General features: G+C 35.6%; 7 protein-coding genes across 7 annotated transcripts; 3 read left to right on the top strand and 4 right to left on the bottom strand.

Moving 5' to 3' along the window:
• The first annotated feature begins 12,894 nt into the window (after nt 1–12,894).
• LOC123923358 lies at nt 12,895–13,562 on the top strand. Its single transcript, XM_045976045.1, has 2 exons — nt 12,895–13,133; nt 13,235–13,562. The coding sequence occupies exons 1-2, from the start codon at nt 12,954–12,956 to the stop codon at nt 13,328–13,330; spliced, it is 276 nt and encodes a 91-aa protein (XP_045832001.1). The 5' UTR covers nt 12,895–12,953; the 3' UTR covers nt 13,331–13,562.
• A 2,757-nt stretch (nt 13,563–16,319) lies between these two features.
• Nucleotides 16,320–17,206, bottom strand: LOC123922530 (putative nuclease HARBI1). The gene is made up of 2 exons (XM_045975241.1): nt 16,897–17,206; nt 16,320–16,789 (listed from the first exon to the last, which is right to left on the bottom strand). Exons 1-2 carry the CDS (start codon nt 17,204–17,206, stop codon nt 16,320–16,322), a joined length of 780 nt encoding a protein of 259 aa, XP_045831197.1.
• A 12,333-nt stretch (nt 17,207–29,539) lies between these two features.
• LOC123881539 lies at nt 29,540–30,217 on the top strand. The gene is made up of 2 exons (XM_045930247.1): nt 29,540–29,842; nt 29,944–30,217. Exons 1-2 carry the CDS (start codon nt 29,660–29,662, stop codon nt 30,037–30,039), a joined length of 279 nt encoding a protein of 92 aa, XP_045786203.1. The 5' UTR covers nt 29,540–29,659; the 3' UTR covers nt 30,040–30,217.
• Nucleotides 30,218–30,224: 7 nt separating this feature from the next.
• Nucleotides 30,225–34,263, bottom strand: LOC123881538 (CBL-interacting serine/threonine-protein kinase 2-like). The gene is made up of 2 exons (XM_045930246.1): nt 34,142–34,263; nt 30,225–32,391 (listed from the first exon to the last, which is right to left on the bottom strand). Exon 2 carries the CDS (start codon nt 32,177–32,179, stop codon nt 30,761–30,763), a length of 1,419 nt encoding a protein of 472 aa, XP_045786202.1. The 5' UTR covers nt 32,180–32,391; nt 34,142–34,263; the 3' UTR covers nt 30,225–30,760.
• Nucleotides 34,264–40,954: 6,691 nt separating this feature from the next.
• Nucleotides 40,955–44,207, bottom strand: LOC123924387 (CBL-interacting serine/threonine-protein kinase 2-like). Its single transcript, XM_045977259.1, has 2 exons — nt 43,806–44,207; nt 40,955–42,874 (listed from the first exon to the last, which is right to left on the bottom strand). The coding sequence occupies exon 2, from the start codon at nt 42,623–42,625 to the stop codon at nt 41,219–41,221; it is 1,407 nt and encodes a 468-aa protein (XP_045833215.1). The 5' UTR covers nt 42,626–42,874; nt 43,806–44,207; the 3' UTR covers nt 40,955–41,218.
• A 5,591-nt stretch (nt 44,208–49,798) lies between these two features.
• On the bottom strand, nt 49,799–52,199 carry LOC123922529. Its single transcript, XM_045975240.1, has 2 exons — nt 50,039–52,199; nt 49,799–49,854 (listed from the first exon to the last, which is right to left on the bottom strand). Exons 1-2 carry the CDS (start codon nt 52,197–52,199, stop codon nt 49,799–49,801), a joined length of 2,217 nt encoding a protein of 738 aa, XP_045831196.1.
• A 16,580-nt stretch (nt 52,200–68,779) lies between these two features.
• LOC123923640 lies at nt 68,780–69,781 on the top strand. The gene has a single exon (XM_045976333.1). It carries the CDS (start codon nt 68,953–68,955, stop codon nt 69,538–69,540), a length of 588 nt encoding a protein of 195 aa, XP_045832289.1. The 5' UTR covers nt 68,780–68,952; the 3' UTR covers nt 69,541–69,781.
• Nucleotides 69,782–72,089: the final 2,308 nt, after the last annotated feature.

Here is a 72,089-nt window from a genome sequence, read left to right as displayed (position 1 = left end):
GGCTCAAGATGGTGTCGGAGGAGAGGGACAGTGCGGTGCAGAAGGCTGACGAGCAGAAAGTTTTGATTGGCGAGCTGGAAGGGAAGTTGGAGAGGCTCCAAGTCACCGGGGTTGTTGAAGATCGGGAGAAGGAGCTCGATCCTCAAGGGGAGTATGCTTCCTCCTCTCGCGCTGATCTGATCGCCAAGATCCAGGAGCTTGAGTCCAACATGGTGGCTGCTGCAGCCTTTAGTTTCAACAACGCAGTGGCTCAGCTCAGGATTCTCAACCCCGGCTTGATCGAGGAGGGTTTAAATGAGGAGAAGGAGGTGCGGGATGGAGCTATTGTTACTCCTGATGATGCTGAAGTGTAAATTTGTTTTTCTTTCTTTATTTTGTCCGGGCGTTTGCCCTTCTGATGTAATCGACAATTATGGCCCTTCGGGGTCTTTAACTATCAGTACTTTAATTTATTCTCTTGCCTTTTCGCCTTTATCGCATATCTAGATTTAGGGTTTGTATGGCGACGCTTTTAATTTCCTCTGAATGTCGAATCGTTTGTATGCGCGACGCTTTTAAGCTTATGCTTTGATTGTCTTTTTACTACGACGACCTGGACGCTTGCTGTCTTTTTGTTTGCGCTCGACCAATTTTGAGGTTTTTAACTTGATAATTTTCCAAACATTCTATACGCCGAACTACTCGTTTCTTCGCGCTAGTGTATGCATGGATGGTGGTCATCGTTATGATAGCTGGTACCATTGATGCCGAGCTTAGAAGGTGTGGGGAACCATTCTAAGTGTTTGGAGATGTTAATCCAAACTAACAACGAGGAGAGGGGCTGTTGTTAAGCTTTCCTCCTCGGGGTGTGAACATCCCATCGCGAGCTGGGGTTCTACCGAGCGTGTACTACGACGATGGTGTTCCGTGGTCTAGAACTATCCTCGCCAACATCATCGAGTTCCAAATGCCTCGACTTTGTTTTATATTTTAAGATTCATGCCCGTACCTAAGCACTCCTCCGTTGTATAGGCGTGCTTCTCATGGGCGAAGACACAGCCTTCGTCGAGGGATGGCTTGGAGCTTCCCTCAACTGTAGTATTGTTTGAGCTTTTCGGCATTCCAAGGTCGTGGAATTTCTTTTCCGTAAAGATCTTCCAAATAATAAGCGCCGTTTTCGGTCTTGGCTCGGACACGATAAGGTCCCTCCCAATTCGCCGCGAGTTTACCCTCGCGAGAATCTTTTTGGTTGCGTCGGAGTACTAGTGTCCCAACGTCAAATTCTCGCTTGATGACCTTTTTGTCATGCCGTTTTGCTATTTTTTGTTTCAAAGTAGCTTCTCGGAGGGCTGCGCCGTCTCGGAGTTCTTCCAAGAGGTCGAGCTCTTCTCTGAGCATTTCGTGGTTGTCTTCCCCTTCAAGGGGTACTTCCGTTCGGAAGGAGGATGCTCCGGTTTCTACTGGAATTACGGCCTCTGTTCCGTACGTCAGTCGGAAGGGTGTTTCTCCCGTTGTAGAATGTGGAGTGGTTCGGTAAGACCAGAGTACGCTGTGTAGTTCTTCTGTCCATTTTCCCTTCGCTTCATCCAACCTTCTTTTGAGTCCTCGTAGTATAACCCTATTTGCAGCTTCGGCTTGGCCGTTCGTTTGAGGGTGTTCGACGGAGGTGAAATGTTGGGTTGTACCTATTTTTGCCATGAATTCTCGCACTTTCTTGTCCGTGAATTGAGTCCCGTTATCTGTAACGACAACTTGAGGGATCCCAAACCTCGCAAGTATATTGCGTTTGAAGAATCGCAACACATTGAATGTTGTGATGTGGGCGAGAGGTTCGGCTTCGATCCATTTCGTGAAGTAGTCGACAGCTACTATCAAGTATTTATTTTGTCCTGCTGCCGTTGGATACGGTCCTAAGAGGTCTATCCCCCACCAAGAAAACGGCCACGGGGACGATAGCGTTTTTAGCTCGTTTGGAGGGGCCAAGTGCATATCCCCGTGACGTTGGCATTTGTCGCATTTTTTGACATGCTCTTTTGCGTCTGCTTGCATGGTAGGCCAATAGAATCCTGCTCGCAAGGCCTTTCTGGCCAAGGAGCGTCCACCGATGTGTTGACCGTTTATCCCTTCGTGGATCTCGTCGAGGATCGAGGCTACCTCGCTTTCCTCGACACACCTTAGTAGAGGGATGGAAAATCCTCGGCGGTACATTTTTCCATTTAGGATTACGTATGCGCAGGCTCTCCTTTTTACCTTAGCTGCCTCCTTCTTATCAAGTGGGAGGTTTCCAGTGTTCAGAAATTCGAACACGGGTGTCATCCAGCTGTTGGCGTCGATCTCGCATATCAGGAATACCTCGGTGGGTTTCACTATGCTTGGTTTGGATAGCGTTTCCTGAATAAGCGATTGATTCCCGCCTTTCTTTCTCTTAGTGCTTGCGAGCTTTGATAAGATATCTGCTCTTGCATTGTGTTCGCGAGGAACATGCTTGATTTCGGTTTGTCTGAATTTGGTTAATTTTTCTTTGATCAAGTTTAAATATTCCGTGAGTCGCTCGTCTTTTGTTTGGTATTCCCCGGTTATTTGTGACGCGACGAGTTGTGAGTCCGTAAATATCTTAATTTCCTCGGCTTCCATATCCTGAGCCAACCTTAATCCTGCCAAGAAAGCTTCGTATTCGGCTTGGTTGTTTGTGGTTGGAAAGGCGAGTTCGAGTGAAACTTCTATGAGCGCTCCTTCACCGCTTTCGAGTATGATACCTGCACCACTCCCTTGTGGATTCGAGGATCCATCCACGAAGATGGTCCATTTGTTTTTGTCCGGGGTAGATGGCGTGGTCATCTCGGCTATGAAGTCTGCTAGCACCTGGGCTTTTAAAGCCTTTCTGCTTTCGAAAAAGATTTCGAATTCGGACAACTCGAGCGACCATTTTAGCATTCGTCCTGTCATATCTGGCCTCGCAAGGAGTTGCTTAATCGGTTGATCAGTTCGAACCACGATGGAGTGAGCTAAGAAATAGTGTCTTAGCTTCCTCGCGGCCATGACTACTGCTAAGGCCGTTTTCTCAATCTGTAAGTATCGGAGTTCTGGTCCTTGCAGAGCCTTACTCACGAAATAAACGGGTTTTTGCCCTTGCTCGGTTTCTCTTATGAGAACGGCGTTGATGGCCTCCGATGCTACGGCTAGATAAAGGTACAAGGTTTCCCCTTCGTTTGGTCGCGTTAGGACTGGGGGTTCGGATAATGCTCGTTTTAAGTGTTGTAGCGCATCCTCACATTCCTTTGTCCATTCGAATACGTATTCTTTTCTAAGTAATTTGAATAGAGGTAGCGCGTGTTGAGCGGATTTTGCGACAAAACGAGATAAGGCTGTGAGCATCCCATTTAATGATTGTATTGATTTCTTTGAGTCTGGCGTTGGAAATTCAAAGAAAGCTCGGCATTTATCGGGGTTAGCTTCGATTCCTCTTTCGGTTAAGTAAAACCCGAGGAATTTCCCAGCTTTTACGCCGAACGTGCATTTTTCAGGATTGAATCTCATGTTATACTTTCTCGCTTGGTCGAACACTCTTTTTAGATGGGTTGTATGATCGACTTCCTCTTCAGATTTGACGATCATATCATCCATGTATACTTCGAGCATGTCACCGATTTCATTATTGAAGACTTTGTTCATCATCCTTTGGTATGTGGCGCCTGCGTTTTTAAGCCCGAAAGGCATTACGTTGTAATAATAATTACCAGATTCGGTCATAAACGCTGTTTTCTTTTTATCGATTTCAGCCATTTTTATTTGATTATAACCCGAGTACGCATCCATAAACGATAGTAATTTAAATCCTGATGAATTATCTACTAATTTGTCTATGTTAGGTAAAGGGTAAGCGTCTTTAGGGCAAACCCTATTAAGATCGGTATAATCAACACACATGCGCCATTTTCCATTCGATTTCTTAACAAGTACAACATTGGATAGCCAGGTGGTATACCTAGCTTCCGAAATGAAATTTGCCTCGAGGAGGTCTTTTACAGCTTTTTCAGCAGCCTCCGCTTTTTCGGGAGACTGCTTCCTACGCCGCTGAACAACGGCACTAGCCCTAGGATCTAAAGTCAACTGGTGACAAGCGACCTCAGGGTCGATACCAGGCATTTCTGCAGCGCTCCAGGCGAACAGTTCAGCATTGTCTTTGAGGCAGGCGATCAGCTGTTTTATGACCAAGTCGGGGAGTCCAGTTCCAATCTTGATCCCTTTGAGGGGGTCTTCGCCCAAGGGTACCAGCTCGAAATCTCCGTCCGGAATGGGGCGGTAGATTTTCTTTTCAGCATTGGTGAGGTCCTTCTACTTCTCTTCCTGATGCTCCTTTTTTGTGAGTCGAGCATCTATGTCGACGGAACCTCCAATAGTGTTTACCCCCGGATTTTTCTTTTCAGTTTTCTTGGGGGTTGCCACGGTGCTTAGATTTTTTGCCGCGGCCTCGAAACATCTCCTCGCAGCAGCTATATCGCCGTTAATGGTGGCGACCTGGCCGTCCGGTGTGTAGTATTTCAGCTTCAAGTGAACGGTGGACGACACAGCAAACAGCTCCGCTAAAGTAGTTCTGCCGATGATGCAGTTGTACAGTGAGGGACAGTCGACGACCATGAATTGCGTCCACACGGATTTCATAGCCTTTTCCTCGCCGAAGGTGACGATGAGGTCCACGTATCCCCAAGGCTTGGTAGTCGACCCGTTGAATCCCTGAAGGTCGGGTCCTACATATGGAACCAGGTTCTTCTCCGATAGCTGCAAAGTTTTGAACAGCCCTGAGTACATTACGTCGCACGAGCTTCCCTGGTCTACGAGGATGCGGTGGACGTCGAAGTTCGCCATGCGGGCTCTCACCAACAGTGGTATCTGATAATTTGGCGAGCCCCCAGGAACTTCTGATTTGTAGAAGGCCAGCGGGTCGGAGTCTCCCTCAGGTTTGGAGATGGTGATGGGAGTTACCGAGCAAACGTTTTCCAGTTCCTCGAACTTTCTTTTTACCGATCCGAGGGTGATTTTGTTTAGGCCTCCCCCTGTTATCACCAGTGCTTTTGGGAAGTTTTCCCATGAGCCATTCAGGTGGGCGTTGAAATGCCTCATGAGTGCTCCCTCGTCTGACCCCGGGGATGGGAGTGGAATTTCAGGTGCTGAGATGGCAAGCGCCTGAGGGACGATGCCTCTGTTTTCCTGCTCGGGAACGTCAATGGCCATTGCGACCTCTTGAGGCTCCCGCCGTTGTTGTTGTTGTTGTTGTTGTGCTTGTTCGTCGGTCTGAACGTATCTTCGGGCATAACCCTTTTGTATCAGAATTTCGATAGCATCTTTTAGGTGGACACAGTCCTCAGTAACGTGTCCATGGCTTTTATGATAGCGACAAAATTTCGTCCTATCAGTATTTGCCTTCATGGGCTGCTGTCTTGGGAAGTGGATCCCAGCCTTTTTGAAGTCCGCAGCGGAGACTTCGGCGAAAATGCGATCTCTTGACGCATTTAGTGGAGTATATGTTGTGAATTTTCCCCGAGGAGGTTTGGAATCTTTAATCCTTTCCTCCTTTTGCTTTTCGTTACCTCTTCGCGAGGTTCCAGCTTCATCTTTTTCGTGGTTCCTGGTTTTTTCTTGACTTTTAGGCCTTCTTAGATCTTTGGCCCTCTGTTTCTCCTCGTAGGCAATGTACTTCTTCGCCTTTTCGAAGAATGCATCCAGCGTCTTCGGCTCTTCGATACCGACAGCTTTAGCAAAGTCGCTGTCCGGATGTAATCCCTTGTCGAGGAGATACAGCTTCATGCTCTCCTCGACCTTCACTTCTACGGCTGCTTTGTTGAATCGTTCGAGGTAGGCCCTTAGAGGCTCGCTCTCGCCTTGGATAATGGCTTCGAGGGTTGCTTCAGTTTTTGGGTGACGCCTCGAGGAAGTAAAGTGAGCCCGGAAGCGGGCGCACAGGTCCGACCAAGAGTCTATGGATCCTGGCGCCAAGCTTTTGTACCAAGCCATAGCGCCTTTCCTCAGGGTCGTGGGAAAGAGCTTACACTTGATAGAGCCTCGTACATTTCTGTACTCGAGGAGAGCTTCAAGATTTTCGATGTGCTCGTCCGGATCTGTCGAGCCATCGTAGGTATCCATCGCCGGTGGTTTCTCGAGTCCGACCGGTAGGGGGAGTTCTCGTATCCTTCGGGAATGAGGGCCTTGGTGGCTGCCCCTTTCTTCCGGGGATCGGTTCCTTTGGCGACGAGGAGGGTTGTCCCTTCTAGGGGAATGCCTCCTCGGTGGGGTGGAGTTTCGAGATATTGCCTCGTTTCTCCTTGGGCTCGACCTCATTTCGCTTCTGTGGCGAGGTGGTGAGCGCGACCTGGAGTAGGTTCTGCTCCTCACAGGTGTGGGTGAACGGCGAGCTGGGCGAGCTTGCGCCGTGACCCTCGATTCAGCAATTGCGTCGATGCGACGGCTTTGCTGCTCGAGCCTTTGATTTTGCTGCTCGTATCGCTGGTTCTGCTGCAGCAATAAGTCCGACTGGCGGTTAATTGCATTGACCAGCGCAGCCATCATTTCTTGCATGGGAACGCCCGGGGGGATAGCCACTGCCGGAGTCGCCTGTGGCGGGGTAGCCACAGGGATCTGCGGTTCTTCTGGGTTGTAGGGCTCGTAATGCGCGTCTTGCCCTCCCTGGCCATCTTCCGTTACGGAGGCGAATTGGCCGTCCAGCGGATGGTACGTCGCGTAGTCCATCGGTGATCCATGGTTCTCCGCCACGTGCTCCGGGATTTGGTGGTTGTTAACGCCAGCCATTGGTCGTGAAAAAGGTGTTTTGAAGGAAGTTTAGTTTTTGGTTTGGTTAAACAGGGAAACTAATGGTTCCCACAGACGGCGCCACTGATCGTGTAGACCAGAATGATGCGACTTCGCCGGCGTTTGCGGTGGTTGAGAGCGTTGAGACCCCTGTTGAAGCGAAAGGGGGTTGTGTACCTGCAGGCACTCCGACGCTCAAGTCAGTTTGTGTGTAAGGTTTTCTTAGCTATAAAAATGCGTACCTTGCAAATGAAGTGGAGATGCATATATATAGCCCCCAGCGCTGGGCTAAGGCCCTTGATGACATTAATGACCATCAAGTGGCTGCCGGAAAACGGCTTGGAGGCCTTGATTTGCAGTAAATGCTCATCATTCCGGTTTACGGCCGTTACAATACGCAAGGGTATCTGACCGTTAGGACGTGCTCGGATGGTATGTGTGTTCGACACCCTCTGGTGCTCGAGCTATGAGCTCGGCCCAGAACAATATTCAAACTTCATATTATTAGGAGACTTAGAGGAAGAATGAAGAAAATAAAATTAAAACTTATAATTTCTCAATGTTTTTGATAAATTCTGCAACATTGAAGTTGAATCAAACAAATAATATTTATATATTAAAAAAAAAAAATTTATATTTTGTACCTCTCATTTACTAATAATATCACCACGATATTTATGTTTTCTACCTCTCGCTTAAATTGACACATCCGTATGTGGGCTGGTCTACAGAGATATCCTATGTGCCATTAAAGTGCATGAGTCCGTCATGAAATACATAAATATGGCGAAGTGGGTTTTGGAGAATTGGGGCGCCGATATAGGCCTTGGTCTAATCCGGAACAATTCCCATGGTAAACTTTTTTAGAATTTTTTTTTCTATCCCAACAATTGTCAATTTACCCCAACATTAATTTTGAATGGACGAATTTGCCCTCGTATATAAACTAAAACCCTGAAGAAAAAAATTTGGTTACCGGAACACTTTGGAAAAAAAGTGTTCTGATATGTAAATTTTTTTTTGGTTACCGGAACATTTTGGAAAAAAGTATTCAGGTATATAAAATTTTTCTAAAATTTTTTTGTTACCGGAACACTTTGGAAAAAAGTGTGCATGTTTGCCAAGAACAGTCACAAGTTTTTAGAAAAATTTTACATACCTGCACACTTTTTTTTCAAAGTGTTCAGGTAACAACAAAAAAATAGAAAAATTTTACATACCTGAACATTTTTTTTCAAAGCGTGCAGGTAAAAAAATAAATTTGGAAAAATTTTACATACTTGCACACTTTTTTCCAAAGTGTTCAGGTAAAAAAAAAAATTAGAAAAATTTTATATACCTGAACACTTTTTTCCAAAGTGTGTAGGTAACAAAATAAATTTAGAAAAATTTTACATACCAGCACACTTTTTTCCAAAGTATTCAGTTAAAAAAAAATTAGAAAAATTTTATATACCTGAACACTTTGAAAGTGTCCTGGTAACAAAAAAAAAATTTACATATCATAACACTTTTTTCCAAAGTGTTTCGGTAACCAAATTTTTTTCTTCAGGATTTTAGTTTATATATAAGGGCAAATTCGCCCATTCAAAATTAATGTTGAGGGTAGATGAACAATTGTTGGGGTAGATTTTTTTTTCTTTCACTTTTCTTAAAGGTCCTTGGCCTTATATAATCTTCCTAATTTTAAAATTAGGATGAGTTGAAACGAAACAAGACTTCCTCACTTCTTACAGATATTTCACATTTCATCCTTTGCACCATAGTGACTTTTTAAAATAATGATAAATAAAGTTATGTTTGATAAGAATTTTGAGTTTGAATTGAATAACCTTAACTCTATAATATCAACTTATAAAATAAGGATTATTCCATTGATATAGACATATATTTAGACCATTATTCAATGGGAAACTCTTTAACAATAAGGTTAATCTTTTAAAATTATTACTCTCTTCATTTCTTTTTTAAGTGTCATTTTTTTACCGGAACTGTACACATGTTAATACACAATTTTGATCATCAATATCTTTTAATTATCTATTATAAAAAATTATGAAGAATTTATATCTAGAAGATCGAGATAAATTAAACAATATCTTATATGCTAACATTTGTTTTTATATATTAATTTGTTTTTATAAATTAATAAAAAATTATGGCTAAAGTAAATTATGTGAATAGTGTACATGGTCAAACAGCGACACTTAAAAAAGAACGAAGAGTATATTTTTCTATCATTTTTTATTTTCCTAAATTTGTATGAAATAATAATTACTTTTTTATTTATAAAATGTATGAATTGAAATAAGTCAGGTGCAACACTGATATATGGTTTCAAGTTTTATAGCTACGTACCTTATTCTATAATATTTTTAATTTGAAGCAATTCTATAATATTATAAATATAATTAGTTAAATATGCACAACATTAGTATAGCATCCGCAATAGCTCATTGGTTAAATTCTCGTTGCGTTGAATTTTGGGTTCGACTCCAAGCTGCGGAAACTATTTTTTATTTTATTTTAATTGTTTTTCAAATAATCTATAGGCTGAAAATGTATTTTCCGTTAATATTTTATTTTCTTTTCCATTTTTCTCCCCCAAATCTATATGCAATGGGCTGAGATTGTATTTTATGTTAATTTGTTTTCTTTTCCAAAAATATATTAGATGGTTTGAGTAAATTGGTTTTGAAAAAATATGATTTTTATCTTTATAAAATGGGGACATTTTAATTTAGTCCTTATTTAATTTTATTAAAACTTTTAATTTTATAAAAATTTTCAGAGGCTCAACAGGCATTACCCATCATTTGTTAGACAGGATCAATATTTTTTCATACAGGCACTACAAGAAAATACTCATTTACCGGCGAAATTTACTGGCGGTTTTGGCCCTCAGTAGCTTACTGGCGGCCTAAGCCCCCAATAATTAATCAAAACCGCCACAAACTTATAAAATAATATTTAATTACGAAAATTTGAATTTATTGGCGGTCCTGGCCGTCAGTAATTGTCTTGGACATTACCGGCGGTCTAGGCCGCCACTAACTAACCAAGAATATTAAAAAAAAAAAAAAAACTGGCGCCTCAGACCTTACTGGCGGCCTAGGCCGCCACAAAGTGTTGGTAATTTAAAAAAGTAGCCGTTGGAGGACTTAGTAGCGGTTTTGACCGCCGGTAATATTCTTGAAACACGCCCAGACATTAATGGCGGCCTGGGCCGCCGCAAAGTGGTTGGAAATTGAAAAAAAATATAACCGTTGGGGCTTAGTGGCGGCTTTGACCGCCAATAAGCTCCAAGAACAGATTTCCACGAATTTTATCCCCCTCTATATATATCTTCCTTCACTTCACAACTCTCATTTCCTACAATCCTTTCTCTATCTAAAATTTCTCCAACATCTCTCTAAAAATTCCTAACTCTAAAATTTCTCCAACTTTTTATCATTTCACTCTTGTTTTTCTTCATTTTGGTAAGTTTATTATCGAATTTTTAATTTATGTTTAATTATTAATATTTTAAATAATTCTGTCTTATTTTTATATTAAATAAAAAAAGTTTTTTTAAAATAAATATAAATAAAATTATTAAAAATATTAAATTTTATATTTAAATAAATTAAAATGTTTTTTTAAAGCAATTAATATTTAAAAAAAATGTTTTTTTAAAACAAAATAATTAATTATTAAATTTTATAATTAAATAAATTAAAATGTTTTTTTAAAGCAATTAATATTTAAAAAAACAGTTTTTTTAAAACAAAATAATTAATTAAAAACGTTTTTTTTAAAAAAAAATTGAAAAGGCTGTAGTGGCGGTCCAAACCGTCGCTAAATGGTCAAAATCTGGGCAAATTTAGTGGCGGTCCTAGCCGCCAGTAGCTCTGACGCAACCTGCAAAAGAAACTGACCTTTCTGACACTAAACTTTGCGGCGGTCATGTCCGCCAGTAACTTCTTTGGTCTTTGAATTGACCGTTGTTACTTAGTGGCGGTCTGGGCCGCCAGTAAGTCTCGTCAGCTCTGTTTTCGACGGCTTTGGCCGCCAGTAATGTTACCGTCGCCTTAATTACTGGCGCATCGTGGCCGCCAGTAAACCGCCACTAATTTAGCTGTTTCTGGCGGTTTTTCCTTGTTTCTGGCGGTTTTTGGCCGCCAATAAATTGCGTTTTTCTTGTAGTGAGGTGGTTGAAGTCTACGAGTGTTAACTTAACTTCAAACTACTATAGTTGGTGGTCTAGTCATTTATTGTGTTTGGCTTTGTATGATTTTGTTTTGTTTTCCCTCTGACTCTTTGTAAATCTTTGCAGTCTATGTCGGTACGCCTTGTGCTGGGTAGACCGTTTTCGTTAATATATCTCATTTTGGCTTGTTGAAAACAAAATTATAAATTTTTTCTTGCAAAGGATTAAAACTAAATTTGTTTAATTAGTCCATAAAATATTAGACATTGAACTTATAAAATAAGGTAAGGGACCAAAGAGAGTTGTTGAAATGAAGCTTTGAGAGGAAGACAAGAAGAGACTTAAACTTTCTAAAATGATTTGTAGAATTTTTTGAAGTTTCTAAAATTCCATTCATACCTTTTTATCTATGTTTTGAAATGTCTCAACAAGTTGTGAATAAGAATGGTTTACGTAGTATATGTTTAATATTCATGAGTCATGACCATATGGATTAGGGACCAAAAGAGTGACGAGGTTGATTTTTTTCTTTTATTTTTTATCAAGAGGTTGATAGCATTAGCATCCATAACCATACGATGGAATAAAATGAATAGGTGAAAGGGAAGTCATCCATGGGAATTAGAGTACAAGAATAAAAGCTTATCAAAAAAAAAAAAAAAAAAAAAAGAGTACAAGAATAAAAGTATCAATCGATAAATTCTCTTTAACTAATAATAAAAACTAGGTTAAAATGTTATTATAAGACTATATATATAAAACTATTAATGGATGATAAAATAAAAGTGTCTCGAACCTCTTAAAAATGTGATTAGATGTTCAATATTTTATTTTTACGTAAGAAAAAAATTCAATTGGGAGGGAAAAACAAACATATTAATCACCGAAAAAAAACGTCCCCGCAAGAATATCTCATTTCTAAAATCATTTTACCACAAATTATTTTTATATGGTCACATGACCAAATATAATTCTCTAAGTCACACTCAGAACATTTACTTTTTCATTTCATTCTTTTAATTATTTCATAAATAATCAAAAAATCATGTGAGTGTGTCTATATATAGTCAGGTGACTATGAAAGTCTTGCTCCTTAACTAGTATCCCAAAAACCCTAGTTAACATTTTCTTTAAATAAATAATTTAACACCCAAATCACTCTATCCTTTTAAAGATCATCATCAAAGGCATCAAATTACCAAATACCAAAGAAATGAATATGACAAAAGTTGATGAGCACCGGCCACCAACCACTTTGTTTTTTTGCATTGTCTTGGTCCACTCCTACTTCCATGTTCACACATGAGGTAACCTGAATTGTTTGCGGTAGCAATTTCACACAACACGTTGTAATTGATCTTAATCGACTAGTAATTTTGATCAGACGATTTAAATGAATATGCAAGAAATGAGTTAGTTTCCTCCGGGGTTTTGATAGCCAATGCTTCCTACGCTCCAGCCCTTAGCCCTAAACTCCTTAGCACAAGCACTAAGTAAGCTGGTGAAGGCCTTCAATATCGCACCTGTTAGGACTGAAATATTTAGTTTTCGAATAGGACTACTTTCTTTTTTGTACGCTAGGGCCGCCCGCACGCTTTAAGGGTTGTTGAACGTATTGCACTAAGAAAGACTCCAACCGTAGCGGTCAGATTTTATTTGAAAGCCACTCAAAGTGGCTGCCTTTGCTCAATTTGGCTCATACCTTGATGCTGCGACTAATTTGAATGGTCTGATCTTAAATCAATTGTTATGATTATTTTAAATTAACTTACTAATTATGACAACCTAAAGTAAGCATTGCAAATGCGTCACACATTTACATAAAGAATCCAATTCCCAACCTAAAGTAAGCATTGCAAATGCAAGTGTCTACTTTAATACTCCATTTAATATATTCCAAACACTTTACTACCTAATTTAAATTCCATTTATCCACTACTACTACATAGTCACAATCACACTGATACATTCATAGTTGAAAATGTGTCCCCTCAGACTCATTCTCATATTCTTGTCAGCTACTCTAGCTGGTTTCTTTGTCCTCAAAAACCTCAGATCTCAACCTCAACTCACTGAATTGGACCAAAACAATGAACACACCCCAGAAACAGAAACCTCGGATTCTTCTAAACCAACCTTAAATTCACCTTCTAGATCCAAGGTTTGTTCTTCCTCTCACACACCCTTTTACTGATTCAGATTTTTCTTTAAAAAAATGTTGTCTTTTAATTATATCCTTGATTGATTTGTGTTTAACAACAGGTTAAGGTTGCATTAGAATCAGGGTTTTGGACATTTGTTGACATGGCTTCTGGTCGTTATCTTTGGAGGCAAATGGTCAAATCCTCATCAAAGTAATAGTTGATCAACATGTTCATACCTTTGTGATATTCATCACAGGCACAAATGCTATATAAATGCAACAATACTATTTGTTCTATTAAAATTTCATATGGAATATTATAGTTTATAGATAGAGTTTTCCTACTACTCTTTTTGCTCACATTTTCTTATTGTTTTCATCTAAAGTTGTACTAATTAATAGCATGAAATTAAATGCACAAAATGAAGGATCTTAGTATGTTGATTATAGCTGATGTTGTTCTGATTAGTGTCATTGTTCTTGTAATTCACCTTGCCAAACCCAAACAATATCTTGAAGAGCAGGCCTAATGGCTAATATGGTCATTCGATATGTTCTGACTATGTTTTTTTAACCTCAAAGATCTCAGCATCAATAGACAAAATCCCTGTCCTACATTCATTAATCTTTGTCTAATTTGAACAAACTAGTAGACCTTTTCTTTATTTTCATCTTTAGTATCTTAGCAATAACTTTTTTTTTTTTTGAATAATGATAGATATTATCAAATGCATTTTTACTAAGTCACAGATCATCCGGCTCTTGCTTTACAATCTGATCTGTGTCACATGTGTGGTCCGACACGGCTTCAATGAGAAGTGTCTGTACTATAGGGTTTGTAGCCAAAAAAGATATAACCTTGTTTTCCTCTTCGTGTTTTTTCTTTGGTTAGTTATTGTAGTTCTACTCTGAGCGGGTAAGAACGAGAAGACTTTGATGACGGCGTATGTCTTTAGAAGATTTTGGAACAGTGGAAAGAGATCCAAGGCATGACGGAGACCCGTGTTCGACGTCGGTTGTTATCTATAAAAAATGTTAGCACTTCGACGCTCAAGTCAGTAATGTGATAGAGGTGGAGTGCCGCTTAAATTGGCACGATACATATTCGTGCTTAAAGTAGCTTGAGTCCGCCGTGAAGCCCTCTCACATGGATCTACTCGACCATTCCAGAATGAGTGAGCTTTTGTATCCGTATTGTAGAATCCTGTTATCGACTCGACAACTATTGAATCTAAGCAACATAAACGTGGCGAAGTGGATCTTCGAGAGTTGGGCCGTTGACATGGGCTTTGTCCCAATCCAGAACAACTCCCATAGTAAACTTCTCTAAAAATTCATTGGCCTAATAATCTTCCTAATTTATATCTTTGCATCAACATGTGTTCTCCATATAAAACTTTTAAATTAGGATGATTTGAAATGAAAAAACACTTCCTCACTTCTTCACACAATCTTTCACATTCATCCCTTATGCCATAGTATCTATTTAAGATAATGATAAATAAAGTTATGTTTGATAAGAATTCTGGCTTGGAACTAACTCAAGTCTATAAAATTAACTTATAAAATAAGTATTATCCCATTTATAAACATATATATTTATACAATCTATTATTCAATGTGAAACTCTTCATAACAATAAGGTTAATCTTTTAAAGTTATTATATTTTTCTATATTTTTAATTTTTCATAAATTTGTATGAAATAAGTATTGTGCAATATGGTTTCAATAATGTATTTAGTTTTTTTGTTGTTGTTGGTATATAGTTTTAATGGAAAAGTTATATATTTAGTCCTTTAACTTAATTTTAGGTAACGACTTAGTTCTTTATTTGTTTTTATGTCATTTTTATCCTTTTTATCTTTAATTCATGTTTGCATATGATTTTTCAAGCTTCATATCTATGATTTTCGTTTAGGTTATAAAATATATTTATGATTGAAGGTGGAGAAGAAAAAAAAAACTATAAATTTAAAGCTTAAAATTCATATTCAACCGATCGTTAATCGATCCAGTGGTGAATATTTTGGAATTAGATTTGGTAGAGAAGACCACACTTCAATCCACTGCAACTGCAATCAAAATAGGCTAAAACCACTTGATGTTAGCACAGACCCTCGAACTAGATTATGTGGCCTCGTAAGCCGAATTCTAGCGGTGAAAAAAAAATCATATTCACACATAAAAAAGAACAAAAATATTATGAAAAAAGATAATGGATTAAAATGTTAACTGAAATTATGCTAAAGGAATGTAACTAATTTTTTTTATTGCCAAGGGCCGAAGCCAAAAAGAGATGTAACCATATTTATCTTTATCTTTATATATATAAAAGTTACTGAGATTTGAAGTCATGGCCTTTTAGTTATATTTCTTTATATAGTTACCACTAAGCCATATCACTTATGTTGAAATAATTTTGTAACCAACAAGTAATCAACATCATTTAAATGCACACTTTTTAAACTTAACACGTTTTATTTTTCTTTCTAAAAACAAAAACCATTTTTTTTCCATCTACAAAACCAAATATGTTACTGCGTTTTTTAACCTTTTTTATAAAAACCCATTTTTTTTCTTTCTTTTTTATACCACCGGATCTGTTGGTTCCTAACTTAGGTGACCTTCTTTCATCTATTGTTTAGGGCACTTATCAAGATCTATTGCATAATATGAATGTTCCAACTTTTTTTCAAGATAGAGCTATATTAGCTCATAAGAATTAAGTGTATGTTTGGTTCTGCGTCGGGTAGAATTGATTTTAACAGAATTGAGTTTGACAGAATTGATTTTCGTAAAATTGAGTTAAACAGAATTGATTTATGTTTGGATACATTAATGTAAAAGTGATTCTTAAAATTTGATGTTGTTTGGGTAATTTGAAACAAAATTGCTTTTGTATCTATAATTACCAAATTGAATTTTAGTGTATTTTTTTCATAAAACATAAATTAAGCCACTAGGTTTGGTCTAGTGGTGAGGAATTTGGGTAGTACGCTATAGGTCCTGGGTTCGATCCCCAGCTCATTGTAAACCAAAAAAAAAAAAAAAACAAAAATTACCAAAAATTAATTAGTTAAATATAATATTTAAATAAAGGCATATACTTAAAAATGTTAAATTAGCATAATAATTAAATAAAAAGAATCTAAATAAAAATTATAACTAGATAAATATAATTTAAAGTTCAACATTATAACAAACTAATTATTTAACCTAAACTCTATAATTTGATTATGAATTAAGTCTCGAACATGATCCATCTCTGACGAAGAAGCTACATTGAAAACTTGTGACGGATTCAAGTTATTTGATCTATGAATTTCATCATGGTGAATGACCGTGTTTTCATCTTCATAAAGATCAAAATCACTATCCACTTCAACAGTTCTTCTGATAAAATTGTGTATTGTCATTGTTGCGACTACTATTTGAACTTGTGTTTCATATTTGAACTTCGGCATGCGACGTAGGATTGCAAATCTATCGTTCCACACCCCAAAAGTTCTTTCTATTGTGCATCTTAAACTTGAGTGGTAATAATTGAATACTTCATTATGATTTTCAAATCCATTTGAACGTCTAAACTCGGGAAGATGGTAGCGTTCACATCTATAAGGACCAATGTATCCTACTGGTGTTGGATACCCAGAATCTACCAAATAAAACTTACCTACAAAAATAAAGTAATTAATAAAATGTGATAACAAAGTTATTGTTATAATGTGCAAGAATAATATTAATATAACAAATCATTTCTAGTAACATAAAAGAACATACCCGGAGGAGGATGTGGAAAATTAAGCTCTTTCTTTGTAAGAGCTTGATAAAAAACACGAGCATCATGGGCAGTACCTTCCCAACCAGCTAACACAAAAGTGAAGCACATATTCCAATCACATACAACCATAATATTTTGTGTTGGATACCCTTTTCTTCTGATAAACTTGGTTTGGTCACTAGCACTAACTACACATGACACATGTGTACCGTCAATCGCTCCTATAGCATTCTTAAAAAATGGCCAATAACGTTGGTCATTTTTTACTTTGGCATGACAATCACGAAACATAGGATCTTCGGGTATCATATTTGAAATCTTTTTTGAATCATTCTATTGCCTACCCCATGGCCTACAACGACTAGAAACATTGCAACCATTTCTTCAACTCCCATATGTTTAGAAGACTTTAAACCATGTTCCATTAATTCGGTACATAATTTGTTAAAAATATGTTTTTCCATTCGAAACATTTCATAACAACGAGTGAGATTCCCTTGTAATATTGCTTGAACCCATGAATGACCGGTTAGTTCACTAGTTCTACACGATTTTTTGCATAAATTATTTGCTGCATACTCACCAACTAGTGCAGCCAAAAGAGAAGCTTCTTAAAAAATATCATCATCATCATCACCATCTTGTTCCAAGTGTTCATTCGAACCATTCATTTTAATAGAGAGCAACCTGTCATAAGAGAGCAGCATAAGAAACTCATATATAAATGAAACAAGAGAGTAGAAACAAAAGGAAAGATACAATACAATGAACAAGAGAGTAGCAACCAAAACAGAATAACAGGAAAAAAAACCAGCACCATATACTTTGTTTTTTTATGCAGTAAAGCAAAGGCAAATTAGCAGCAGCCTAAACATAAATACAAGACAACAAGACACAATCTACTTCATTCAAATTGTTATCCACAATACAAAATACACATAAATAAGACTTAAAATAAAGATAAACAAATCCTAACACATTAGTAAGTCGTAATACATAAGTAAGACTTAATCTAGACATAAGCAAATCCTAACACATTAATAAGTCCTAATACATAGTAAGACTTAAAATAGACATAAGAAAATCCTAACACATTGAGCCAAATCCAAGAGACATTTTCCATTCTTAAGTCAATCCAGTTACATCTTCATAAATGGCAAAGGGTTAAATGTTGCAAACTTAAGCCAAATCAACCTTCTCTCCTCCATTCCTCGCAATGATACAAACATCTCCCTCGCTTGCTTAAACATCTTTAGTTGACAACACATTGTATGAAATTCTAGATCACACATAACTTCATCCATAGATTGGATTTCAACCATCACATCACCAATAGAAGCATTGGATATGACATCATTTCATGACTTGCAAGTCTCTGCAATCTCTTTAACAGTCTCTCGAGGGAGTGAATTTTTTCTTGCCTTTCTTTTCAGCACCACTAGATCTCTTTCTCTTTTGTCCACTAACTTGGCTAGAAGCTCCTTGTGAAGTATTCAAATTAATATTTGCAAATTCGGTTGTTGCTCCAACACCTGCATCTTCATTATCACCTGAGCCTTCCTCCACATCCAAACGAAGATTCTTTAGGCATGGGCGATACTCATCCTCATCATCATTACCCGAGTACTCATTAGGTGGTAATATGCCACTTGGTGGTGCAAAAGCAAACTCTCCATTAGCCACTACATCCTTGAAAAGTGTGGTTAATTCGTGATAAATGGAAGTCCATTGTCTCTAAATTTTCCATAAAGAGAATTTTCCTGCATTTCATAACCACCATTAAATAAAAAACACAATAAATCTAAAATTATTATTAAACAGCATATTTGTGATACACATACCAATACTTTGTTCTCCCACCACACATCTGGTGCATCAACAGTATTCTTCTCACTATTCCACCCTAATCCAGTAACTTTTCCAAATAACTTATCCCATACTCTCCATTCCTTTCTCAAATTATCATACATATTCTTCAATTTTAGCTTGTCATATTTCCTTCCGGTTAAAGCATTGAATTGGAAAACAATGTCTTTCCACCCTTTCTTAGTAAAACTAGTACCGATGTGTTCACCCTTGGTAACTTGATCGAAACATGCTTTGAGGAAGTGCTCAGTCGCTATAGGATCTTTCCAACAAGCTTTGGAATCATTAGTTGAAGGGGGAACCGCCAAAACTTTCTTCTTATGTGTATACATACTATATATACACAAGTAGCATGGAAAATGAAAAAACTTATACTTAAAGCAACGCCAAATACTACAACAAGCCAAATACTAGACCAAATAATAACAGATCAAATATTGCATATATATATATATATATATATATATATATATATATATATATATATATATATATATATATATATATATATATATATATATATAAACTCACTGCAGCAACAAGAAATTTTTTTGTTTTTAAGCAGTAGACCAAAACTCTAAGAGCAAATACTGCATATGTATTAGAGGCAAAGTTATTGAAACAAATAAGCACCGCCTTGATTATTATTCTACCAATCTTTCAGGTCTGTATATTTTTTTAAGAAAACTTATGCCTAATGCACTATACCAAGAAACATAATAACATAACTATTTTTTAAAACAATGAGTCCAAATCTCTAAGACCAAACACTTACATTTATTTTTTAAGTAGTATCAACATTTGAGTCCAACAATAACAGAACTTAGAAACATAAATGCATCAACATTTGAGTCCAATAATAACAGAACTTAAAAACCTAAAATAAAGCAAGACCTTGTTTTCTTCTTAGAGACTTTTTATCAAACACATACTATGCATTATTTAAGATAACAATAAAACAGAGTATATAACATGTGATAAAAACTTTAACAGGGAAGAAGAAACACTACTACTGCAGCAATTCATCACAACAACAAAAAAATCAATAAAACTTCTACTCACCTTCGGACTTGGAAGAACAATGAAAGGAAGCATGTTAAAAATAATTCACACACATAGTATCATATATATATATATATATATATATATATATATATATATATATATATATATATATATATATATATATATATATATATATATATAGAGAGAGAGAGAGAGAGAGAGAAGAAACAATAGCAATAAATTCATCCAACAAACACCAATCTAACATGAGTAAAGACAACAGTTGGCAAAAATAAATAAAAGGCCATATGCAGATTCACCAAATCTGAAAACAGATGCAAAGAAATCCTTTCTCAGAGAAGAAATTGAAGTCGAGTTGATGTGTAGTAATGAAGGAGGAAGAAAACGTGTATGTTTCTTTCCATGAGTAATTGTTTGTGTTGGAAAATTAAGAAGAATTTATGGGTAATAAATAAAACAATACCTGCCACCCAAAAAGTCTGAATCACGTTTCGTTGACGCAAAAGCTAGGAATCCTGGCTTCAAGTTTACGCACGTCTGGGAAGGAAATCGCGTGAAAGAGATCCAATTTTGAGTTTGGCCAAACAAGCCATTAAATTGCAGAATCGCGTTTGCAAAGAGAAGACTCACGTTTGGGGTTGTGAAACTCCAAATCAAACAGACGCTAAATTGTTGATGCAATCAATGATTATGTGTTGGATTTAATTCATCAAGAAAAAAAACTTATTTGAGTTGTGATTCTCCGTGTCACGTCAACTCAAATGTTGACACACCAGATGATATTCACCCTTGAATTCTTGAACACCATCAAATCTTTTGGAATTCCGAATCACAAACTAAGATTAAAAGTGGGAGTGTCGGTAATGTTGCTGAGAAACATTGAACAATCCTTAGGGTTATGCAATGATACCCGGTAGATAAATACAAAAATGAGAACATATGTCGTTGAAGGGAGAGTGATAACCGGCAACAATATTGGTGAGAAAGTTTTTATTTCTAGATTATCATTGACTCCTTCAGATAAAAGAATACATTTGAGTTTAAACGTCGACAGTTTCCAATGGTTGTTTCATTTGCTATGACTATCAATTTTCCATAGTCAATTAAACATGTTGGTGTGTATCTTCCACATTCAATTTTCTCTCATGGCCAACTACATGTTGCAGTGTCAAGAGTAACTTCAAGAGTAACTTCAAAGTAAAAAATTATGAGAGAGAGAGTTAGAGAGAGAGTGGCGATGCTTCTAGGGCACACCTAGGGCAGCCGTACCTGTCACCGCCTTCACCGGAAGCAAGGCAGAAACGGGGGGGTGTTGTGTGCGATAGCGGAGAATGGACCGAGGTGAGACGGCGACGTCGGAACGGGTGCAGAGAGGATGAAAGAGGTCGCGACAGATCAAGGCATCACAGACAAAACCTTTATTCACGATCGTCTTCATCACCTAGATTTTCAGGCTTCAACGATCATCACCAAGTTCCAGATTTTTGCACGCACGATCACTGTCAGTCTAGGAGAAATCAGTCGCGTTACAGCAGGGAGGGACGTGATCTCGCTCGATCTGAATCATATAAGGACAACCGACATGCTTCTGAATTAAATTTCCGCAAGCGATCTCGATCGGTAGTAGGATGGCAGCAGCAACAACGTGAGTTTGCTCATCATCATATATGTAAGTGCGTGAGTAGCGATTCTTTGTGTTTCAAATCGCGGTCTGTTTCGGCTCATCGTCGCCGGCATCAGTCTAGCTATGGTGATCGCAAGAATTTGGTGGAAGAGGAGGATAGCAGGAGGTCTCTTATTGGTCGGAATTGCAATCGAAAAGAGGCCGAGCTTGATGATGGTGGCTGTTTGGAGGTAGAGGAGGACAGCAGGAACTTCCTTTTTGGACGAAATTGCGAACGCAAACAGACTGAGTTTGTTGATGGTGGCTTTATGAAAACAAGCCATGGCAAAGTCTTGGAGGGGATTGAGCAGGTTGGCGAAGGCAAGAAGCAAGCGGACAGTGGTGTTTTGAAGGCTGGCCATACTCGCGGTGATGACATTGTTTTGGGTTCTGATCTTAAGCGGTATGTATCATTTTACTTTACAAATTTTCCAGCACAACTTCCAAATTTTTATCTTAGAAAAGGTTTTGAAGTTTGCGGTATGCTGGAGGATGTGTACGTTGCTAAAAAGAGGAATAAGTATGGTCAACCCTATGGCTTCGTCAAATTTTCTAATGTAAGAAATGTTTCTAAAATGACGAATGCCTTAAACAATGTATGGTTCGGTCATTTTCGCGTTAGAGCTAGCGTGGCTATGTTCGAACGTAATTACTCGGGAGCGGGAAGGAGAAGGGAGACGAACCAGGCGGGGCCAGAAAAAGTAGTTGGACCCCGCTTGAAGAATGGGATGCAAGACTCATCGAGGCTAAAATCGCAAAACGAAAGCAAAGGTGGTAGTGCCTCAAGAGCGGAAAATGAGTCTAGCGCACCCTCCGAAGGAGTGCGGGTGGGGGATATAGTTGTCGACCTAGGTGTTCCGAAGGCTAAGGTAGCTCATAAAAATGCGAAAAAAGGGAAGGAATCTCAGATTTCTAAAGTGGATGCGGTGCCAGTTGAACACGTGAAGGAAGACAAAGTGTTTTTGAGGAGCTTTCGCACAAAATCTGATGATAGAGAATGGGCTCGCAATGGAGTAGTGGCTACTGTGATCAATGGCGAGGCATTCTCAGCGGTGCAAAACAGAATTATGGATGCGGGTTTTAACGACCTGGTTCTTTTACCCATGGGAGCTGATAAAGTCTTTGTGCGTAGTTCGGAGGGGGTCGATGTTGTGCCTTTGGTTAATAAAGCCAGGGAGTTTTTCCAACTAGTTTTTTCATCTTGGACGCTTTGGGAACCGGACTCGTCGCCTTATCAGCGAGGTGCGTGGGTTCGTTTGTACGGGATTCCACTTCATGCTTGGAATGAGGATTTTTTCAAGCTTTGTGTTGCCGACTTTGGACGGGTTCTGCGCACGGAGAATAGTTCAGCAGACAAGGTTAGGCTGGACTTCGCTCGGGTCCTTATTGCTACACCCGATTTAAACATCATTAATAGTGTTGCGACTATTTTGGTGGATGGCCTTCAGGTGAAGGTTAAGATTGTGGAGGAGTGGGGGTTTGCAATGGGAGAGGATTCGTGTCTTTTAGGGGAGGATTTGGAGTCGGAGGTGTCTAATTCTACCTGTGGTGAGGGTCATGTGGACCCGGAAGCCCGACGCAATGTTGACATGCTGGTTAACAATTATGCGGATAGGTTGGAGGAGGACGGTGGCGATCTCGCTCATGGTGTGTGTGAGGAAGAGCCATTTGAAGTTAATGAAGTTGTTCCATCTTTTGTAGGGGAATCTGGGGAGGTGATGGAGCGGAGACTCGACATTCCCAGTCCTGCTCATTTTAGTGTGGAGAATTCCTCTAACTTGAGATCGACTCCCCTAGGAGTGTCTCAAGTTCAGGTAGGTGGGTTAGAAGAGCATCCCCTCTTTGGTGAGGCTAAGTGCCGCCCTTCTCCGCGGATGCTTCACTGTAAACGCTCGAATTCGTGTCCTCCGGAGGCGAGACGTTCTGTTTTATCTGGGCCGTGGAGTTTGGAATGGCTAAATGATCAGAATCATGGGGATGCGGGTGTAATTTTTTCAGCAAGGAAGAAGAGTAAGAAGGGGAACCTTTCTAGAGAGAAGGTCAAGAAGAAAGAGCAACATGATCCTAGGAGAAGGAAAGCATGTGGGATGCTTCGCCACCCGCTGCATAGTCTTAAAAAAGTAGCCAGGATGCCTAGCAATGACCGTCGTGAGGTGTTAAAGGTTTTAAAGAAGAGCGTTCGCCGACGAAGGGGTGGGGACGATTACAATCGAACTTGTTCAGTGAGTCGACGAGCTTCTGCTGAGGATTCTTCCTCGTCGGTTTCCATCAACAATGATTGGATGAACTGGGTGGCTGTTCAAGGTAATGACCAAATGGCGGTGGATGATGTTTGGGGGATAGGGAAAGCGATTGGTGTTAAGTTTAAGGGTGATAATGTGAACATGTTTAATATCCTTTCTAGGGCGGGTAAAGGTAAGAAGAATCATTCGGGTCAGGATTCTGGGGGGGAGCCCGGAATGCGAAAGGTTGCTAGTTTTGAGGGTTGTATGTTGTGTGTGGGGGGGGAGTGTGTTGTGAATGAAGATTGTTTCTTGGAATATTAGAGGGTTAGGTGGGTTGGAGAAGAGAAAGGAAGTGTGCAAGTTGGTGGGGGATATAAAACCTTTTATTCTTTGTCTCCAGGAGACAAAGTTACAAAGATGTGATGCTTTTATTTGTTCGAATCTTTGGGGTAACTCTTCTCATGGGTTTTCCTATCGACCTTCGGTTGGGGCATCGGGAGGGCTTCTAACGTTATGGGATTCTTCTGAGGTGGAGGTTTGGTCGTCGGAGAGCCGTGAGCACGTGTTGTGGTGTCATGGTCGTTTCACTAAGTCAGGAGAAGAGTTTTTTGTGGCTAATGTTTATGCGCCTTGTGAAGATGGGGCTAAACAAGGGTTGTGGAATTCTCTCTCGGAGAGGCTTCAAGCGCTGGTGGGGAGGAGGGTGTGTGTTTGTGGGGATTTTAATGCCGTGAAACATGTGGATGAACGACGCTCGTCACGGGGCAGTCATCGTTCCATGGATTATGTTTCTTTTAATCGTTTCATCGAAGACAACACCTTGGTAGATCTTCCTTTGATTGGTCGTAAATTTACTTGGTTCAAAGGGGATGGGTCTTCGATGAGTCGTCTCGATAGGTTTCTTCTTTCTGAGGAGTGGTGTTTGGTCTGGCCCAATTGTAGGCAGGTGGCCAGGTTGAGAGGGTTATCAGATCACTGTCCTTTGGTTTTATCTGCGAATGAGGAGGATTGGGGACCTCGTCCGTCAAGGATGCTTAAGTGTTGGAAGGATGTTCCTGGTTATAACTTGTTTGTCAGAGAAAGATGGAATTCGTTTCAGGTCGATGGTTGGGGTGGGTATGTGCTTAAGGAAAAGCTTAAAATGATTAAGGCGGAACTGTTAGGGTGGCATAGGGATCACACTCAAAATCTTCCTAGTCGCATTGACAAACTGAAGGGTAGGCTCTCAGCCCTCGATGAGAAAGGGGAAGAAGAGATCCTTTCGGAGGAGGAGCTTGTGGAGCTCCATGGAGTCACGCATGATATCCATTCGTTATCGCGGTTGCAAGCCAGCATTAGTTGGCAACAATCTCGGTCATTGTGGCTCAAGGAAGGAGATGCCAATTCGAAATATTTTCATTCGGTTTTGGCGGGCCGACGTCGAAGAAATGCTATGGCTGCTATTCAGGTGGATGGGGTTACTATTGAGGGGGTGGACCCTATTAGGCAGGCTGTGTTTTCGCATTTCGAGTCTCATTTTAAGGATCCTAATGTGGAAAGGCCTAGGGTTGACAACCTTCAGTTTAAAAGATTGAATCAAGTGGAGTGTGTTTCTTTAATCAAACCGTTCACGGAGGCGGAGGTGAAAACCGCTGTGTGGGATTGTGATAGTTACAAAAGTCCCGGTCCTGATGGGATTAATTTTGGTTTTATTAAAGACTTCTGGACTGAGTTGCGGGGCGATATTTTGCGTTTTCTATCTGAATTTCATCGAAATGGGAAGTTGTCTAAGGGTATTAATTCCACTTTCATAGCCTTGATCCCAAAGATAGATAGCCCTCAAAAGTTGAATGATTTTCGCCCTATTTCGCTCGTGGGAAGCCTTTATAAAATTCTCGCAAAAGTTTTAGCGAATAGGTTGCGTCTAGTGATTGGGAGTGTGGTTTCTGAGTCTCAGTCTGCGTTTGTGGAGAATAGGCAAATCCTCGATGGTATTCTTATTGCTAATGAGGCTGTGGATGAGGCGCGGCGATCTAAGAAGGAACTCATGCTGTTCAAGGTCGATTTCGAGAAAGCCTATGATTCAGTGGATTGGGGCTACCTGGATGATGTCATGGGGAGAATGGCTTTTCCAACTTTGTGGAAGAAGTGGATTAGAGAGTGTGTTTGTACGGCTACGGCGTCTGTGTTAGTCAATGGTAATCCGACAGATGAATTTTTTCTGAGGCGTGGTCTTCGACAAGGCGACCCGCTGTCTCCTTTTCTCTTCCTCCTTGCTGCTGAGGGTCTTAATGTGCTTATGGAGGCTATGGTTTCACGTAACTTGTTCACAGGGTATAGTATCGGCGAGCATAGTCCGATATCGGTGTCTCACCTTCAGTTTGCGGATGATACTCTCCTGGTGGGGGTCAAAAGTTGGGCAAATGTTCGGGCCTTGCGTGCTGTTCTTGTGCTGTTCGAGACTATGTCGGGTCTGAAAGTTAATTTTAATAAAAGTATGTTGGTTGGCGTTAATATTTCTGATTCTTGGTTAGGTGAGGCTGCGTCTGCTCTGTGTTGTAAAGTGGGAAAGATCCCTTTCCTTTATCTGGGTCTTTAGATTGGGGGTGATCCGAGGCGTCTAAGTTTTTGGGATCCGGTGCTAATTCGTATAAAGAATAGATTATCTGGGTGGAAGAGCCGCTTCCTGTCTTTTGGTGGTCGTTTGGTTTTGTTAAAGTCTGTCTTGACCTCTTTGCCTGTCTATGCTCTTTCCTTCTTCAAAGCTCCCTCAGGTATCATTTCCTCTATTGAATCTCTTTTTACTAAATTTTTTTGGGGGGGTTGTGAGGAATCTAGGAAAATTTCTTGGGTTAGTTGGAAGACTATTTGTTTACCTAAGGAGAGTGGAGGTTTGGGGGTGAGGCAGTTGTGGGAGTTTAACCAGGCCCTTCTAGGCAAGTGGTGTTGGAGGTTGTTGGTGGACCGAGAGGGGTTGTGGTTTAGAGTGTTGGAAGCTCGGTATGGGGTTGAGGGAGGTAGACTTCGGGATGTCGGGCGGAGAGGGTCTTTGTGGTGGAGGGAGATAGTGCGTATTAGGGAGGGAAGTGGTGAGCCAAGGGGCGGGTGGTTTAGGGAGCATGTTGTGAGGAGGGTGGGGGATGGGTCAGAAACTTTTTTCTGGACCGATCCCTGGGTGGATGGGACTCCTTTGAGTGAGCGGTTTGGGCGGCTGTTTGAATTGACGGAGACCAAATCACGTACGGTGGCTGAGATGTTTGCTTTAGGGTGGAGTGTAGATGGTGCGGCGTGGGAGTGGCGGAGACCGTTGAGGGCGTGGGAGGAGGAGATGTTAGGAGAGTGTCAGTCTTTACTTCTTACCATTTCCTTGCAGGCTCTATCTTTAGACAGGTGGCAGTGGCGCCTTGATCCTGATGCAGGTTATACTGTTAGGGGAGCATACCAGGTTTTGATATCTCATGCTTTGGTCACTATGGACGCTGCGGATAATCTGGTCTGGCATCCTCAGGTTCCTTTGAAGGTCTCTATTTTCGCTTGGCGTTTATTGCGTGACAGGTTGCCCACGAGGGTGAATCTGGTTACTCGACGGGTTTTATCTTCTACAGCATCCACTTGTGTTTTTGGATGTCATGAGGCTGAGTCGGCACATCACTTATTCTTATCCTGTAGGATCATGAGCTCTCTTTAGGATCTAGTGCGAGCATGGATTGGCATTCCTTTGGTGGACTCTTCTACACTACGGGGTCACTTTACCCAGTTTACATTTTCAGCAGGTGTTTCACGAGCACGTCGATCATTTTTACAGCTCATCTGGCTTGTTTGTGTGTGGGTAGTTTGGACGGAGAGAAATCATCGATTATTTTCAGGCTTAGCAGAGACGCCCCTCATTTTGTTGGACAAGATCAAGCTGTTCTCCTTTAGGTGGTTGAAGTCGACGTGTATTACGTTAGCTTTAAACTACCATAGCTGGTGGTCTAGTCCTATGCTTTGTTTGGGCTTTGTATGATTTGCTTATGTTTTCGGTTTCTCTGACTTTTTGTAAACTTTTGTAGTCTACCTCGGTACGTCTTGTGCTGGGGAGGCTGATTATGTTAATATATCTCATTTTGGCTTGTTCAAAAAAGAAAATATTGATAACCAATGAAAAAGGGGAAGACACGGACGAAACTGGAAATGTGGTTTACAAAGAAGTTTTCCATAATGTTTAATAGTTAATTTGTAAATTATTTATCTATATTTATCGTTATACTGAATATTATTATTTTTATCGTCACTATATTTTGAGTTGTTTTTATTTATTCTTTTTGTGATTATATTATATATATTTTTTAATATCATATATGTTTGTGTACAAACAAAACCCGTGCTAGGTGACTAGGTTTATTTATGAAAGGAAGAATGTTAGTTGGTCTTAACAACTTTTCAACCTGCGAGTGATTCAAATTTTATAACTTTTCATCCTTCTATAATATTACAGTATAATTATTTAATTAATTAATTAAATATGCACCATATTTACATGACATCCGCAGTAGCTCATCGGTTAAATTCTTCTTGCATTGAATTCTGGGTTCGACTCCCAGCTGCGGAATATTTTATATTTTTTAACAAATCTACACACGAGAGGCTGATTATTTATTTTCTGTTAATTAATTCTATATGGGCTGAAAAAAAAAATTTCTTTTAGAAAACTATATTAGATATTCGGCTTTTGATTTTAGCAGGCAGGTGAGCGTTTGTTTGAGTAAATTATTTTGGAGGATTTGTTAATTTTATTAATTTATTATTGTTTTTAAAAAAGTCAAAATGAGATATGTGTTAATCGATCAATGAGTCCCTTCATCACAAAGTGTGTCGAAAGAGACTACAATAGTTTATAGATACGGTAAGTATAAAATCAATCGAGAAAACAAAGTTACACAATGCCTAAACAACTAAACGGGCTCGACCACTAGATATTGTAGTTGGAGACTAAATTAGGATTTGCTAATTTTATTAATTTATTTTATATTGAAGAACGTAACTTTATTTTTCATGTTTTTTGTTAAATAGTCTCGTGAGTATAATACCAATTTTAAGGTGAATAAGTGAAATATTTAGGTTCGAATTCCTACTTTTGCATATATAATGTGATATCTCTATTAATAGATCTGTCAAAAATTATAGGGACATTTTTTTTTCCACATATAATAATGTTATAAACTCGGGTCAGTCGAGTGACTTGTTTTGATTCCTACTCGTAAAAAATGCATTTTTTTGGGGGTTACCATGATAATGGTACGAAGTTTACACCGTCGTTAGCGATGACTAATTTTCGTCGAGTAACTTGTGGGGCACACAAGGTGGGTTCTCCCCTCCAGCCAAATTTTCTCCATATGCATGAACTAGGAATCGAACCTCTGACCACATACTTAAGGAGATAAAACTCTTACCACTTGAACTTTTTTTTGAAAAAGCTAAAATGAGATATATATTAACTGAAGAAAAACAGTCTCCTCAGCACAAGGTGTGCCAAAATAGACTACCAAAGTTTACAATGAGACCAAGAAAGAAATACAACAATCAAAATCATACAAGGCTCAAACATAACAAAGGACTACACCACCAACTATGGTAGTTTGAAAGTAGACTAACACTCGAACTAATTGATCATTGGTAAAATGCATGATATTTATTAGTCTTGAGAAACCTTATGAAGTCTTGAAGAAAATATTTGAAGAATATGTTCATGTTATATTCCTTTTGAAGATCATGAAGACATCAACTTATACCAAAGAAAAGAATATGACAAAAGTTGATCAGCACAAACCACCAACCACTTTCTTTTTTCCATTGTCCAGGTCCAAGGTTCACACACAATCCAAAGTAAACATATATTGCAACTATCTTTTTTAATATTCCATCATTTTCACCCACTTTACATTCCATTTATCCACAACTACTACATAGTACTAGTCAGTAGTCACAATCACACTCATCCCTCTGATACATAGAATTCAAAAAATGTGTCCTCTCAGACTCATTCTTATATTCTTGTCAGCTACTCTTGCTTGTTTCTTTGTCCTCAGAAACCTCAGATCTCAACCTCAACTCACTGATCAGTTGGACCAAAACAATGAAGACACACCAGAAACAGAAACCTTGGATTCTTCTAAACCAACCTTAAACGCACCTTCCAAATCCAAGGTTTGTTCTTCTTCCTTCCTCTTCAGCCATTTTACTGCATCAGATTTTTCTGTATAAAAATGTTCCTTCCAAATCCTGCTTTGGTTTGGTGTTCACAACAGGTTAAGGTTGCATTAGAATCAGGATTTTGGACATTTGTTGACATGGCTTCTGGTCCAATCCCCTTCAAAGCAATAATTGATCTCATACCTTTGTGATATTCATGACAGACACAAAGTTTATAGGAACTTTTCATCTCATGATATATGCTAGTAATATTGGAAACTCAAACCCAACTCTCCTTTTCATAGGGTGATGATATTTATAACTACAATAAGACTATTTCCTCTATTAAAATTTGGTATTGAATATGGTTTATAGATAGAGTGTCTCTCTCATTTTCTTATTGTTTTCATCTAAAGTTGTGTACATGGTTTGGCAGCATGTTATATTGGTATAGATTAGTGGTACAAAATTAGATTCCAATCTCTAAATCTAAGTCAAATTAAGATAATGATTGATAGAGAACTTAAAACTAATGTCTAGTTAATCTGTTACATATTATAATCACTGTCTGGAAAAATATTTTGGTACTAACTACATGAACGTAGTTTTAAATTGTGGCTGTAGATGTGGTTATTCTGTTAACCTTAATATTGTGGCAAAATATGGGCCAATGCGGCCGATGCAGCCTCGATGTCTTTAACACATGAGAAGACACTAGGACTGGTTGTTATCCATCAAACTATACATAATACACGAAAATCAACATTTACAAGCCAAATTAGATACATTATGTTACAATAAGGTCATGGCATCCTTAAACACATGAAAGATAAGCAGAAACAACATTATTTTTGAAAAATTGGCATGGTATGAAATGCAAAAAAAAATAAAAAATTAAGGCTCTTCCGACTTTGCTTGTTGCTGATGCTGATGCTACTGCTGCTCGTACTGTTGAGATTGTTCTTGTAATTCACCTTGCCAAACCCAAACAATATCTTGAAGAGCAGGCCTAATATCATCATTCAATATTTTCTGATATTCCAATCTATCTCCATTTGATTTTTTCACTTCAACCAAATGAAAAAATGGAGTAACCTCAAAAATCTCAGCATCAATACACAAGATCCCTTTCCTACCTTCATCAACTCCCTCTAATTTCAATAAACCAGCAGCCCTTTTCTTTATTTTCATCTTCAGTCTCTTAGCAATCTCTTCCATCCTCGAAATAATGACCGATGCGGGTTGTCTCGAAGTAAACCTAGCTTCCTTTTTCTTAAAACTGTCTTCAAAGAATCCACATAGATTAAAACCAGTTGAAAGAGAGATAATATCAAAGGCATTTATGCTCACAGGTACAACCGACTCTTGCTTTTCAGTTTCGTCCCTTCCATCAGAATGATTTGTCACATGTGTAGGTGTCGTGTCGGTGTCGGACACCGACACCGACACACCTTCAACCAGATGTGTCGATGCTACAGAGTTTGTAGCCAAGGAAGAGATAGTATTGTTTTCCACTTGTTTTTTCTGTCTACCATTTGGTCCATGCTTAAACCAAGAACATTGCTTAATGTTATCTATACATATCCTAGTGTCAGGATTTGGATCCAACATCTTACACAACAGTTTCCTAACATTTCTCGGAAACCAATTAGGACACTTAAAATCTGCATTACTTATCTTTCTATACATGTCCATCAAATTGATGTCATTAAAAGGTACATAACCAGCAAGCAAAACAAAAAGAACAACTCCACAAGACCAAATATCAGCTTTGGAACCATCATAACCCTTCCGTTTGATGACTTCAGGAGCAAGATAAGCAGGTGTTCCACAAGTTGTATGCAATAAACCGTCGTGCCTTTTTGATTCAGCAGAAGCACTTAAACCAAAATCTGATACTTTCAGATTCTTATTCTCATCTAATAGAATGTTTTCTGGCTTTATGTCTCTATGGTATACACCTCTACTATGACAATAATCAACTGCACTAATTAACTGCTTGAAATATTTGTGTGCAACACCTTCTTTGAACTTTCCTTTTGCTAGTTTCTTGAAAAGCTCGCCGCCTTTAGCATATTCAATAACAATGTAAATCTTACTCTTTGTAGCCATGACCTCAAAAAGCTGTATGATATTAGGATGTTTTACGAGTCTCATGACCGATATTTCCCTTTTTATGCTATCCGCTTGGTAATTTTTTACAACCTTATCCTTGTCAATCATTTTAATAGCTACACTTTGGTTAGTTGTTATACTTCTTCCATAGTAAACTTTTCCAAATGTTCCTTTGCCTAGTAATCTTCCTAATTCATATCTTTTCATCAAGACTTTTGATTTTGATCTATTCTCCATAGTACTTCCTTGGCTAGTCAAAATTTGTTAAATGCAACACTGAAGGAGGTTCAAATAGGAGTTCCGGGATTCAAACCTTGGAATCTAACCTAATCACTAACATTTGTCTATTCAAAAGGTAAAATGGCATAACAAACATTAATTCTCAATTCAATTTTATGGTTCTTGGAGACAGAGCACATTGATTTTCCTGTGTGTCCCTTGTCTGAATTCTGAAAACGAAAACCAAACAAACATTAATTCTCAATTCAATTTTAGTTTCATTTGATTGAGTTGCAGGTTATTACTTACAAGCTATGAAGCATGGATACATACAGGGATACTTACAAGCTATTACATACACCGACACATTGACACCGATAATAATTTGAGAATAGGACAAATTCAATGTAAACACAAGTGTCGGTGTCGGACACCGACTCCGGGGCATGGATAATCCAATGAGTGTCTGTGATTCATAGCTTACAAGTGAGTTTAACACACTGATTAAGAAATCATATATGTTTAATTTAGAGTCCGTTTGTTTAAGATTTTTTCTTAAAAATATCTATTTTATCATTTTAATAGTGTTTGTTGATTTTGTAGAAAATGATTTTGTTACAAAATCATTTTTAACTTCAAAATGAAAAGCTAATCCTAATAGTCTTCTAGAATCTAGTTTTTAAAAACTAAGAAACTTGTGTAGGAGCTTCATATTCTTAAAAAATGATTTTTATAATAGTAAACATGGTCATGTTTGTTTCAGATTTTTTAGCAAAATTTGTTTTTTTTAATTTTTTTTTATTTTACTTGTGTTTGTTTCAGATTTTTTCAAAAATCATTTTAATAAAAAAATTATTTTTTTCTTCAAAATGAAAAGCTTTCTTCAAAATCTATTTTTTTGTAAATCATTTTCTTAAAAAATAGATTTTTATTATTGTAAACAAACGGAAAATAAGTTTAGATTTTCTTCAAAATCTCTACAAAAAAAATCTAGAAGTCTCTAAAAAAATCATTTTTTTTAAAACTTAAACAAACAGACCCTAAAAGTCTCTAAAAAGGAATCTCAAAATTATTTCAAAACAAAATCATTTTTTTTAAAGCTTAAAAAAACGTACTCTATAGTCTGATCAACTTCATAAAAAAAGAGTACGGTCTGTCCAATAATCGTTCCTATTAAGGAGGGACGGATCCAGGAATTTTAGTAAGTGGGGTCAAAATTATAACGTAAAAAAATATAAATTGTTATTTATATAATTTTAACATTTTCTTATACAAAATTACTTATTTTGATTTATTAGTCAATACACTCAAGATACTCATTAGTATTATAAATTAATCGAATTAATTTTATATTTGTTATAGTGTAATAAATTAACTATATAAAAACGATAATACCAGATATATGAGGTTACATTGCATAAATAATACTAGTATTAACTAAAAATATAATAGGCAAGTGGCGTCGACTGACCCCACTGCCCCACACTAAATCCGTCCCTGCTATTAAGAATTAAACTCGGATTCCCGAACAATTTATCGTAAGTGGAAGCTCATTAATCACTTGGTCAATTGAATTTTGATAATGGTACTTAAAATTGAATTTCAAGTCAAGTGTTTTATAATAGGGCATTTTTCAGAATGTTCAAAATATATGATCTTCAAAAATTAAAAATGAAAATTGAATGCAAACAACAGTTCTAGAGTCCAGGCGCATAAAATTTCCAAAATCAAGTAATCTCTCAACTTCACTCTCACTCGATGACTGATTGCAACAAAAACGAACAAATTTTGACTAAGTGGTTAATTAGCTTCTAGCTTAAAAATTAATCTCAAAAATTAAATTCACTTGATACTGGATTAACAACTTTATATGGTGAAACTGAAATCATGAGAAAAACTAGAACTAACACAAAACAGTCCCAATTAGACTGAATCAGAAATCAATAAAATGAGTAAATAATGGAAAGTAGTGTGACTAACCTTGAGAATTGAGAAGATGCACCAACCCAGAGAAGGAGATGAAGTCTAGTTTTGATGCTGAACTTTTGTGAGATGAAAATGAATATTGTGAATATTGCAACTTTTTGATGAATCAAATAATTAATTATTACAACTATTATGAGATGCATATTTATATTTATGGGTAAGTCGGTTTTAAATATAGAAAATTTCATTTTAATATTAAAATAAATTTAATTTTTAAATTGTTAAATTTATAAGTTTTAAAATACTTGTTTTTATTGCGTAAAAAAAAATACTTATTTTCATTTTTTTGGTAGGAAACTTGTTTTTATTTTTATTTTTTACTTCCTTAATATATAAATTAAGGTCAATGTTAACAGTTTTCTATATTTATTTCATGTGTTTCTTTTTAATTGTTGGATAAGGTTTTTGTTTTACATATAGTTTTTAAACTTTTTTGTGTCAGCAAAATATCTTCATAGTAAAAAAAAACAGAAATATTTTTTTAATATAATTGCAGAGATTAATATGTTAAGTCACTAAATAAAACGGAACCTTATCTCACCAAATACTTTTGTGTAATTTTCCATGTTATTACAAATTATTCTTTTATATATTATCTTAAATTATCATTTATTTATTAATAGAATGCATCATAATAATTGAGAGTATTATAAAAAAACAATCTATGTCAAATGAAAAAAATTAAGTAATAATATTACTTACATTTATTTCAATTTAACATCTTCTACTTATAAGGTTATTTAACTAAAACATTCTTTCTTTTAGCAATTTTTTTTTTGGCACAAATTCTAATTAGATGATTAAGCAAGAAATTCATTGTTTAAATATTAACACTGTAAAAAAAAATTATTGGACAACAAATTGCACTGCTAACTCCTTTTGGATGACAAAATAAATCATCTTAAACACTACATCTTGACATTTAGAAGACATCACATTTGAACTCTTTTTAAAATGTTCACAGTCTGTGGTGTTAGGAAATCAAAGTGTCAAATGCAACCGTAAAATCCTCATTTGTCAATCCCACAAGTGGAAAAACTTCAGGAAAGTCCACCCATGTGTGTTTCCCTTCTACCCACATGTATATCAGAACATCGACTGATCTCAATGTAGATTCTACCTTCAGGGGATCACTCAAAAAGTTCACAGACGCCACTTTCATCACAGAAGTTTCTATGCGCTTAAAAACGTTAAAAAAACATTCCAAACAAAGTCATGTTTGTATTTGAAGTCTAGAATTCTCGACAATAAATTGTATGCTCCCTAAATTTATTTATTTATATTTTTTAATAGAATTTAATTTACATGCACCATCGGTGTAAATTTATTTTGCACATGCGTCCAATAATATACCGACACATCATGTATGGTAATTAAAAACACACAATGTGGTACATTCATTAAATAATGTGGCAACACATCATTGAATGTATGTGTAAAAAAAATTTTACACCGACAACACAACGATTAAACTCTTTTTAATATATATATATAAAATAACTAATTAAACCACTAACTTTGAGGGAGAAAGAATTATGTTGTGGGATTCATGACATTTATTGAATAGTTGATGAATTTGGACAATCCAGATTCATCAAAACCAGATTCATCAACTATTCAATTAATCTAAAAAGTAATTTTTGCTTATAAGTTATAATTAAGAATGAGGGAGTGTATTGTTTTTTAAGTAAAAAAAAAGTTAGTATGTTTTTTTTCTCTAAAATAATTACAATATCATGATGATGATCATAATCACAAAAGGCAAATTGAAAAGAACAAAACATTTTCCATAAAAAATGATCAAACAGAACGAAACACGTGTAAATGGTTGAATACTGAAGGTTCCAGCTCATGCTAATGATGGTACGAGAAAAAGGACCACCTCAAGCCAGACGCCGAAAAATGCACTTGGAGTTCGACACGCTTACATTCACTTGTTAATTTTTTCTTTACAAAATCATTCACGTGTTAGTCTAGTAGTAGATGATGGAAGTTTCATTTGCCATTCAAAAAATATAGGTTTAATTATGTTACTGCTCCCTTATCTTTATTTTAGATTTTAAGTTGATCTCATATATTTTAAAAGTTTTAAGTTGATCCTTATCTTTTTTGCAGGTTTTAAGTTAGTTCCTACCGTCAAATTTTTCAGTATTACCGTAAATTTAGACTTGTGTCATCTGTCCAAGTGTGATTTCTGTTTGTCATGTGTCCAAATTTAACGGTAGTACTAAAAAAATTGGCAGGAATGACCAACTTAAAACCTGCAAAAAAGATAAGGGATCCACTTGAAACTTTTAAAAGATAAGGGACCAGCTTGAAATCTAAAATAAATATAAGGGACAAAAAAATGTAATTAAGCCAAAAATATACTCTCATATACTATAATTAAGAGAGCAATTTTTTTTAACTCATTGTTTTTAGAAAATATGCTTTACTAATTTAGAATTCGGCCGTAAAATAAGTAAAATTTGAATAAAAAGTTGTTCTTGAAGTGGTAAAGTTTTTTTTTAAAAAAACAGAGGTTTCAATGGTGTTCCTTTTAAAATTTTATTTAAAAGTTAATAATGCAACACTTAAAAACACTTTAACTATAATATGATTCTGACTGTGTAAAGAAAAATTGTGAATATGTGTAGAGTGAGTATTCAAAGTAAAAGCATAAGGGAAGAGAAAATCAAATACTCGAGAGTTAAATTTAATTCACCTCTTAAGTTTGAAATACCAGTAAATTCGTATTCGTATCCGTTTACTAGCGGGTAATTGAAATATCCAATTATCTTATTCGCGGATATTCATCGCGGATACGGATATTTTTATCATTCCTAATCCCCAAATTCACTATAATTGATCTTGAGATGTTACAAATTTAAGATCACAAAACTTCCTTGATCTAGACCTAAGATCAACAACTTTCAAGCTCATAGAGCATAATGCACTTAGTCTCAACAAACTATACTCGATCAATAGTTACGTATTCACTTGAGCAACTTAAGATTGGTTTGATTCTAATCTTAAGAAAAACTCAAGACAAATTGAGAAGCTTTAATAAATACCACTCTATTTATAATAAGTGAAAATCCTAGATCTTGACAATGATAGCTGAGAATAAGAGTGATAAAAAAAAGTCAAATGCATGTATACGTCCTTTATGTTTTGCATTTGTAGTAGTTAGGTCCTTTAAAATTTTTTAGGTAATAGTTAGGTCGTTTAAGTTTTTAGGTAACAAATAGGTCTTTGAAGTAAATAAATAAATAAATCATGTATTTAGTCTTCCAAAACTTTCAATCTGTGAGTGATTCTATGAAGTCCCGATACGTGACACGATACCGATATGTCGATACGTGAAAATTTTTAAAATTCCCGTTACAATACGGCCGCGATACGTTATTTAAAAATTAAATTTAAAATTAAATATACAAATATAAACATAATTAAAATTGACAATGATAATAAATTAACATTCAAATTACTCAAACCGAGCAAACAAGTGACAATTACATATCTTAAGTTAAGTAAGTACTACCCAAAAAAAATATAACTAGTACCATCCAAAAAAACATCATCGGTACCTCCCAAAAAGACATAGTTGACAATCTATAAAGAACATCATACTCTAACATTTATTATTTAAGAAGAAACGCATATTCTATCAGTCTCTTCTCCTCCATTATTTCTACCATCAAAGAACATTATTTGTCCGATACTTCTCCGATACGCATATTGGAGAAGTATCCGACACGTATCGGTAATTTTTTATTTAAAAAATAGTATTAATTGTCCAATACATCCTGATACTCGTAACGGGATATATCGGACGAATGTCGATATCGGACACGTATCAGACACGATACTTTGTCATTTTTAGAGTATCAGGACTTCATAGGAGTGATTAGATTTATAAGGTACGCGTCGTCATACAATAATAAAAGAAATTTAATTAGGTTCATCACTTCAGCAGTAGCCAGTAGCTCATTGGTTAGATTATGTTCATTGAATTCTGGGTTCATTTTTCGGCTGCGGAAACTTTTTGTTGGTAATTTTTTTTTATGATTTTAGGAGAGGGTTTGTTTGAGACTTTGAGTACAAAAAGTTGAGGATTTGATAATTTTATTTTAGGTTTAAATGTAATTTTGGTTATTCTATTTTATAAAATGCACAATTTTAGTTCCTTGTTTTGTTTTCTGTAATTTTAGTTCCCATACTTTAAAAAATGAGTAATTTTGGTTTCCTTATTTATTTTTGTACAATTTTGGTCCGCATATTTTAAAAATTCAGACATTTGGTCCCCATTTTCATTTTTCCTTCAATTTTTATAACATGACTCATTCTTTAAATAAAATCGGTTTAATTACCTTTGTAAGTGCTTTAATAGGCGTAAAGTCAGGCCGGATACTAAGTTTTCAAAAAAAATAGGCGTAAAGTCTTTTTTGCCTCAAACTACCATAGTTGGTGGTCTAGTCTGTTACTTTGTTTGGGCCTTGTATGATTATTTGTATTTCTTCCTGTGACTCTTTGTAAACTTTGGTAGTCTATCTTAGTACATATTGTGCTGAGTAGGCTGTTTTTTGTTAATATATATTTCATTTTAGCTTGTTAAAAAAAAAAAAAAGTCTTTTTTTCCTTGGACTGTGACACCATCCTCTCACCCTAACACTACATTTTTATAAGGTTAAATATGTTTATGGTCCTATAAATATCTAAAATTTCATTTTTAGACCCATAAAAAATTTCAGCAAGTTTTGGCTTCTCAAATATTTTTTGTCATGATTTTTGGTTTCTGCTTTTCAGTCAACTCGTGTGTATATTATTCAAAATTTTAAATTTTTTCTGCGGTCATATTTAATATATTATTAGAGACCTTTGCAAAAGTTTCAATTTTTTTAACAAGAGATAAATTAAATATAATTTTTTTAGCGGAAAGTGTGTGTAAATGTTATAAACTCGGGTGAGTCGAGTACATGTTTTGATTCCTACTCGTAAAAAATGCTTGATATTTTCTATTTTTTTTGTTACCATGATATTGGTACAAAGTTTCTACCGTAGTTAGAGATGACTAATCTCCGTCGGGTAACCTGTGGGGCACACAAGATGAATTCTCCCCTCCTAGCCAAATTTTCTCCATACGCGCGCATAAGTCTGGAATCGAACATCTTACCACATGCTTAAAGAGACAAGACTCTTACCACTTGGACTAATTCGTTGTTCGTAAAATGCATGATATTTACTAGTCTCAACAAACATTGTGAAGTCTCGAAGAAGAAAATTTGAAGAATCTGTTCATTATATTGGGTTAAATATCTTTTTGGTCCCTATAGTTTTCCAAAATTTTCATTTTAGTTCCTGAAGATTTTTTTCACACTTTCTAGTCCCTGAAGTTTTTTCGTCAATATTTTTACTCCCTAATTTTCATTCAACTCATACATACCATTTTAAATTTTAATTTTTTTTGCAATCATGTTTAGTACATTATATGAATCTCTGTTATAAAAGTTTAAATTTTTTTAACAAAAGATGAATTAAATATAGATTTTTTAGTTTTTTCACATAAAAATTCATAATTAATTCATCTTATGTTAAAAAATTCTAAATTTTTATCGGAGATGTTCTTATAATATTATAAACATGAATACACAAAATCATTCAAAAATGGGAAAGTATACACGAGTTGAACGAAAAGTAAGGACTAAAAACATTGACGGATAAACTTCAGGGACTAAAAAATGTAAAATTTTTTTTCAGGAACTAAAATGAAAATTCGGAGAAACTATTGGAACCAAAAACATCATTCTTATATTCTTGTCAGCTACTCTTGCTGGTTTCTTTGTTCTCAGAAACCTCAGATCTCAACCTCAACTCACTGATCAGTTGGACCAAAACAATGAACACACCTCAGAAACAGAAACCTTGGATTCTGCTAAACCAACCTTAAATGCACCTTCCAAATCTAAGGTTTGTTCTTCCTCTTCCACACTTTTACTGCTACAGATTTTTCTGTATAAAAATGTTGTCTTTTTATTACATCCTGGCTTGGTTTGTTGTTCACAACAGGTTAAGGTTGCATTATAATCAGGGTTTTGGACATTTGTTGACATGGCTTCTGGTCGTTATCTTTGGAGGCAGCTGATCCAATCCCCCTCAAAGCAATAATTGATCTCATACCTTTGTGATATTCATGACAGACACAAAGGTTATATGAAATATGAATGTTTCATCTCATATATGTAATATTGGAAACTCAATCCTAACTACTTTTCATATGGTGATGATATTCATAACTACAATAAGACTATTTCCTCTATTAAAATTTGGTATGGAATATATAGTTTATAGATAGTGTGTCTCTCTGATTTTCTTATTGTTTTCATCTAAAGTTGTGGACATGGTTTGGCAGCATGATATATTGGGATAGATTAGTGGTACAAAATTAGATCCCAATCTCTAAATCTAAGTCAAATTAAGATAATGATTGATAGAGAACTAAAAACTAATGTCTAGTTAATCTGTTACATATTATTATCACTGTCTAGAAATATATTTTGGTACTAACAACATGAATGTGGTTTTAAATTGTGGTTGCAAATGGTACTAATTGTGAATATGAGCCAATACGGCCGATGCAGCCTCAATTACAGATGCAGAGATCTTTAAAACCTTTTTAATGAGGCTGCACTTGCGGTTGCAGGCTACAATTTAAAATTACGAGCTTGAGTGCAAAGGAATGACAAATTAATTTGGTAGGTTCACAAATGAGAAGCCACTTTGTTTTAGGACTTGTTAACCAGAAAATTAATTTCAAATGATGATTGGTGATGAAAACAATTCAATACTCATGTCTTTAACACATGAGAAGACACTAGGACTGGTTTTTATCCATCAAACTATACATAAAATGCGACACTAACATTTACATGCCAAATTAGATAAACAATATTATGTTACAATAAGGTCATGGCATTATTAAACACATGAAAGATAACCAGAATCAACATTATTTTTGAAAAATTTGCATAGTAGGAAATGCAAAAATAAAAATAAAAACGAAGGATCTTCCGACTTTGCCTGTTGCTGATGCTACTGCTGCCCGGACTGTTGAGATTGTTCTTGTAATTCACCTTGCCAAACCCAAACAATATCTTGAAGCGCAGGCCTAATGTCATCATTCAGTATTTTCTGATATTCCAATGTATCTCCATTTGATTTTTTCACTTCAACCAAATGAAAAAATGGAGTAACCTCAAAAATCTCAGCATCAATACACAATATCCCTTTTCTACCTTCATCAACTCCCTCTAATTTCAATAAACCAGCCGCCCTTTTCTTTATTTTCATCTTCAGTCTCTTAGCAATCTCTTCCATCCTCGAAATAATTATCGATGCGGGTTGTCTCGAAGTAAACCTAGCTTCCTTTTTCTTAAAACTGTCTTCAAAGAATCCACATAGATTAAAACCAGTTGAAAGAGAGATAATATCAAAGGCATTTATGCTCACAGGTACAACCAACTCTTGCTTTTCAGTTTCATCCCTTTCATCAGAATGATTTGTCACATGTGTAGGTGTCGTGTCGGTGTCGGACACCGACACACCTTCAATCAGATGTGTCGGTGCTACAGAGTTTGTAGCCAAGGAAGAGATAGTATTGTTTTCCACTTGTTTTTTCTGTCTACCATTTGATCCATACTTAAACCAAGAACATTGTTTAATGTTATCTATACATATCCTAGTGTCAGGATTTGGATCCAACATCTTACACAATAGTTTCCTAACATTTCTCGGAAACCAATTAGGACACTTAAACTCTGCATTACTTATCTTTCTATACAAGTCCATCAAATTGATGTCATTAAAAGGTACATAACCAGCAAGCAAAACAAAAAGAACAACTCCACAAGACCAAATATCAGCTTTGGAACCATCATAACCCTTCCTTTTGATGACTTCCGGAGCAACATAAGCAGGTGTTCCACAAGTTGTATGTAACAAACCGTCTTGCCTTTTTGATTCAGCAAAAGCACTTAAACCAAAATCTGATACTTTCAGATTTTCATTCTCATCTAATAGAATGTTTTCTGGCTTTATGTCTCTATGGTATACTCCTCTACTGTGACAATAATCAACTGCACTAATTAACTGCTTGAAATATTTGTGTGCAATATCTTCTTTGAGCTTTCCTTTTGATACTTTCTTGAAAAGCTCGCCACCTTTAGCATATTCAATAACAAAGTAAATCTTGCTCTTTGTAGCCATGACCTCAAAAAGCTGTATGATATTGGGATGTTTTACGAGTCTCATGATCGATATTTCCCTTTTTATGCTATCAGCTTGGTAATTTTTTATAACCTTATCCTTGTCAATCATTTTAATAGCTACACTTTGGTTAGTTACTGTACTTCTTCCATAGTAAACTTTTCCAAATGTTCCTTGGCCTAGTAATCTTCCTAATTCATATCTTTGCATCAACACTTTTGATGTATTCTCCATAGTAAGCCTTAAAATTAGGATGAAATATGAACTAAAATAGCACTTCCTTGGCTAGTTAGAATTTGTTAAATGCGACACCGAAGGAGGTCCGAGATTTAAACCCTGGAATCTAACATAACCACTAACATTTGTCTATTCAAAAGATAATAAGGCACAACAAAAACCTGTGTGCCAATGCATCAAGGATAGAATGTTATGGTTCTTAGAGACAGAGCACATTGATTTTCCTTTGTGTCCCTTGTCTGAATTCTGAAAACCAAAACCAAACAACCATTAATACTCAATTCAATTTTAGTTTCATTTGATTGTTGTATATAAGGAGTTGCTGGTTATTACTTACAAGCTATGAAGAATGGATACAAATACAGATACAAACACCGGACACAAACACAATACAGACACTGACAATAACACGTCAACACCGCTAATAATTTGAGAAAATGACAAATTCAATGTAAACACAAGTGTTGGTGTCGTGTCGATGTCGGACACTGACTCCGGGACACAGCTAATCCAATGAGTGTTTGTGCTTCATAGCTTACAAGTGAGTTTTGCACATTGATTAAGAAATAATATATGTTTAATTTAGTAATCAGAATCACAATATTCAATGTTTTGAGTTTTTAGTTGAATTTTTGATAAAGTGTGATTTTGATCACAAAGTTAAAATTGGATCTGAAGTCAAGTGTTTTTATATTAGGGTATTTTTCAGAATTTTCAAAATTTATGATCTTCAAGCCAGTAGGTTTGGTTCAGTGGCGAGAGATTTGGGTATGTCAGATGTCTTGTGTTCGATCTCAACTCCATTGTAAATGAAAATATATATATATGATCTTCAAAAATTATAAATGAAAATTGAATGCCAACAACAACAATTCTAGAGTTCAAGCATCAAATTTCCAAATCCAAAAAGTAATCTCTCAACTTCACTCTCTCACTCGATGATTGTTTGCAACCAAAACACACAAATTTGACTTAAGTGGTTAATTAGCTTCTAGCTTAAAAATTAATCTCTAAAATTAAGTTTCAAGACTAAATTCACTACACTGGATTAACAACTTTATGCGCATAAATCATCAGAAAATACTAGAACTAAAGCAATAAAACCGCTAATTAGACAGGATCAAAACACAGACAAAAAAAAAACATAAAATGAATAATGGAAAGTAGTAGACCTAACCTTGAGAATTGAGAAGATGCAGTAACGCAGAGAAGGAAATGAAGAAAAGTTTCTTTTCTTTTCTTTTCTTTTTTGATGATGCTGAACTTTTGTGAGATGAAAATGAATATAATAATTAACTATTACAATTTTTTCTTTTTGAAACAATTAACTATTTCAACTTTTTCTTTTGCCAAAAAAATAAAATAAAAAATTCTAATCAATTAACTTGTTATTACAACTGGTATCACTTTTCTGATAATGAACAACTCTCAACTCTGGTATTACTTCATCTTAGTATTGCATTTGGGAAAATGACATCAATATTTAAGAATGAAAAAATATCCAGCTTTTATATAGAAAAAATGTATTTGTTTTATGAAAAATATTTAGAGTCTAAGACAAAAAAGATTTTCTAGAACTAATATTTATCAAAATATTTATATTTATATTTATCTAAAAGTACTAGTAGTACCATGATGTTGTCAATATCATGATCATAAAAGGCAAATTGAAGAGAACCAAACATTTCCATAAAAAATTATGAAACGGTACCAAACACGTGTAAGGCTATTACTGCATCAGCAGGAGTAAATGCTTGAATAGGAATCAACTTTCTAGATTCACCGTATATTTAATGAATGTGGTCTAAATATTTAAACATATAATGAACCTAAAAAATAAATTTTTGTTTATAAAATATTACGGATGAGTATACCGAAAGGTTCCGGCACATGCTAAGAAATAAAGGACCACTGCAAGCAAGACACGAAAAAAGCACTTTGACACAGCTATATCATTCCCGAATTATATATTTTCTCCTTCATCAAATATAAATAAAATATACTAGATGAGTTGAGAGCCATTGAAAAAAAATAAAAAATCAGATCGATTCGATTTCTTATTCCTCCATTTACTCTGGTTTCTATGAATGATATAGACTTGATCATTGGTCCGTTTTGATCGGATTCGAGCCAAAAATTACCAAATTAATAAAAATCACAATCATTTAGACTTAATTTCGATCGACTATATCTTCGATTTATTTAGTTATTATGGATTATATTGAAACTTTATTAACATTTAAAACTTCATTATTTAGTTATTATGGGTTATATTGAAACTTTATTTACATCTACAACTTCATCATCTAAAATTTAGTAATTTTCAAATAATTCAATACCTCGTACGTATAATACATTAAATGATAGAAGAACTAAATAAATAAAAATAAAGAATGTGAGATGCGGTTACTTTGTTTCAAATCTGTAGATCCAATAGAAGAGAAGAAGGAATTAAAATAGATCTAAAATATATATTAGAATATATTTTACACCTCCTTGTTCGATCGGTTTCGGTTATGAAGAGATAGAATTTTAGTGACTCGCATCCGCCCATATACAACCATTCATGTCTGATTTTTCTTAATTGTTGACCCGAGACACGACCCGCACCCGACCAGATGCGTGATCAACAAACCGCTTGGATACATGTCCTAACTCCTTTACCAAAAACATAAACATTACAAAATTGTAAAGCGTGATCAACAACGACATTTGATAGCGGTCCATGAACAACTAACCAAAGAAGAATTTTATTCTAGATAGATGGAAAAAGGTCACACCCAAAAGACAAATGGTTGGAGGTTTCAATGACTCCACAACCACCTTTACATAAATCCAAGTGCAAAAAAGTCATTCCGTGACGAATCAAATTATCTTTCAATGGTAGTCCACTACAAGAATTCTCTGCATTTCCGACAAACAATTCCTACGAAAATTGCTTTCGTCACCCAAGAATGCATTTCCTACAAAATATTCGTAGGAAAGGTTTTTTATGTTAGGAAACGTTGGATTCTAGGAAGCAATTCCTACGAAAGTTTGGTAGGAAATGTTTGAAATTTTTTTTTTTAAAAAAAGTAACCAGCAACGATCACAAGCAGTATATATAAAGGTTAAGGTTACCGTACAGTGAGAGAGCACAATAAACAGGATATTCATGGAATATGCTCTTAACACATGTATTTGGAAATTTAATAGTTCCACTATTACAGGGTCAATATTGGTATTTCTCATCAATTAAAATAGTTGTATTATTAATTTTTAGTTTAAAATATATGCTGGCTCACCGGATTAATAAGTGGTCGAACGTGGAACAATGCTTAAAATTATCAGAAATTATAACGATTATCAATAATATTTTTTAAAAGTAAAAATTAAGACTCTTCACATTTTTTCAGATAAAAAAAAAGAAGACATTATTAACTTCAATTTAGTACGAGTTACATATTTATCATATGTTGTATTAATTAAATCGGTGTTAATTAAATGATTTTTTAATCATAAAAATGAAAATAATCATTAAATTAGAGTTTCAAACATAAACATAAATTATCGATAATATTTTATATATTTTTTAGTTACTGATCTACCATGGACCAATTGAAGAAGTGATTCATATTAGAAATTGTCATGCTTTTAACACATATATGTGCACTAAAAAATGAACGGGAAAAATAATTTTGATGATCGGACTCCGAATGAATAGACAGAGTAATAACAGTTTAATCGTAACTTAGTTTTAATGAAAGGGTCATGAACTTTGATTGAAACTACTGATTTTGATTGGAGATTTCAAATTTAATCAATCCGACTGTTCAATATCACCTAATTGTACTGACAAATGAACGGGAAAAAGAATTTTGATGATCGGACACCGAATGGATAGACATATTGTAATAACAATCTCACCGGAAACTTAGTTTTAATGAAAGGGTCATTAACTTTGACTGAAACTACCAATTTTGATTGGAGATTTCAAATTTAATCAATCTGACCGTTCAATATCACCTAATTGGACTGACAAACGAATGTGAAAAAGAATTTTAATGATCGGACTCGGAATGGATTGATTGATTGTAATAACAGTCTCACTGGAAACTTAGTTTTAATGAAAGGGTCATGACCTTTGACCAAAACTACCAATTTTGATTGGAGATCTCAAATTTAATGAATCCGACCGTTCAGTATCATCTAATTGGACTGATAAACGAATGGGAAAAATAATTTTGATGATCGGACTCCGAATGGATAGACAGATTGTAATAATAGTCTCATCGAAAACTTAGTTTCAATGAAAAGGGATGAACTTTGACTGAAATTACCGATTTTGATTAGAGATTTGAAATTTAATTAATCCGACTGTTCAATATCATCTAATTGGAGTGACAAACGAACGAGAAAAGGAATTTTGATGATCGGACTCCGAATGAACAGACAAATTGTAATAACATTCTCATCAGAAACTTAGTTTCAATGAAAGAGTCATTAACTTTCAACATGATGTATTTTTCTTTACAAATGTTGTTATTTTTATCTTTTGTTTTGAGTTTCATCTTTTATATAAATTTTTTTTTTTAATTTTTATACAACAAAAAAAAGGAAAATATTTCCTAGAGAAGCAAAACGAAAATTTGAAAAAATTGGGAGAATATTATTTAATAACCTCAAAGCAAAAAGAGGCACTTAAAGGAACAATATTATTCCAGATAATTTCATTATGAGCAACCACTGCTAGCGGAACAAGGCAAGTTAGAAAATGATAAGCTCAGCCGAATACCCTTTATCAAGATCAGAATATCAACCTACAAGAAAAATTGCTCCAAAACATAATTAACAACACTTCAAATAAAACTCATCATCCCATGCAAAAAGACATTGACACCATCTTCACCCCTCTTCCCCCATCCTATACATGTCTACCACCGAAATAATTATTTTTGAGCTTATTGCAAATTATTGCCTAAGGGTATGTTTAATTATTTTTGAGATTATACAAAAAAATTTGTACAAATAAATAAATTTTTATGTAATATTCATAGGCTATTTTTTGCTAAGGAGAACTTATAAATTAACATAAAAATTTATATATTTGCATAAACTATTTTTCATATGTTCAAAAATAAGATAATACAAACATGCCATAATTGCAAAATTTAATTATATTAGAAATAACGTGACCCATGTTATTGCAATATTTTTCGAAAATTGCTTTTTAGGCCCCACTAGTTGCTCCGAAACCCCCCAAAAATCCCAAAATGCCCCAATATATGTCTAAGTTCCATTCGGATTCTATCTACCGAATTCAATTTAGGACCCAGCAAACCGCACGAACAACAACAGAGGCACACACAGCAAGCAGGTTGTAATCTAGATTCAGTTTCTTTCTACCGAAATGCATCGATTCGGTTGCAATTATGCTTCCTGAAATGCCAACTTATTCCCTTATTTGAGTTTTGCTTCCTGGAATTGCAATTATTCATGTTCGGAATTATGTTAAAATCAATTTACAGATTGATTGGATCAAGTTACTGTCTTGCTTAGGTGATGTGTGGGCGATGGAGTTTTGATTCTCCCATGGTTTGTGTTGTTCAATTCAATCTTGCAAAGTTGCCTCTTGTGTTGTTATTTTTGTTTGTGTTTCTGGTGTATGGGCTGGTTTTTGTGTGTGAAATTCTGGCACACTCGTATAAAGATGTTGTACTCAACGCTTCACCACTATAGTATACTTTTAATGCGTGAATCAATGATCCAACATCCAACAGCGCATACACAAGGAATAATAAACTAAACAAACTGAAAGTAAATTAACACAGTGATTTGTTAACCCAGTTCAGCATAAGCCTACTCTGGGGGATACCAATCCAGGAGAGAATCCACTATGATAGTATTAGTTTGAAGCCCTCAATAAACCTCCCGTTTATGACTTCTCACCTAATCACCACCCGTGCTATATCTTACCTAAGACACACCTAGGTATGAGAACCTCCGCTCACCTCCTCTTGATCACATCCACTGTGATCGTACACTTCTAGATTCAATAGGTGAAGACACACTTCATAAAACACACACCAATCCCTTACTTAAAAGCTTTGGAATTGTATACACACACTATCTCCTTGCTTAGAAGCTCCAGAGATATTACAATGCACAAACACACAGTTCCTAGTCTAGTGGGAAATCAACACAAGACTTAGAACACAATAAACACAATACTAAAACCTAAACTCACGCTTTGTAAGACTCAATTCTGGTTTTCAGTGATTTGAACAAAGGCTTCAACCTTCTTTAAATAGCCTTCACGAGCTCAGGCTAGGTCTTCAGTTAGGCTTCAATGGCATAGCTTGATTAATGGATCCTTCAAGGAATATTCTTCGATTAAAATGTTTTGTTTCCTTAACTTGAAGATCTGATTAGTAAGCAAAACTTGATCACGAGATCCATTAATAATTATGCGTGACAACGCTCCTTATCACAAACGATCATTTATTATGGATTCCATATTTAGAACTTAGGCGCGAGATCTCAACATACACAGGCCCGGCCTACTAGATGTGGTATCCAATGTTGAAGCATTGTACCGAACATCTTGCTTATACTGGATGGTGGAAGCATGTAGTTCCACATCAGGAAAGATCACATGTTTTAGCAAAATGAGGCCAATCATACAACGCCAACAATCTCCCCCTTTGGCAATTTTTGGCTAAAACATCCTAAGATAATTTCAACCGTCCTAAAGGGATACACAGGCTACCTTTTCTTCAACTCAACGTAGGCACACAATCATGAAGTAAAGTAGAACAATTTAACATGCTTGTTTTAATAACCCCTCAAAATAAAAATAGCATATTTATCATGTATCACATTAGAACTTCAGAGGCATGCAACAGCGGAAGGATAAGCACAAGAGCCTCATAGGAATTTGCCAATAGAGAGTATAAGATTCTCATAAAAGAAACACTGGGGAAAAATAAATTCCCTCAAAACTGAGAAAAATAAATTCTCAGGAACAGATGATGCTTCAACATGCAGTAGCACATTGTGTGCTAAGCAAAAAAAATATTGCTCCCCCTCAAAAATAGAATCGAGTACCAAGTTCGTCTTACTCCCCCTTAATTCATGCATAGGAGTATTCAGATGATCCAGCATCTGATGGCACATCAAGCTCAGCATCTATTATGGCATACAATAACTACTCCCCCTTTTTAGCCACAAAATAGACAAAATGGGAACTGCATAAAATAATATCCAAAGGCAGTGCAGATAGTAGCAGAACAGAAAGTGCAGACAGAATATTACAAACCATGCACACTAGGTGCTAAATTCAGGGCTCAGCCCACAGACATGCAAAACAAAAAGATAAAATCCAAATAAGAAAACATCAGAATTACACAGAAGCACTTGGGGAGGAATCACTTTCTTCTCCTTCAGTATCTGAGTCAGCTTCTTCTCCACCACTAGAACCATCATCATCTGCATCAGCTGCTTGAGCTGCAGCCTCTTCAACCCTGAGAGCATGTATCATCCTTTCAAACTGCAACTTCTTTTCATCTAGCTCTTTACAGTTTGCTTCCAGCATAGCAATCATCTCCTTCCTTGTCATAGGAGTGTCAGCAGCAGCATTTGATGGTCCAGCAATATCTGGAGCATGCTGTTTACTGAACAGCTTCTGATGAATGGCCAAAGGAGTTGCCCTTTTCTTAGCAGACTCATCCTCATGCCTTATATTCGGATGTTGGGACAAGATGATGTCACAGATCAAAGTTGGAAATGCAATGGGTTGCTTGGTGACAGAGGTTTTAGCATGCTGCACAACTTGATTGAAAATATATAGACCAGCATTAAACTTAGTACCAGTACCAATCATATAAATGAGCTTACCCAGATTTGTTGCAATATCAGATGCATGTGTTGTAGGAACCCAGTTGACAGATGCAATACGATTCAAGATGGCATACTTTTGGGTTAGCTTGACAGCAGGTACCTTCGCCTTCTTGGGCCAGGTTTTCACCTTTTCAGCTGTGATAGTTTTGCAGACCACATTGTCAGATACATCTATGTCAGGGTGAGGATCATCAGCATTACCTAGCACCTTGTTGATCACACTTGGAGAAAATGTCACACATTTTCCTCGAACAAATACCTTCTGAAATTCTTTGTCCAAGGGATTGTCACAACCTATAGGAATGTTGACAACAAACTCCCTAACCAGCTTCTCATAGCAGGAGCCTAAGCCCCACACAGTTTTGATCAATCCAGCATCATTGATCAAACTCACAATCTCTTCACATTCCATAATATCTTTACCTAGTTCCCTTTCCAGAGCCAATCTTCGTTTGCAAATGATTCCCCATCGTTGAGCATAGGATGGAAGATGAAATGAAACATTGTCACAAGGAAAGTCTTCAATGTCAGGAGCAACAGATTGAGGCATGGCCTTCTTAGCAGACATAGCCTTCTTAGCAGGAGGCTTGATGCTTGAATCATCCTTTTCAGCTTCAAAATCAGAGTCACTAGATGGTGCACTCTTCCTTTTCAGCACAACCTTTTTCTTTTCAGGAGGAGGTATAGACTTGCTCCAACTTTTCTTAGGGCCATACTTGACAGGCTTCAGAGTAGTGTCCTTTGCTTTCTTGGTGACAACAGGGGTAGTGGTAACAGCAGGTGCAGGTGTAGTGGTCCTGCTTCTCAGTCTTCTCCCAATTCCTTTCTGAGTAGGTGGAGGTTGCAGATCTTCTTCAGAGGGGACTTCATCAACATCTACTATGTCCTGCTCTTCATTGGTGGTTTTCTCAGAATCTTCACCAGCTTCATTTTCTGGCTCAGAGTCCGCAGCTTGTTCAGGAGTACTTTCTTTGTTTACTTCCTCTTCAGTGGAAGCTTCAGTATTAGATCCACTACCAAATGATCCAGTGGCAGTGTTAGCATGAGGGCTAGATCCTTCTTTGGATGCTTCAACATCCTTTTCAGCATCAGTTGGTATAGCGGATGGTTCAACACCGGTTGGAGCATCGGTTACAACAGCCTTTTCTTGGGATTTTTCAGTAACATCAGTTATGACTTTCGTGGGAACTGTCATATTCTCAGGAACACTAGGATTATTACTCACACCAACATTCTCAGCAATATTTTGGGTTTTTCCTAGGGTTTCAACAGAACTAGGGTTTTCCTCTACAGAAGGGTTTTCTTGATTCACCTTTTCAGACACAGACTTAACAGACGATTCAACATTCGCATTTTTGCCGGAGGCAGCATCATGCGATTCCACATTCGCAGTTTCAGAAAGATCCTTATTCAAGTATAGATCAGACATGCTCAAACCCCTTTTTATGGGAGATTGGGGTTTCTTCTTCTTAGACCTAACAGAATCAGACTTAATAGAGATTGAGGGAGACGATTCACTTACTTTCTTAGTGGATTTTGCAGATTTCTTCTTCTTAGAAGTAGTTGCAGGAATACTTGATAAAGGCATCGCATCTACCACAACAGTTGTTCCTTCCTTCTTAGACTTTGATCTTGTTTTCACAGTATCAGCAATTTTGTTTTTGATCTGAGCGGAACCGGAAGATTGAGACATTTTCACAAAGGACTTGTTGAAGTTTTTGAGATTTTTGATGATTTGAGATGATGATTTGTGTTTGAGGATCGCAGCAGGAAGTTCAGAGGAAGTTGAAAGTTTTGGAAAGAAATAATGATGATATGAGAGTTGATAGCGTGTAATAGAGCAGTTATGGAAAGTATTTTTTGTCTTTCCTTGATTTACGTGCGCCAATAGATGAAATTTGGAGAACAAAACGGTTGCGCGCACATAATGCCTTAACTGCTATAATTCCTCATATAGGCAAATTCCTAATTTGCCCCTAAGCCTTTCAAACTGATTTGCATCTAAAGCTTTGGTAAAAATATCAGCTACCTGTTCTTCAGTTGCAACATGCTCCAACTTCACAATATTCTCTTCCACCAAATCCCTGATGAAGTGATGACGAATGTCAATATGCTTTGTTCTACTGTGCTGAATAGGATTTTTTGAAATATTTATGGCGCTTAAATTGTCACAGTACAATGTTAGAGCATCCTGTTCAACATTGTATTCCTTAAGCATCTGCTTCATCCACAATAATTGAGAGCAACTACTCCCTGCTGCAATGTACTCAGCCTCTGCAGTGGATAGAGAAACACAGTTCTGTTTCTTGCTAAACCATGAGATAAGATTTTCTCCTAGATAAAAGCATCCACCAGAAGTACTTTTTCTGTCATCAGCACATCCAGCCCAATCAGCATCACAATATCCCATCAACCTAGCATTGTTGGTGTGGGAATACATTATTCCATAATCAGAAGTTGCATTGACATACTTCAAAATTCTTTTTACTTGTGTAAGATGGCTCATCTTTGGCTCAGCTTGGTACCTAGCACATACACCAACAGCAAAGGTGATGTCAGGCCTGCTTGCTGTGAGATATAGTAGACTCCCTATCATGCTTCTATACAGGCTTTGGTCTACATCTACACCTTTCTCATCCTTGGTTAACTTTAGATGTGTGGCAGCAGGTGTTCTTTTGTGTGCAGCATTTTCCATACCAAATTTCTTTATGATATTTTTAGCATACTTGCTTTGAGAAACAAATATTGTGTCTTCCATCTGTTTCACCTGTAATCCAAGAAAATAGGTTAATTCTCCTACCAAGCTCATCTCGAATTCAGACTGCATCTGTCTCACAAAGTGTTGGACCATCGGTTCCGCCATCCCTCCAAAGACTATGTCATCAACATATATCTGTGCTATCAACAAGTTTCCATTCATTTCTCTGACAAATAATGTCTTATCATTTCCACCTTTCTTGTATCCTTGGTTGATCAGGAATTCAGTTAACCTTTCATACCAAGCCCTTGGTGCTTGTTTCAAGCCATACAAAGCCTTTTTCAGTTTGTAGACATGATCCGGATGATTTGGATCTATGAAACCTTTGGGCTGTTCAACAAACACTTCTTCATGAAGATACCCATTTAGAAAGGCGCTCTTGACATCCATTTGGTAGAGTTTGAGTTTGAGGATGCAAGCAACACCAAGAAGCAGCCTTATGGATTCTAGTCTTGCCACGGGAGCAAAGGTCTCATCAAAGTCAATTCCCTCCACCTGAGTGTAGCCTTGAGCTACCAGTCTTGCCTTATTCCTTGTTACTGTACCCTTCTCATCAGACTTATTCTTGTATATCCATTTAGTGCCTATGACATTTACTCCATGTGGTCTTGGAACAAGGTCCCAGACTTCATTTCTCTTGAATTGATTCAATTCCTCTTGCATTGCTTCAATCCAGAACTCATCAGTAAGAGCCTCTTTTATGTTTTTAGGCTCAAATTTTGATACAAAACAAGTGTTTGAGATAGCATCAATCTTTCTTCTGGTAGCAATGCCCTGGTCTGGATCACCTATGATTAGATCTTTAGGGTGATTCTTCTGTGTCCTAATAGATGGTGCTTTTGCTGGGGCAGGTACAGAGTCTTGATCAGATTCATCATCTTTTAATTCAGGCTTTTCACTTTGTGTCATCTCATCAGAGTTGTCAGGAGATGGTTCAACATCTGTTTCCACATCCGATGGTTGAGTGGATGGTGCATCATCAATCACAACATTGATCGTTTCCATAATGACTTTGGTTTTTGTGTTATAGACCCTGTATGCTCTGCTGTTCAAGGAATATCCCAAAAATATACCTTCTTCACTTTTAGGATCAAGTTTTCGTCTTGGTTCTCTGTCAGCAAGAATGTAGCATTTACTCCCAAAAATGTGAAAGTGTTTCACAGTTGGCTTTCTTCCCTTCCATAATTCATACAAGGTTGCAGATGTTCCCTTTTTGAGTGTTACACGGTTGTGTATGTAGCAGGCTGTACTCATAGCCTCTGCCCAGAATTGATATGGAAGACCCTTGGCATGAAGCATTACCCTAGCAGACTCTTGAATGGTTCCATTCTTTCTCTCTACTACACCATTTTGTTGTGGTGTTATGGGAGCAGAGAATTCATGTTGGATACCTTCTGCAGCACAAAAATCATAGAATTTGCTATTCTCAAATTCCTTTCCATGATCACTCCTGACCCTTATGATGACAGACCCCTTTTCTCTTTGAAGTTGTACACATAAGTTTCTAAATGTTTCAAAACTATCTGATTTTTCTCTAAGGAAGTCTATCCATGTAAATCTAGAGAAATCATCCACCATAACAAAAGCATACCTTTTTCCTCCAAGACTTTCAGTCTGCATAGGTCCCATTAAATCCATGTGTAACAATTCAAGTGTTCTGGTAGTAGATTGATGTTGAAGCCTTGGGTGCGCCACCTTGGTTTGTTTGCCTATCTGACATTCTCCACATATTGTTCCTTCGTCTATCTTTAGCTTGGGTAATCCTCTGATTGCTTCTTCAGCTATGGCCTTTTTCATTCCTCTCAGGTGTAGATGACCCAACTTTTGATGCCAGAGTTTGACTTCCTCATTTTTGCTTATGAGGCAGGTAGACATATAATTTCCTTCTTCAGACACCCACAAGTAACAATTGTCTTTGGACCTTACTCCCTTCATTATCAGTCTTCCTTCTTCATCTGTAACAAGACATTCTGATTGTGTGAAGTTCACCTTCATGCCTTGGTCACATAGTTGACTGATGCTAATCAAATTTGCTGTAAGTCCTTTTACTAACAGAACATTGTCTAAGTTTGGTAACCCATTATCAATTAGGTTCCCAATTCCTTTTATTTCTCCCTTAGCTCCATCTCCAAATGTTACAAAACTTGTGGCATAGGACCTTAGGTTGGCTAGATACCCTTCCACTCCAGTCATGTGTCTAGAGCATCCACTGTCAAAATACCAATCTTGTCTAGATGATGCCCGCAGTGATGTATGAGCTATCAGGCTTACACCATCTTCCTTCTTCTTCCACTCTTTCTTGACATTCATGTTCTCAAGTTTGGGTTCAAATGGCCGTGAATTCTGTGGATAGCCGTACAGTTTGTAGCAATAAGGTCTAATGTGCCCTTTCCTACCACAATAATGACACCTCCAATTCCTTCTTTTAGTCTTAGATCTTGACCTGTTGTATCGATGGTGAGGCGGGTGTTGAGGCATCGAGTTAGTCTGGACATGCTGCTTGGGTTTTAACCATGTGTCAGTTCCCTGATGTGTGGGAGGATGAGGAGGTAGTAACCCACCACTAACAGGAAAAGTTTTATCAATGGGGGTAGTGATTGTTGCTTTGTTGTAACCCATTTCTTGATCCACTATCTCGTAATCAAAACCAATAGGTTTCTTACCAGCACTTTGTTTTAGAAGCATGGCTTGAAACTTTTCTTCTCCTGATGCAAAGACCCTAACTTGTTTTCTAGCATGCTCCAAGTCTTCATTCAGCTTTTCAATCTCTTTGTTGAGAGTCTTAATTATATCCAGACATTCATTCTTCTCGGCCTGAAGTTGACAATTTGTCTCCTTTTGTTTTTCCAAGGCTTTGCAGAATTCATTGCTCCTGATGAATAAGTCCTTATAGGTAGCCAGAAGTTCTTCATATGATGTTTCATCGCAGGATTCAACATCAGATTCATAGACACCTGTCAATGCATTGACAAGTTTAGCAGATTCACCTTCATCTTCTTCTTAATCATCCTCATCTGACCAAGTAACAGCGAGACTCTTCTTCTTCTTCAGGAAAGTAGGGCATTCAGATTTGATATGACCAAATCCTTCGCACTCATGACACTGAACTCCTCTAGATGAAGTACTTTTATCATCACTTCTGGTCCTCCTTTGACTAGATACAGGTTTGTTGAAGTCAGCTTTGGTGCTTGGACCATTGAACTTATTGTTGAGGTCAGATTTGGTGTTTGGACCATTGAATTTATTTCTTTTATCCATCCTCTTCATGATACGGTTGAACTGTCTTCCAAGTAACACCATGGCTTCAGATAAACTTTCATCACTCTCCATATCTATCTCATCATCTTCTGCAGTATTAGAAGTAAAAGCCAAACTTTTGTTTTTCTTGTCTTTTCTTTGGTTTATGCTCATCTCATAGGTTTGGAGTGAGCCTATTAGTTCATCCACTTGAATGTTGGCCAGATCCTGAGATTCTTCTATTGCTATTACTTTCATGTCAAATCTCTTAGGTAGAGATCTGAGAATTTTGCTCACCAGCTTTTCATCTGATATGGGTTCTCCCAAAGCATCAAATGAATTTGCAAATTCTAAAATATTCATGTGAAAGTCATGAATAGTCTCTTCTTCCTTCATACTCAGATTTTCAAAATTTGTGCGAAGCATCTGAAGTTTGGACAGCTTTACCTTGTTGGTTCCTTCATGTGCTTTCCTGAGTATTTCCCACGCCTGTTTGGCTACAGTGCATCGTTTAACAAGTCTGAACATGTTGATGTCCACCCCATTGAATATGGCATTCAAGGCTTTTGAATTTCCCAGAGCTAGGTCATCCTCGTCTTTGGAATAGTCTTTATTAGGCTTGATTTCACCTGTTACCTTTCCATCCTTATCAATGACCATAGGAGGTTCCCATCCATTTTCTACAGCTTTCCATGTTCTGCTATCAATGGATTTAAGAAACACCATCATCTTAGCTTTCCAGTAGTCATAGTTCTCAGGCCCAGTTAGCAGTGGTGGTTTAGAAACCGTTCCTCCTTCCTTGTCCATCTCACCAGAAATTTCCGTCCCTGAAGCTCACCCTGAGATTCGAGCAGGGTGCCTGCTCTGATGCCAATTGAAATTCTGGCACACTCGTATAAAGATGTTGTACTCAACGCTTCACCACTATAGTATACTTTTAATGCGTGAATCAATGATCCAACATCCAACAGCGCATACACAAGGAATAATAAACTAAACAAACTGAAAGTAAATTAACACAGTGATTTGTTAACCCAGTTCAGCATAAGCCTACTCTGGGGGATACCAATCCAGGAGAGAATCCACTATGATAGTATTAGTTTGAAGCCCTCAATAAACCTCCCGTTTATGACTTCTCACCTAATCACCACCCGTGCTATATCCTACCTAAGACACACCTAGGTATGAGAACCTCCGCTCACCTCCTCTTGATCACATCCACTGTGATCGTACACTTCTAGATTCAATAGGTGAAGACACACTTCATAAAACACACACCAATCCCTTACTTAAAAGCTTTGGAATTGTATACACACACTATCTCCTTGCTTAGAAGCTCCAGAGATATTACAATGCACAAACACACAGTTCCTAGTCTAGTGGGAAATCAACACAAGACTTAGAACACAATAAACACAATACTAAAACCTAAACTCACGCTTTGTAAGACTCAATTCTGGTTTTCAGTGATTTGAACAAAGGCTTCAACCTTCTTTAAATAGCCTTCACGAGCTCAGGCTAGGTCTTCAGTTAGGCTTCAATGGCATAGCTTGATTAATGGATCCTCCAAGGAATATTCTTCGATTAAAATGTTTTGTTTCCTTAACTTGAAGATCTGATTAGTAAGCAAAACTTGATCACGAGATCCATTAATAATTATGCGTGACAACGCTCCTTATCACAAACGATAATTTATTATGGATTCCATATTTAGAACTTAGGCGCGAGATCTCAACATACACAGGCCCGGCCTACTGGATGTGGTATCCAATGTTGAAGCATTGTACCGAACATCTTGCTTATACTGGATGGTGGAAGCATGTAGTTCCACATCAGGAAAGATCACATGTTTTAGCAAAATGAGGCCAATCATACAACGCCAACAGTGTGTTTTTCTAGCTTTCTTTGCGAAACTAAGCGAATTCGGATCATAACTTCCGAAACTAAGAGAATTGATTTCACGGTGAAGGACCGCCTACATCTACAGCTTATGTTGTTGGAAATTATCACATGATAGACAATCCACATATTGAAGGAAGAGGGTTTGGAGCAGAGTTTGAGGAATGGTGGAGACTGTTGGATGAAGAAGGTAGCGACATAGTGAAGAACTTAGGAACAATTAAATTGTTGTGTTGTTGATATGAAATGTTCCTGAAATTGTAATTCATAAAGCATGAACTTTTGGTGTGCATACCATAGGGATTGTGCGACTGTAGTGAACCTGGTGACTTTTGGTGTGCATACAATAGGGATTGTGCGACTGTAGTGAACCTGGTGACTTTTGGTGTGCATACCATAGGGATTGTGCGACTGTAGTGGAACCTGGTGCGTGCCGATTTCGGTTCGTAAATACCGAACGACGATATTCTATTATGTTTCGGTTCCTAAATTCCGAAACCAGTTAACATCGTATTGTAAATTTCGAAAACGGTAAACGTTGGATCATACGTTCCGAAATTGTGCAGTATAGGTGAAAATCTGCATTGAAATCAATTGATCCACAAAAATCTAGAATGTGATTAGTGAATAAAAATTTTGAATGCACAAAAATCTTCGGATCTTACGAAGATTGAATCCTTGCAGCAGACACCATTAGTTTTGCCAAACCTTTGAAGTTGCAGCAGAAAAGATGAGTTGGAGAAGTGGTTATGGAAAATGCCATGGCAAGATTGTGCATTTACTTTACTGAGACAGATTGAGAGAGATGAGATGAGACTTTATTGTCTTACTGGTGAGGTGCTGTCATAGCCACTTTGTCTCTCACTGCCACAAAGGTTTTGTTTAAGCTGTTTGCTTCTTGCTTAGCAGAGTTCGGATCCTATCTGCCGAAGGTATATTAGTTTCGGATTCTAACTACCAAAATTACCTTAGGGGCAATTTTGTCAGTTTGGGGGGCCTGAGAGCAATGCAGCGGGGCCTAAAGAGCAATATTCATATTTTTCCTACAAAGCCCAATTAGATTAGGCTGGCTCGTGTAATTGTAAACCAGATCTTATTTGATTTGGGCTTTGCTCATCTTAATGTTTTTTGCATTTTCTAACAAAAAAGTTAATCAAGAATAAATTATTTTTTTACTTCTATGTTACATATTTTAAAATCTCCAAATAGTTCAGCAACCTCCAAATTAAACCAATTAGTTTTCTATCTAAAAACACTCAAACATCCAGAATCAATTTTATGCTGCAGAAAATAAATTCCACCACACCTAATAGTATGTTTAGTTGTGAAAAAAAAAAAAAGTAAAATGAAAAAAAAAAAAGAGATTAAAAGATATGAAAAATTAAATTATATTTCTTATCCTTGTATATATATATAGTGACAACTGTATTTTGAATTGAGATTTTAAAATTTTTTACAAGAATTTTTATGATAAAATAATATTGTAGTATATAATATTCAATCAAAACTTTTAGGGTTAAATATGTTTTTTGTCCCTATAATTTTTCAGAATTTTGCTTTTAGCCCTTAAATATTTTTTTTGCACTTTTTGATCCCCGAAAAATTTTCTTTCTTCAGGACAATGAAAGTTACTGTTATTTAATTGAGATTTCTCATAATATATAAAATGTCTCTTGGTATTATAAAATCTACAAATTTTAATGAATTCTTTCCTAGTGAATTTTCTAAAACATTTTAGTTAAAAATACACATAAAATACTCTTTCAACAATTTTTACTAAAAAACTTTACTAAATCATAATTTGGACATACGATATGGTGCATTTCCTAATTTACTATAAAATTTCTTAGCTATTATAAAGGTCGGGATTACATAAATTATTTTTATGAAAATCTAGTTTTTTATTTTGTTTGTTGACAAGTGACAACCATTATCTAAAACTAATAAACATACAAACTCATAAACATGTTAAAGTTATAAAGTTTGAACTCGAGTGAAAGATTTTAACAAAGTAATATCAACATTGTCAATTGAGCTAAATTTTATAAATATGGATATCTAATGTTTTTTTGTTTGTTGTGTTAACCCTCCGGTTCTAGTGGAAGGTGGTCATAGTAATTCAGAGTTTGATCGCAAGGTAAGTAAAATTTGACTAAGAAATTGTTCAATCCATGAAATCGAACTAGGGTTTTCCTGTACAATCCGTCTATTGATAAAATTCGTTAATCACTTGAACTCAATGTATTCGTTCAAATATATCTAATCTATTAATTAAGAAAAAATTATAAAGATGTTTTATCCATGTGATCATTGAATGCTAAAGTTGCTTCTGAGATTGGTCAAACATTTGTAACAACTTGAGCTAATATAATCGCATGCATATAGTTAATTAAGTTCAATATGCATATAAAAAACTTTGTTGATAATATAATCTAGAACGAATACATCCATATATATAGCATAGCTAAGTTTCACCTAAATAAATTGTCCTAGATCCATTATTTTTGGTTTGATTTGATCTGAGCTCTAATGTCGTTAACTAGTCATTATTCATGTCAACTAGATCATAAAATGTTACCATACCATTAAAATATAGAAAATGTTACGAGTGATGATTGAGATAGGCTAACTAATTTGATAGTTTGTTCACAAAATGCCATTTGGGAGTTGTTAAACATCCTGTTTGACTCTATTTGTCTTTTTAGGCGGCAACTTAATTGAGTAAGAAGTTTCCTTGGTTCATGCTACAATCATAATTCAGACTATAATTTTTTTTTTTATAACAAAAAATTTAGAATGAGAGAATAGTGTCTGGTCCAAAGTAGAAAATTTTTTAGAATTTTTAGAATACTTACAAAAATAATTATATTTACCTTCTTCTAAACATTAACAGAGCTCGAATTTTTTTATTTTTTTACAAAATAGAGCTCGAATTTAAAACTACCCGGTTCTAAAACTTGTCATTTTACTATAGTGATCAAATCTTTAGACTTGCATAATTCACACTACTTATTATTAAACTAAGGTATTTATTTATTATTATTCCAAAAACGTGACATAGTTTATTTTGTTCGATAAAATTAAAATACTCATCATTTTTCCTATGTTAAGAGAGGGGGTGAGAATATATAGATCCGTAACAATTTGACAAAATAATTTTAAAATAAACAAGGAGACCTGCTGACCAAGGCATGTGTTTCGAGTTGTAGTACCACCACGTGCCCATAATTAATTGCAGAGTTTGTCTCACTCACTATATAATACAATGGCCATGGCCATGGCCATGTTATTTTGATCTGGTTGTAATGACTTTCCTCTTATTATACGAAGTCCTGATACTTTAAAAATTGTGAGATATCGTGTCCGATACGTATTTTGTTGTGAATTCGATTAAATCACACCAATAATCTTGATGTGTGGAGCAAATACAATTAATCAATCAAATACGTGAGAACGACAATAATAATCAAACCAAAAGATAAAACGGCGAAAGAGAAATGATACAATAAAATTATTTACCCAGTTCGGTAAAAAACGACCTACTTTGAAGGATAGAGCATTTCTTCGTTCCATTAACAAACTTGAAGTACTTGTTACAAAGAAACTCTTCAAAGAGATTACAAGAATTAACATTTATCCTAATTCGACCCTTTGCCCGAATTTCTTCCCATGGACAAAAAATTCAATATGAAAAGTGTTTCCCAAGGTGATGAATCAATCACAACCCTAGTGTTTGCCCAAGAGAAGTTCTCTTATAAATCCTAGTCTTTTGTTGGCTTCAGAAACCCTAAAGCCAAAAAACGCACAACCTATATATAGGTCGCAGGCGCTACGCCTAGGCGTAGCCTCCCACGTCTGGGCGTGAGTAGGCAGAATCTCCCAAAACATGATTTTCTGATTTTTACATGATTTCAAGGCAATATTCAACATATCTAATACTGATACTAGTCCGATACTTTCTGATACGCATATCAGAGAAGTATTGACAATTAATATTATTTATTTAAAAATATATAAGTGATACGTGTCAGATACTTCTCCATATGCGTATCGGAGAAATATCGAGCAATTAATTTTTTTGATGATGAAAACGGAGGAAATGAGATTGATACAATTTGTGTTTCCTCTTAAGTGGTGAATGTTAGAGCATGATGTTCCTCGTATTGGGAATTTTGAAAATTTTTCCGTATCGCCATATTGGTATCGTAACGTATTGGTATCGTGTCATGTATCCGAGCTTCATAGCTCTTACTATATGGATGATGATCAACTAAGATGCATGTCTAGCTCTTACTATATGGATGATGGTCAACTAAGATGTCATGTATCCTTTCAAATCTGATGTTGGCTAGCTTCTGTCATAGATGTCACTCCACACTTTGACTCCATGACAGACATTTGCCATTTGGCTAAGAACAATCGGTCACCACAATGCAATGTAGTGATTAATGATGTCTTGATTCATATCTTGTATGCCATTTGGATTGCCATAAATAAGGTTAGATTCAAGAATTGAGAAGCCTTGCTGGAGATCTTTAGTGTCTTGGATCTTTGCTAATATTACTATGGCTGGTAACTTCACTAGCAAGTTATCCTTCTCTGTCTTGAGGGACTTTATAACTTTGAAGAGATTTAATGTAACTGTTCACTCTCCTAAACTTACCACTCTCAAATAAGTAATTTGGCAACCGCCCTTATCCAATTGGGTGAAATGTAATACTGATGGTACCTCAACCAATTCTTCTCCTGCTTATGGTGGTTTGTTTAGGAATTCTGATGCTGATTTCTTGTATGGTTTTGCCGAGAACACAAGTATTGCTTATGCTTTTGTAGCTGAGTTATGTGGTGCTATGAATGCCATACAAATTGTAGCTTCTAAGAATTGGAAAAACCTATGGTTGAAAACTGACTCCACCCCTTGGCCTTAAAATCCGCTTTCCGGGTTCCTTGGGCTTTAAGGAACAGCTGGCATAATTGCTTATTGCTCACCCATTCCATGAACTTCATTGTCTCCCATATTTTTAGAGAAGAGAATTTTTGCGCTGATGGCTTAGCTAACGTATGTATCTTATTAGACGGGCTTACTTTTTGGAATGAATTACCTCTTGTAATTAAGAACTACTTTGATGCAAATAGGCTTGGTAAACCCTTCTTTAGAGTTGTTTATAGTTAGGGAGGTTTGGTCTATGTCCCCTCCTTCTTTTTGTAATCTCCCTAACCTAAGTCAATATATATAGTTTTTGAGGAGTGACACTTTGCTACTACTCTCTTTTTGGGAGAAAAAAATGTTATAAACCACTGGAGACTAGATTGAAACAAATGTGGGTGCAGAAAGAGGCATAAGCATCATTGAGATAAGCATCGATTATCATCTACTAGTTGCTTTTTTGTATGAGGGAGGATCGATAAGCATCATTGATAGACCGGAGATACTACCCTTAGGTTGATACATCTGTAATTTCTTTTTTCTTTGTTGCTAAGGCCCTCTTTTTCTATAAAAATAAAATAAATAAATGATCTTTTTTACGAACATAAATGAAAATTTATTTTAATATTGAAATCATTGTAACTAATGATATATTTTCAACGTCTCAATTTATAAGTAAAAACAAAAATCTTTTTTTTTTTCTTCCAAATTATAAGTAAAAAAATGATTTTTATTATTTTTAAAATTTACTTTTACTTATTCTCATAAAATTAAATACAAATTATTTTTATTATTTTTAATAACCAATAAAAATTATTTTTACATTTGATATGCATTGAGCAAAACTAGATGACTATGACAGTGAGGCTCGAAACTATTGCGGTGGAGATAAGTTCTTGGTGCAGTGAATCAGAGTGGTGAAGGTTCCTGCAAAACACTTTAGTTAGCACTCCAATGCTCAAATTAGTATATGATTCAAAGAGGAACGAAAGTGAAAAGTGATTGAATTATGTACATTGGCACCAAAGCTTGCCTTTAGGTAGGGGAGATAGTTATAACGTCTATGACAACTGACGACAAGTGACATTTGAGGTGAGGGTAACTGCTGAAATGGATCTAACTGTTCCAAGGGTAGTTTATCTTGCTATGTTGTCGGGCTTGAACCTATACTTCCATTAATAATATTTTTTTTTTGCTTACAAAAAAAAAAAGAAGCTACGAGGGTTGTACATGAACAATGGTATTTGTTACCCTTGGCTTGCTTGAGACGTCTCCGCGAAGGAGTGACTTTGGGCCAGATTTGGAGCTCTTGGACATCGTGGATAAGTCCTTGGCTCAAATAATATTTCTCAATTTGGTCCCTCTGTAAACATTTGTTTCACTTATTGTCAAATAAGTCTCTGTCTTAATCTACTGTCTATCTAAACAGTCTTTGACATTTTTAACTTACCATCAAATTAGTCTATAACTTTACTATTTTTTTTTTATCGAATAATGATTTTTTTAAGCTGACCATTGACTACGTGACACTTAAATTGTGTCATGTCATTTACCACGCGAAACTTAAAGCTCCACAACACATTTAATTGTGTTATAAAATCGATGTCAACAGAGGGACTATATTGAAAAATATTTGATAAAGACAGAAACAAATTTGAGATATTAAAAGAGTCAGAGACGTTTTTGAGATGAGGTTATAGACACAGACTAATTTAGTGGTTTACCCAAAAAAAAAAAATCATACTTCACTATATATGTTTTACTTTTTCAATAATTTTTTTAAAGGAAAATTGAATTATAAAAAGTATAAAAAATATTCAATTCTTACAATAAGAAAAAATTACATTAGATGTTTTTTTTTTGGTATTCTACATTAGATGTTTTGAAAACAAACTAATATGTGAGTTGTTTTGTTTATAATTTGAAACCTAAAAAATATTTAAAAATGGAAAAAGTATCATTTAACTCAAGAGTATACTTCACTTCATCCTTTCATTCCTTAGAAATCTCACTTGTTTCTAGAATAAATCTATCAGTATCATCATCATCATAATTAATCGTCACCTCTACTCTTTGTATCTCCACTTTCTCCATATCTTCAATGGAAAACAAATATTTATAATAATTTGAGTTCCTATAAAAAAATTAAAAAAAAAACAGTTTGATTTGATACTGTAAATATATACTTTCTTCAGCTTTCGTCTCTTTAAAATTTACAGTAAAATGTAAAACAAAAAAAAAAAATTACAGTAAAATGTTATTTTTTATCCCTGTCATTATTAACCGTGTGTGTATCACGAAAAGTCATGGAATCATGCATAGGGGTGATAGTATCCGAACCAATCCAAAAGTAAAACCGCAAATCGAACCAAACCAAATCGAAAACCGCAAAAACCGCATTTGGTTTGGATGTATTTGGATGGCTTTCTTACTGAACCGCAAAACCGCAAACCGCAAAAACCGCGGATAACCGCAAAAACCGCATTAAGTTACTATTATATATTTATATTCCAATATCGTAAAAGAAAATATATTTATATTCCAATATACATGCCCAATTACCAAGTCAGTCGACCAAATTAATCGAACTTCAAGTTGTTTTTATTTTTTGTACTGAAATTTTATTTTGGTGTTGTAATGTTATTTTAAATAAACAAATTTTATCGGTACCGTGATGTTATTTTGAAAATTCAATTTTTTTATATATTTAAAATTGTAAGTTACTATAATGTTATTTTGGATAAATAATTTTTGTTGGTACTACAATGTTATTTTGGAACTTCAATTTTTTATTTTTTTTTTATGCTTAAAATTGTTCGGTACAATCGTTATGTTTTAAACCGCACCAACCGAACCGATCCAAACCGCATTGGTTTGGTTTGGTTTGGTTTGGATGACTTTTTAAAAATCAACCGAACCAAACCGAACCGTATGCATTTTTATCTCGCGGTTAGGATGACTTTTATGCTCAAAACCGAACCAAACCGCACCGCGATCACCCCTAATCATGCATTTATTTATTTAGTATAATCCTAGCTATGTGACATTTATTAATATTAAACTTAATTTCGTCGTTGTGTAATTTCGGTTATATTTGAGTGAATTTGCTTATCTGCTTTTGATTTTCCTGATACATTTCCATTGGGATATGCAGGTTTTAAGACGGATTCACATTTGCTGTGTCAAGGGATTTAGGGATGTTTTTAAAGAGCACGGTCGTATCTGAGGGAGGGCGAAAAGGGCGACGACCCTAGCCCCTACAAATTAGGGCCCCAAAATAATATTTTAGGGGTATATTAATATTATATCTGCTAAAATAAATAAGGGCCTGTTTGAAATACTTATTTTTGAGCTTATTCAAAACAACTTATACAAATAAATAAATTATTCATGTATTATTATAAATTTGTCAAGATAGTTTATGAAAAAATAGCTTATAAAAATACAATTTATATTAGTTAGAACTTATAAATTAACATAATAAAAACTTATTTTTTTTGCATAAGTTATTTTGTATAATCTCAAAAATAAGTTATTCCAAACAGACCCTAAATACCAAATTTTTTAATGGTTAAAAATAATATGCCTAATTTTAAAGATTTTAAATTTAAATTTATTTTAGATTTATATTTACAATAATACATCCTTAGGAATAATTATTTATACTTACAATGATATATCATAAGAAGTTGCAATCTAAATTAAACGTGCGTTGGAGTTACAATAATAATGAAAAAAATGGAGGGTATAATGTTGTACTTTGAGAAATATAAAAATGAAGATTTTTTATCTGGCATTAATATTGTCAAAAGTTTTGCATTTGATATATAGGTATAGAGTCGACACTTCCAAAAGCATTGTAGCTTTAGGAAAATTCAATTGACGAAAATGATAATGATGAAGAATACAATCACCCGGAGAATCTTTTAGAGTCAATTATTTTTTTGTGGTTGATGAAATGACAGTAATTTCATTAAAAAAAAAAATAGATTTTAGCAGTTGAATTCAATATTTTTTAAGAATTCAAATTAGGCCCCAAATTTTATGTTTGTCCATAGGCCACCAAAATCATAGAAACAGACCTGTTAAAGAGTCTTTGATCGGTCCGTGTTCTTTTACAGGGGTTTGTTGTACGTGAATCAGGTCGTGTCGATAGTCAATTCACTCGTCATTTTGAGTCCGTGAGACTGGCTTTCCAGATTGATTGAATATCCTTATCATTGGAGGTTTGAATGCTGGACTTGAAAAAGTCGTTTTGCTTATAATCGTCATGGTTCGCTGCAGGGAGTTGCTGGATCTTGGAGCGGTTTCATGTTGATATTGATCCATTCACCATATTTTAGACTTCTAATTAATGCTGCTAGGATTAACAAGTAATTAGATTTGTTAGTCTTCTTACCATGTTTAGTGTCAATCATCATTAACCCAACTAACAATCTGTGAAATCAGTTTTATTTAGTTCAGTTTAAAAAAAAGAATTCAAAATCCGAGTGATTTAAGTAGTTTTTACCAAATCTAAATCTAATAGTAATATTTAATTTTGTACAATTTTTTTTTTATTTCAAATTTTGTACAATTTTAATTAGACCAATTTGGATGTGAATACTCATATAATTATAATAATTCAACAATTTATTTTGTTCTGTGTCAAAAAAACTTTCATTTTGTAAAAAAAAAAAAAACTTCAACTTTCATTCAAAAGCAAATAATGCTTTTTAGCAAAGCCAAACTTTGTTATTTTACGTGGATAATTTTTTTTTTTTTGAAAAAAAAAATAATAAGTTTTTTTTAAAAAAATATAAATATAAATTCTTTAAAAAATTTGCGTGGATAAAAATAATAAGCTTATATTTTGGAGTTTTAAAATTTTAAAATATTTAAACCAATTTTGTTCAATTTTTAAAAATATATTTTACCCTAAAATATTATCTCCCTTAAACAATAACATTATGTAGTTATTATCAAAAGAGTTAACTTGGATATTTTGAACTAGTTTTTTTTTTTTTTTTAAGTAATTTAGTGACTAGAAAATTCACTTTAAATGTGAATAAGTGGAGTGTCCCGGATTCGAACCCGAGCTCCTGCACATATAGTGCGATGTCCCTACCAACTGAGTTAAGCTCACGAGGAGAGAACTAGTTCTACTTTTAAGTAATAGACTATTGAAAGTAGATTTTATTCATAGAGGACCTAATATATTTGAGTTAAAAGAAGTTGAAAAGAGATAATCAAACAAAAATTTAAAATATTTCTATAGAAAATACTAATATACCAATATTTGTCATATAAAAACGAAAATGTTTTTTGACAAGAAAATGTTCACTACTTAATTATTTAGATAGTTGACTTCTCCTTTTCTTTATTCAACGATCACAAAACTCCACTAGAATGTGGAAACCACTTAAAAATAACAAAAGACACCGACTACCAATTAATACAAATCTAATGTTAGAGATTCCCCTTTGAGCTTAAAAAAGTCTTAAACTACTCTTTCATTGAACCAAAACCCTTTGAACATGTCTCACACAAATTCTAATATCTACTACATATGCATATATTATATAACATAAATACACACCACCCATAATTTGCCAAATAGTAATTAGCCCCAACAAATTAATAAACATGACAAAGCCTTCGTACTTTCTCCAAAAACCTTCTCCCATAATTGTACAAAGACAAGAGAACAAGAAGATGATGTGCTTAGATGAGCAACTACAAAGGCAATTATCTAATATTTCATCAAATGAAGATTATCATGGCAACAAATTTGCTTCAATTCCATTTGTATGGGAATCTCAACCAGGTACACCTAAACATAGATCAAATGAAAAGTCTCTTCCTCCTCTTACTCCACCACCATCTTATTTCCAAAATGCAACCAAAAAACCTATCAAGTCCAAAAAGAGTTTGTTTATGCAAACACTTTTTCCGAAACGTACTACAAAAAAAGGTCCCGTTCTTAATCCATCCATGACATCATCAAATTTTGTCTCTTATTCATCATCATCTTCGTCGTCATCTTTGTCATTGTCCTCTCCACGGCCAACATCATATTCGGTGCCATCTTCTCCGATGATACACTCGAGGAAGGAAGAAGAAGACGAAGATTTATATGATGTTAGTAGCTCTAATGTGTGTTTTGGCAATGTAAAATCACGAGGGAGTTATTCTTCCATGTTTAAGAAGGTATTGTTTGGTGATTTTATGTGATGTTTAGATCAAGCTACTTTTCTCTAATTGTTATGGTTAACTAATAATAAGCTATGATATAGCTAGAATTGGAAAGATTGTATATGTCAAACTTATTAATTAGTACACGCATCATATATATTTTTCAAACTTGTTTATGATAATTAGTTTGATTCTTTCTTTTTGAATCAATCCTAGCTAAAACCAAATAATAATATTGAAGGATTAAACTCACGCACTTTAAGTGTTGAGAAGTGGGAGATCATGAAAGATGATAGTTTTTTTTTTTTGTCAATTAGTTTAATGGTTAGAATTCTCTTAAGGCGAATAAGTGGGAGATACTGAGCTTAAATCCCAACTCCTACAAATAAAATGCAATATCTCTATCAATTGAGATATTTTATTCATGAGGACATGATAGTTCTCGTTTTCTTGTTAAAAAAAAATGATAGTTCTCGTTTTAAAACTTTAAATTGATATGCTACATTTATTGTAAGCTTTTATTTTTTTTGAATTATTTTTCCTATTTATCTGTCAATTTGAAAGCTAAATGTTATAATATATTATTTTCTTTTCAATTTTACTCTTAACTATTCATGATAGAGAAACGTTTTGGTGCAATGTAAAAATGAAGCGTCAAGAGAACAATTAAAATATGATTATAAATAAATATGATTTTGTACCCCGATAATAGATGGATTCCACTCTAAAAATTATAGTATGGAAATAGTAGTAGAATTTGATCCATTCTTTTTTTTTTTTTATTTGATAAAGAGTTTGATTTATTCTAATATCTAATTTCTCGATCGGACTGGTTCGACCGTCAATCCAATCCGATTTTTAAAATACTATATTAAACCTGTACATTCACCTTTTGGCTACGTACAAGAGTTAAAACGCTTTGATTTTTCACTCTCTGCATATGTAGTATAATTCATTTCTTGGCCAATAAGACTTCATAAAATCATCAAATTCAATCTTTTCTTTAATTTCCTTGATCTCATCTTAAAATTGGAAAAGAAATAAAAACAAGTAAAATAATTCTAAAACTAGATAAAAATATTAATTTATGAAATAGAAACACCACTAAAAAGTGTGTATAAGAATGTGACAATTTACACTTAGTTACTAAAATAGTCAATTAAAATTCATACATAAAATACTAATATTTAGGTAGCCCTAATATTTAATCCCTATTGAAAGAGAATATGCACTTAGTGTAGATCCGGATGATTGATGGAAGAAACACCAAACATATCTCAAACTTCTTGCTCCCACCGGCCGATTGATGGAAATAGATTGACTACCAGAGATATTCGTTTCAAATAGTAGTGATAAGTCTTATCGAACGATTTCCTGCAATTCTTCCCAGTATGTCATCAGTAAAGAATCCAGCTACAACTCTCGATCTATGCAAAACGCACTGAGTTTATCAATAGGAAATGCTATTTGCTTTGTAAGAAGAATAAACTGATATGAAATGAAAGAGTTTCCGGGAATTGTCTTGATCGTCTGAGAAATGCCCAATCAATTGAATTCATACCCGGAAGTCTCCTCCTTATTCCTTATGCAGTGCCCTAGATTTAGCTGTTGTCAGAATTAGAAGCTCACATAGGGAAATTGGGAAAAGTGAAAGGAAACAGCAAGCCCTAAACTAAATACCAACTAGCAGCTTATCAACCACCGAACATAGACTCATGTTGGCGATGCCACAGTCAAATAAGAGGAAGGTTATTCACGAAGATCCTAAGCTAATTTACCTTAACAAGGTACCCTCAAACAATTTAACACAAACTGACTTGAGTAAGATCCTAAAAGATTATCAATGGTTCTTGGATCTAAGCTTATAAATCTAACTGGTTGTGAAGCTTACAAATTTGTTACACTCAAAGTACTCTACTGAATATGATCCTAGATTTCTAGAGAGCTTTAGAGTATGAGTGGAAAAGGAAGAGACAAAGATACAACCACTTAAAAGTGAGTTGTGTAGCAAAGTGGTCTCTTGAGATATTTGCTTTGTAGAAACTCAAAGGTTAGTTTGAGAAGAAAATAAAAACACTCAATATACCATAAGTATAGATGAGAATGAAGATCTTTGAGTGTAAATGGTTAAAGAAGAGTTTTATGACTTGTAGACAAAAACAAGTGATTAGTGATTTGTAGCTTGAACTCTTGCTCTTCTTATGCAACCAACCATGCTATTTATAGATGGAGATGTCCTTCTATAGTTTGAACATCAATTATAACCGTTGAGAGTATAGAAATAGTTGTCGTGAGAGAAACAAAACAGTCCATGTGAATCTGTCCTTTAGATGCTTCAGGAGATCATTCTTTCAATGGTCTCTGACTGTCACATTGTACTTGATGGCAGAAATATTCTTTAGCCAACTGTCAATGAGTTGTTTCTGATCATATATCCGTTGCAAATATATTCCCCATGTGTGAAAATCAAATTGGAATGCCTTTGGGATAAGATTGCCACATAAGTGCAAAAATTTAGGAGACCATTCTCTAGAATTATGGAGATCATTCTCTCTACTGGTGTAATACCCATGTGCTTAATGAGATGT

This window comes from Trifolium pratense, linkage group LG4 (assembly GCF_020283565.1).
Source record: "Trifolium pratense cultivar HEN17-A07 linkage group LG4, ARS_RC_1.1, whole genome shotgun sequence".
Taxonomy (NCBI): domain Eukaryota; kingdom Viridiplantae; phylum Streptophyta; class Magnoliopsida; order Fabales; family Fabaceae; genus Trifolium; species Trifolium pratense.
Note: the sequence above shows the minus strand (reverse complement) of the source record. Positions and strands in the feature narration are given on the sequence as shown.

Bases quoted from the DNA above. Each gene is read 5' to 3' on its own strand.
- LOC123881538 (XM_045930246.1), bottom strand. From the start codon at position 32,179: ATGGAGAATAGATCAAAATCAAAAGTCTTGATGAAAAGATATGAATTA.
- LOC123881539 (XM_045930247.1), top strand. From the start codon at position 29,660: ATGTGTCCTCTCAGACTCATTCTTATATTCTTGTCAGCTACTCTTGCT. The intron at 29,843-29,943 runs GTTTGTTCTTCT...TGTTCACAACAG, and splicing joins ACGCACCTTCCAAATCCAAG to GTTAAGGTTGCATTAGAATC.
- LOC123923358 (XM_045976045.1), top strand. From the start codon at position 12,954: ATGTGTCCCCTCAGACTCATTCTCATATTCTTGTCAGCTACTCTAGCT. The intron at 13,134-13,234 runs GTTTGTTCTTCC...GTTTAACAACAG, and splicing joins ATTCACCTTCTAGATCCAAG to GTTAAGGTTGCATTAGAATC.
- LOC123922529 (XM_045975240.1), bottom strand. From the start codon at position 52,199: ATGTCTCAATCTTCCGGTTCCGCTCAGATCAAAAACAAAATTGCTGAT. The intron at 49,855-50,038 runs GTGATTCCTCCC...TATTTTATGCAG, and splicing joins AGATACTGAAGGAGAAGAAA to TTCCCATTTTGTCTATTTTG.
- LOC123923640 (XM_045976333.1), top strand. From the start codon at position 68,953: ATGACAAAGCCTTCGTACTTTCTCCAAAAACCTTCTCCCATAATTGTA.
- LOC123922530 (XM_045975241.1), bottom strand. From the start codon at position 17,206: ATGATACCCGAAGATCCTATGTTTCGTGATTGTCATGCCAAAGTAAAA. The intron at 16,790-16,896 runs GTATGTTCTTTT...TTATTTTTGTAG, and splicing joins TTTTCCACATCCTCCTCCGG to GTAAGTTTTATTTGGTAGAT.
- LOC123924387 (XM_045977259.1), bottom strand. From the start codon at position 42,625: ATGGAGAATACATCAAAAGTGTTGATGCAAAGATATGAATTAGGAAGA.